We start from the raw sequence: 72089 nt of genomic DNA, 5'->3' as shown, positions 1-72089 counted from the left end.
AATGCAATTACTAGGTAGTTGAACTAATTATGAGTGCACATTAGTTACATTAATATAATTCAATGATGTTATTGATAATTTGAATGAAGAGCCTTTGGGTCCAAGTTCCTACATCATCTTTCCCTATTGCAAAAAAACAAATTGGACCAGGATATGTGCTTGTTGTCAATCTTAGTATGGAAAGATTGTACTAATTTTGACTTAAAAGGCACTTAATGTACCCTTCCATCTACCAACTACCTAGTAACCAATTCGAGCAGTTTCTAATCTATTAGACAAGGTACTAGATATGAGGTTCACTATGAGCCTCCTTGCATAAGGTGTATGTGTCAACCTATCGGTGTCAAATAACCATGCCACTGTTAGCTACCACTGCACCTACTCTTGGCCAACAGTCCAAGTTGTTGGGTTCAGGTTCCTTGGAGTTGTTACTCTGGGCTTTCTTCTGCCTTACTGAAACATAGATATTCTTTAAGAGAGTTAAAATAATTGTTGCCTAAGTGATCAACACAAAACATAGAAGTGCAATACTTCCATGTAATCAACGCAGAAACCTATGGGAATGAATTTCCTTAACATGTGTAGGGTTCTTTGGAAGGATAATTTTTTTGAATTTCCAACCACAATTGAAACTGGGTTTTCATATTGTATTAGAAGGTAATTCTTGACATTTTATTAAATCTTGGATTGTTATCCTATAATATAATATGTGGAGTCTCATATAATACTAGTACAAGCCTTTTCGCTTCATCAAAATTTTATAACACAAACTATTACTCCTCTTTTCAATACCTTCGAGACATTTAATGATTAGCTTGAGATTAGGTAACTGTGAGCATGGAAATTTTTGAAATTCCAAACCAAGGAGGAGATATAATTTCCTCTTTCTTGGTTATTCTAGGGGTCAAAAAAACCCTAAAATGTTGTCGACGAGCCCTTTACACCCTAAGGTAAAAATGGTACTATATTCCTATTTACATATATCAATTGTGATTGTACTACAACATCAAAAGAACTGATAGAAAAGAGATTATAATTTAATGGATGGAAAATCATGATTCAAAACCATCACTCTATCTAGATGCGTTTCGCATTAATACAAAAGGATATGCATAAAAAATTCACATTCAACATAAACTCAAAATATTACACATTAAAAAAAAAAAAGCGATGTAATTGCTTGAAAATTACTACACATATTAAAGAAGTCACATTATTAAGAGAGAAGTAGAGAAATACCAAACAAAATGTGTAGGGACAACCATCTTTTGGCATAGATCTCCCCCAATATTTCATGTGGACTAGAATTCTTCTCGCCCCAATAATAGTGGTACTGATATGCATTTGCATGTCCAAATCCTTGTTAGTCATCCCTTCCTAACATTCGTTAGCTCAAAAAAATTAATTGTGCAAGTCTCACATCAAATTTGATAATAGTCATGGCCATGAATTATATGAAGAGTAGATCACTCGATCACAAAATAATGTAAACAAGGATAGAAAATCGCAATAGAATACTAGGGCAAGATGTTGGAGATTACTGATAGAATCAAAAACTATTAATGGCGTATCTTTCAAGCCTTTGCACGTTGTTGTAGTTCCACTTCCACTTCATGGGCATATCACTGCCATGTTTAATTTCTTGAAAAATCTTGCAACCATGGGTGTTCTTGTCACATTTATTGCTACATTAGAATATTATGAAAACATCACTAAAGCCTATAATGGGGAGGACCCCTTCTCCCATGCCCAGAGCTTGGGTTTACATATATGTCATACTTAGGTTAGCGATGGATTCCCTTTGGAATTTGATAGAGCATTTAATATGGAGTTTATAGAACCCTTCTAGACTAATATGATACCACATGTGGAATAGTTGATCACCCATCTCAAGTAAGAGAATCCTCATGTATTGTGCATCATTGCTGATAGTTATTTTTTTTGGATCGACCGGGTGACAAATAAATTATGGATTTCTCATGATTTATTTTGGACAAATGTAGCACTGGTCCTTTCGATCTATTATTGTTTGATATGTTGGTGGAAAATGGCCATTTTCCATTTATCATCAATGGTAAGTTTTATTTTCCAATTAACTTCTTAAAAAGAAGAAAAATTGTACTTTTTTATTTTAACTAAGTTTGGTGTGCTAGTTTATGTGAATCCTCATATGACTGTCAATATTACAAGATTACACTCGACTAACACTTCGACTAATGATTTAGCTAGATTACTAGTGATCCATGGGCATTTAAGCCATCAAAATTATTGGGTGCTTATTAACCTATAGCTCTAGGAGTAACCACAACCACAATCGGTACCAAAAGGTATGGAGTGAATAAACAAAGAATATATGAAGAAATTATGAACTATCAACATGATATAATTTTCCACTGCTTTTGTGAATCCAAAATTGTGAAGTATAATGCATTTTTAACAACAATATACACTCAAAAAATTGCACTAAATGGTAAAATATAGAAGGGAAGAAAACTATTTCCCATATTTATTAATCAAGCTAAGGAATATGTAGATTTTTCTATAGATTCAACAACTCATGTGATGTACTAAAACACAAGACAAGAATCTACTCTACTCTTTACAATGGAAGCCTAAAATGATCGATGAAAACAATAATCAGAAAGAGGAGGAATATCAATCTAATATAACACAAAATTTCTCTAGGGAAGGCAACTACTCAAAACCCCGACTACTTATATTTCATTAATTAGAAATATGAGAAGAAAATACAATGCTTGTTATCACTAGAACAATCTCTGTACAAGTATGATAAACTCTCTGCCTCACAAGCCTAATCTAGCCAACACTTAGCCAATTTTGCTACCTGCCAAGCCCCTATTTCCTTATGCAATTCCTAAGAATATTAACCCATATTTAGTTGGAAAATGCTTCTTCCAAAATTGCACAATCCAAACTTAGGTCCTCAACTAAGTGCATGCATGATCTGTACAACTTGGAAAATCATACAAATGATAGTACACTTTCGTTGCACTCTAGACTCAACTGGGTATTCCTCTGAGCTAGCAAGCATGAATTATTTGTGAGTGAATCTTTAGTTAACTGATGTGACACTAAAAATGCACTAGTGCATTGAATCACTACTAAACACCTACTAGTGCACTGACTTACTACTAAACCTCTACTAGTTCCTCCAACAATTAGATCTAGTTTAACTGAATATAACTCAGTTACACTGAGTTATCTAATTACAACTCCAAATACACTTACATAACTCTAGATAGACTTTCAACTCGAATTCCTAAGTCAATTAATTTAATTTAACTTAGTTAACTATTTACAAGTTTCTATGAGAATAGAATTTGATTTTAATTCCCAATTTAATTCAAGGACAAATTAAATTTGAATTTCTAGATGTTATTTTTAATATTTCTTCTTGTTATTTTCAACACTCCCTCTCAACCAAAAATGAATTCAACTCTATCCCGATCTACAACACTTGTCACTGTTGTTATTGCTACTGCAACATCTACAACCAAAAATCATCCAAATTGAATAAGTATGATGCATCTATCCCAAGAGCCTCTAACTACTACTAGCTCTGCCTCTGTCGACTGAAAACTTTGTGCTTATGTTGACTCTTCTTCTGTGCCATCTGCACGAATGTCAACTCTGCTTTGTGCTCCCCAGTATCTGACTGTTTCTATCCTCTTGCTCCATCACTCTGATATCTTGCTACATTAACCTCCACTGGTCCATCCTGCTATTGTGTACTGTAAGCTCCCATAGAAACGTATGATCCAAGAGAAAAAACTCTCAATTGACCCTACCCAATTTTTACCCTCTTATGGCTATTAATTACAATCGCCCCACCTATCACCTGAAGGTATGGCTACATGTGCTCCCTATGCCCACTTGGCTCAAAATTTCCCCCGACCAGCAATCTCTGCTAGAGTGGATGTCTCTACTCGGACTCCTCTCTGCTTCTCCAATTGTGGCTTCTCCACAACTTTTTTAGACTAATTCTAAGGCTACTTCTTCTCTACTTGAGTGGATCTATCCACTCGGTCTCTTCTCTACTTCTCTAATTTTGGCTGCTCCACAATTTCCTGAAGCTACGTCTGAGGCTTCTTTTGGGATTGCATATTTAATACTAATCCACTCTCGCTCTCAATCACCAAGTCTCTAACCTTTTCCTTGCTCTTCAAGGATTTACATGCATCTTGTACCTCAAGATCATATAGGTTCTTGACTGGTACACTTATTTGTTTCACCTTCCCCATGAAAATGTGTTTAAGGAAAAGCATTCCCTTACTAAAAGTCACATCACAGCCATGGTCTTCCAATACTGTGATGGAAGCAAGATTCTTATTTAGCCCTGGAGCATACATCACATCTATTATTCTGAGAAGGAAGCTACGCTCCCTCTGAAAGGTAACTGTACCAATCTTACTAAGTTTGTACGTCATGTCATCTCCAAACTCTATGTTCTACTTGAGGTCTTTCTCCTCAAAGTCACTCAAGAGATCTCTATTGCCCTTCATATGTAATGAGGTATTATTGTCCAGATACTACATGCTTCCCATTACAGTGATGATCATGCATGTAATGACAGTGAAATCAAGTTCAAATTGTGAAGCTACTACAGGCTCCTTCTTCCTATCTTTCTTCTTTGGAAAATTTGTATCATAATGCCCGTGCTCATGACAATGAAAGCACTTGATTTTCGACAAGTCCATCTCCTGGTCGCCCCCTTTGCCTTGGTACTTCTTTCCCTTGGATTTATTTCATTTTTTGACTAATGCATAGTCCTCTTCCACTTATTTGTAAGAGGTACCATATTTGGTGTTCCATCGAAACTCTTCTTGTACCAAATGACATTAGTCGTTGCCAATTTGGTTGCTTCTCCCTCCCATTGACAATGTCTTGATAACAGTGCCAACTCTTGGGAAGTTCTAAAAGAGATAGGCTCACCACATCATCCTCGGCAAAAGCAATCCCAAAACTTCCAAGCTCATCATGACAATGAGTGAACTTGGTCAAGTATTTCAGAATTGAGTTTCCCTTCTCCATTTTGATATTTCTGAGTTTTTCTTTCTGTGCCAACTTCCTATGGTCACTGCTATTCTGAAACAAGTCCGTCAATGTGTTCCACATACCATATGAAGTTTCCTTTCAATGGAGACTCGAGACAATGTGATCTCAAAGTCCCTCAAGGATAATCTGCCTCGCCTTTTTCACACACTTTCTCCATTGATCTAGATCATTAGCATTCGATGTTGGAGGCTTACGAATGTCTTGATCAATAAATTCCTTGAGGCCATTGTCTTCTAGAACTACTTCCATCTTTTCCTTCTAGGCTATGTAACATGAGTTTCCTTCCAAGGCATACTCAAGTCTCAAACCATAGAAGGCCATTTTCTGACTCTGAAGTATGAACTGCAAATTTGAATTTCACCTACAAAGCAAACTCAAAATCTCTTGTTTTATATTGTCTTCAGTTTCGATACCATGTAGATTTTTTTTAGAGTCAACAACTCATGTGATGTACTAAAACACAAGAAAAGAATCTACTCTACTCTTTACAATGGAAACCAAAAATGATCAATGAAAACAATAATCATAAAGAGGAAGAATATCAATCTCAAATAACACAATTTTTCTTTGGGGAAAGAAACTACTCAAAATCCCCACTATCTATATCACATTAATTAGAAATCTCAGAAGAGAATATTATGCTTATTATCACTAGAACAATCCCTGAATTAGTATGATCAACTATGTGCCTCCTAACACTCAGCTAAATTTGTTTCCTTCCAAGCCCCTATTTCCTTGCACAATTCCTAAGAGGATCAAGCCATATGTAATTGGGAAATCCTTCTTCCAAAACTATGAAATCCAAACTTATGTCCTGAATTAATTGCATGCATGATCTATACATCTCAGAAAATCATGCAACTAATAGTACATTATCGTTACGCTCTAGCCTCAACTGGGTCTTCTTCTGAACTGACATGCATAAATTATTTGTGAGTGAATCTTTAGTTAATTGGTGTGGAACTGAGGATGCATTGGTGCATTGACTCATTACTAAACCTCTACTGGTTCCTCCAACATTTAAAACTATTTTAACTGACTATAACTTAGTTAGACTGAGTTATCTCATTACAACTCCAAAGAACTAAACCTGGGCCCCTAAAATTTAGGTATCTAACTTACGTAACTCCATATAGACTTCCAACATGAATTTCTAAGTCAATTAAGTCAATTTAACTTAATTAACTATTTATAAGTTGCTATGAGAATAGAATTGGATTTTAATTCACAATTTAGTTCAAGGACAAATTAAATTGGAATTTCTAGATGTTATTTTTAACATTTATTGTCACTATTCTCAATAGAATTAATATGTAAGCTTGTGATGTAAAATAAAGGATAAATGTGTAAACTGCCCATAAAATATTCTTGTGTGGATATGTTGTCTAATACAAAGATGAATATAATATTGATCATTGAGTCTAAATTACAAGCTTCGTATCTCAAATCCTCGAAGAATAATGAGGAAAGTTCCATTATGGCAAAGGGAAAAACATGTTTTCAATAATTACAATATGATCATATACATATGCAAGTGTTGTTTTGATTTCCAAAAGCAAATATCTTATTTTAGTACAAATAGAAGGATGAGAGAAACAAAATTAAGAGATGAATTAACCAACTAATGGAAGTATAAGAGAAAAGTTCTCAGGTTCATCATAAGTTATAATAATCAACCATCTAATGGTAATATAAAAAAAAAGTTCTCAAGTTCATCATAGATTAAAGGAATCAACCAACTAATCACAATACAAGAATAAAGCTCTTAGGTTCAACATAGGTTATAAGAACCAATCAACTAATGGAAGTACATGAGAAAATATTTCAAGTTCATCATAGGCTATGGCAGTACAGGAACAAATTTTTCTGGTTCATCATAGGTTCTTGATAGAAATGAACCTGATTCTTTATCTAAGATACATATTTGTCAAATACAAATCACTATATCTTGACTTTGATCGATAGTTTCAAGTGTAAGTGTCATGAGGTGACGTGGTTAGCTAATTCAACTTTGATCAATAGATGCGACCTGTTCCATGATCAAATTGAACTCATAGTTGGTGTGAAATCCAACCCTAATTGTAAACAAAATGTGTTATCCTGTTTACCTGAACTCGTAGTTGGTGCAAATTCAAATCATGAAATTGAACTTGTGGTTGGTGCAAAGTCAAAACATGAAATTAATCAGCTAGGTGGAATTTGATCAACAATTTCAACTCAATGCAAAATCAAATCATGAAATTGATCACCTAGGTCATCTTATATCAACAATTTTAGGTACCGGTATCAATAGCTAATTTGTAATGAAGTGGCATGGTTAGTTAATTCAAATTTGATCAGCATATGTGGCTTTTGCATCAATCAAATTGAAATCCTTACTTCTAGTTGGTGCAAAATCCAACCCTAATTGGAGACAAATTTTGTTATATTGGTTACTTGAACTCGTTGTTGGTGAAGAATCCATAACCCTAATTGAAGACAAATTATGTTATCTTAGTTACGCAAGTAACTTGGACATTGGCGATTGGAGACAAATTATGTTATCTTGGTGAATTAACTCATAGTTGGTGCAAAATACAACCTTAATTATCCACAAATTTTGTTTTATGGGTTACACAAGTAAGTTGGAGATTGTCAATGTAATGACCCATATGAAATTATGAATAAAATGTGATTATTAGCATACATATGTGACATGCATATGATAGCTACATATACATGCATGCATGGCATGCATTCAAACTAGTATAATTACTAATTGATTATGAAGGATGTATAACTAAAATATAAATGAATTAGTTATTAAGAATACTAGTTTAAATACCTAAAATATTAAGAAGGTAGATGTTTCCCTAAACATAACACTCTCAAAAATAGTAAATATCACTTTACTATTAATATTATTGAATATAATTAACACTTATAATTATGGTACTTAATTTTTCTTATTAATAACATAAATCAAATATAATATATAATATATATACAAAATAAAAAGAAAATTGTATATCTATATTGTGCAAACTAAAAAGAAATTATATTGCATATATATTATATTAACTAAAATGAATTATAATATATCTGTGATACGCTTAAAGGAATACAATATAAACAATTTAAATGAAAAATGTAAATCATGACATAAGGAATAATAAGTAAAGACCTTGTTGTAAAATGAAGGTGGCATCCTCTAACAAATGAACCTACCATGTTGTTGAGGGCCCTGAAATCGGGTCAACAACAAGGGGGATACCCACTCGGTCGGGAACCTAGTTGGCGGCTCCGTGCCCGTTTGGTGTAGCGGGTCCGACTGGGGATAATGGGACCAGCTTCCCAATCTAAGGGGTGTGTGTGTGTAGAGTTTGATGTGTGTGTGTAGAGTTTGATGTGTGTGTGTGTGTAGAGTTTGATGATGCTAAATCTAGAAATAATTCTAAGCTAATTTAATTCTAACCTCTAAACTGACTCTATGTTACTGTAATCTAACAAAAACAACACATCTAATCTATGCTAACCCGGGGTAGAATTTTTCCATTATGCGATCTAAAACGATTTCATACAATAACTGGTAATAAAGATCATTCAGCTATCATAAGAATATAAATCAATTAAGATAAACCATTCTGCATAAGAAGTTAAGCAAAACAGTTGTGAGCAGAATATCGCATAATAAGTTATCCATATGTCAAGCACAAATAAATGACTCCACCGTACAAAAGTGCCAAATGGTAACCCACACATTCATACATTAACATATAAACAACATTAGCTGTATATTACTCTAAGGAAATGAGCAGAAATTCGTCAAGAGATAAAAGTACCATTTATGACTGATTTTTACTCACAAACTTCAAGCAATAACGATTTATCTCTACTTACTTCTAACATCTACTAAGAGTACAGAAGTGCAACATCAGTAGTAGACATTAAAATGCAAACATAAATAAATCTCGATCCATCCATTCATCAAAAACCCCCTCTGAGGGTGCAAAAGTGCATGTTCTGAGGACACGTTTTTTGACAAATTTCCGGACCCTTCTCCAAATGCCATGAGAAGGGTTAAATACTACTAACTGACTAATCTTAATTACACAAATTTAGGAAACGGCTTCAAATGACCGCCCTTTTACTAAAACAAATTTATTTCTAAAAAATTGAATCTAATTTCTAACCGTTTCTGTATCTGCTCCTTAGTGCTGTAAGCAATGCGCTGTTCGCCTGGAAAGAGTCGGCTGGTTGTTCTTTCCTTTTGTTCGAGCGATAAAAGTAGAAATAACAAGAGTTGGCACCTCTTTCTAACAAACTAGAAGATATTTTTGAAAATCTTCTTCTGGAGGAGTATCTTCGCGGAGTGTATACTTAGTATAACCCAGATTTCTTTCAAACTGATTGTTCTGTTGCTATTTCAGTTTCTGGCTGTGTGAATGACTCAATGAGTTAGGGATTTCATTGCCTGGATAATCTTCTGTATTGAAACTTGCTTCCGTTCTTTATTCCAAGCTTTTCTGGGGCGTCCTCCCTCTTTATCGTCTTTCTTTTTGCTTTACCCAGTCTGAGCCTCAAGATCTTTTGTAAACGCTCTGCTTTTGTGCACCTTTGAATCTGAGTCTTGGATAGTCTATTTCCATCAGTATCTGAGTGATACTCTGGAGTCCGCGGTTCTGCTGCACGCGGTGTCCATTTGCGAAGTCATCTCCTTTCTGTTCGTCTAGTATTGGCTCTTTTTCCTTTTCCTTAGATGTTTCCTGCATATAGATTTATATTAGTTGCTGCCTTACAGTTCACGTAAAGGAAAGGAGACACGACGAAAAGATTGACATGAAAGCATTAAGTTCTAATGAATGCATAATCATGACACTCATTATGACTTGACTCTTCGAAAAATGCAACACAATCATCTTTGGATACTCAGGCGTACAATCATTAATTTCCCTTAAGGTGCGCGTTAAATTTTGGGGCTACAGATCATGCCGAGGAAATTCTTTGCGATGAATGGTTTCTGCGATTTGCATCGCAGCATCGAGGATTGCGATGTCAAGAAGTGTCATCGCAGCAATTGATAGTCTCATTCGTCGCAGATCGCAAATCGCAAAATCGCAGTTTGTATGATCGCAGATCGCAAGATCGCAAGATCGCAGATCGCAGTTCGTTACGTGATCATTGAGTGCTGCTATGCGACGTTGCGATATGCGACGTCGCATATCGGCTGTCGGTGTTTCCTTGGGTTTTCCTTTTAAGAGCGCTCTCAATGCATGCGATGCGATGGATTTCGCGTCGCATTTTTGCAGCGTATTTATGCGCTTAGGAAAACGCTTCACTCTATCTTTGCGATGCGATATAGCTCTTAGGGAGTTAAATACAAAAATTTAAATAAAAATATTTTTGGGATTTTTTGGTTAAGGGTCCCCCTTTGCTTGATATTATTGCTAATATCCAACAAAGAGGGGGGATGTTGGTGACCACAACAATGGCGATTCACTGTGAAGAACCAGTTATCTCTGCTTTTCTATTGACCTTTCACTTCCGAAACAGCAAAATTTTCATATGTCTAAATTTTGTTATGGACAGATAGAGTAGATTATCCCTCATCCTGTCAACGATACTTTGTCTCAACCCTTTTTATATTCCAATTGTCTGCTTCCTCAGGCTTATTTCTTGCATTCACACCAGACATTACTCGGTCTTTATTAAAGATAAAATAAGGTCTTCTCTGCGTACTGGCTTTAAAGTATACTCATTTGTCGTAGGTAGAGCCTCTGCTGCCCGCAAGCGTCCATAGCCTCGACAGGGTTACCATGTTATCCAGCAATGATCCTTTTTCCTGCTTGAGGTTATTTACAACATTTCAGAGAAAAATCCTTTTGACACTTTTTCCTTTTTTATTCTCTAAAGAACAATGTCTTGGTTTGGTGGCCAAATTATGACACAGTCATTCACTTGATTTACACTTTTGCTGAACAAGCCGGCTCGTGATGAGACCTCTTGTCTTTTGATTGCAACAATCTTAAGTCGTTGCCCTGTTTTGATAGACAGTATTGGCAAAGTCAGCAAGTTATAATATCTGTGATCATGATAAGCCGGCTCGTGATGAGACCTCTTATTCTTTGAGATATAGTGTTTTCCTGGATTGTTTCTCTGAACGCTGCGATTTCCTTTTAGCAGGGAGGAAGTCATTGTTTTTCCTTAAGAAAGCTCTGGACGACAATAATAGAGTCTTTTGAAAACAACAGCTTTGCAGAGAATATTTATTTTATTATTGATGATACCTTTCATTGTGCTGATATAAAACAATTTTTTACCAAAGGTTGCTTTCATCAAAGTTTTTTGAGGTTGAAACTAACATCGTATTCAGGCTAAAGTTAACTCTATTTGTCAATAATAAAAGTCAGATTTTTCAAAAATTTTGCTACTTGTACAAGCGAAATCAAAATCTGATAGAGAATTGGTGTGCTCTTTCATGAATCCTTTTAAATGATCATTTACAACCGGTTTTATTTCTAAGAAAGAGAAAGACTAAAATAAAAACTAAAACTAACCTACAAAAATAGAAGAATGCTCTTCTATGGAAAATACATTTTAAGAATCTGTCCATTGACAGGCAAAGAATCTCTTCTACCTGCCAAATCCTACAACATAAACATAGATGGGCCTATGACTTCTACAATCTGAAAAGGACCAAGCCACAGCTTCCGAAATTTGGTATGTTTGCCCTTTTCTTCATGAGCCTTATCCCATTTCAAAACTAAATCTCCCATCTGAAAGTTTTTTCTGGTTATGATGCTTGAGTCAAAAGAGGATTTTATTAGCGCTTGGTGATGAGCATGGGTTTTCTTAGCTTGTTCTCGCTGTTCTTCTAGTTTGATTATTTCCATTTGTCTCAATTGTAAAGAGGAAGTAGATACTTCATCGATGTATTGCACTAAAGACAAAGAGGGAATGACTAAGTGAGTCGGAAGAACCACTTCTTTCCCATAAACTAAATTAAAGGGAGAAGTGCCGATTGAAGCTTTCTTCGTGATTCTATCAGCCCATAAAGCATTTACCAGCACTTTGTGCCAATTCTTTTGGTTTTGGTCAACTGTTCTTTTAATAATCCTGATTAGGTTCTTGTTTGTTGATTCGGCCAATCCATTACCTTGCGGATAGTAGTTGGCAGAATATTTCAGTTTGAACCCTCTCTTAAGTGCAAACTCAGTCATGGTATTTCCAGAAAAATATGAGGCATTATCAAACATTAAGGCCGTTGGCAATCCAAACCTAGTAATGATAAATTGATCTATGAATTCAATAATGTTTTCAGAATTAACTGTCTTGAGAGGAACTGCTTCTACCCATTTAGTGAAATAATCTGTTGCCGTGAGGATATACCTATGTTGCTTAGAAGAGTGAGGAACGATCTCACCTATTATGTCCAAGCCCCATTGACTGAATGGTTGCTCGATGTTGACCAGCTGTAGTGGCATGGACGATTTCCTTTGTTTTCCTGCAGCAGTCTGGCAGACTTGGCATTTCCTTACGTGATTGTATGAGTCTTTGAACAAAGTGGGCCAATAATATCCTGCACGTAAGATCTTATGTGCAGTAGCGTCTCCAGCATAGTGTCCACCTGCTGGTCCATCATGGAGTTCCTGCAAAACCTTTTCGGCTTCAGTTTTCTCAAGACACCTAAGAAGCACAGAATCGTAATTTCTTTTAAACAGAACATCATTTATGAGCTGGTATTGCTTAGCTTTCAATCTCAGAGCTCTTTTCTTGGTGTGATCCAGGCGTAATGGAGCATACCCGTTCTTAAGAAAATAAATGGTGTCAGCATATAATGATTCTGCGTCGTTTAGGCTTACCTCATACGTATGTACCTCTTCAGATGAGTTCTCAGGAATTTGCGATGCTCCAGCTAACATTTTGCAGAAGCCTTGACCTCTTACGATGTTTGCTGGTTTGATCTCAAGATCGTATTCTTGTAAAGCGGTAATCCAATTTGCTCTCTTTTCGCCGACATCTTTCTGTACCAGAAGGTTTCTTACAGCTGGAAACGGTACTACAACTTTGGTGTGGGCTTTAAGTAAGAAAGGTCTGAAGTATTTGATCGCTTTGAAAACAACATATGCCTGTTTCTCCACGTCTGAATAATTAAGTTCAGCGCCTTGTAAGTTCGAGCTAAAGAATGCGATTGGAGCTTCCGCCTTTTCTTGATTTGCTTGGGTCAAAATCGCGGCATAAGATTTCTCTGAGGCAAATGTGTATAAGATAAAAGATTCTGAAAAATTTGGGGTGGCCAAAGATGGAGCATTAATGATGGCTTGTTTGATTAAGTTGAATGCTTCGTGCTCATCTTGACCCCATTTGAAATTTGAATTCTTTTTTATCATATTTTGTAAGGGAGAAATAATACGTGAAAAATCCGGGACAAACCTTTTCACAAAATTGATTTGTCCAAGGAAAGATTGCATGGCTTTCTTGTTATGGGGTATGGATATTTCGGAAATTTCTTTGATTCTGTCAGGTTCAATGTGAATACCAGATTTCGACACTATGAATCCTAGCAATTTCCCTTCACTTAATGCGAAAAAAGATTTCTTTGGGTTAAGTGAAATCCCATACCTTAAACATCTTTGAAAGATTTGTTTCAAGTCTTTGAGATGGTCGCTTCGCTTCTTGGAGTACACTGTTATATCATCCAGGTAAATCACTACTGATTTATTGACTAACCCTTTAAATGCGATGTCCATGGCTCTCTGAAAGGTAGCGCCGGCATTGATCAGACCAAATGGCATCTTCCGATATGCATATGTGCCCCATTTGGTTCGGAACGTGGTCTTCAACTGATCATCGGGATGCACCAACACTTGATTGTATCCTGAAAATCCATCCAGGAAAGACATTAATTCTGAGCCTGCTACTGCCTGTAATATTTGCTCCATAGGTGGGAGGGGAAAGTTGTCTTTCTGACAGGCTTTGTTGAGATTCCGGAAATCAATACAGATTCTAATATCTCCGTTTTTCTTTCTAACGGGTACCATATTGGATACCCATTTGGAATGTCTGACGGGGAAAATTATTCTGGCTCTCAACAATTTATTTAGCTCAGTCTTTATCTGATTTTCTAAGTTAGGGTGGATTTTTCTGAGCTTCTGCTGGACAGGTTTTTCATTGTCAATCATAGGGATAACGTGTTGAATGATAGAAGTGTCGTATGTCTTCAGCTCATCGTAATTCCAGGCAAAAACGTTTTTGTATTGTCTCAGAAGACGGATATATGCTGATTTTTCTTCGGGGGCTAGGCCGTGGCCTAGATTAACGTTTTGCGGCTTCTGATCGGTCCCTAGGTTCACTAATTCATAGTTCAGAGTAGAACTGTAGAGTTTAGCATTGGCGGACCTTTTAAACCGACTTTTCAAATCATATAAGTCTTCTAACTTGACCACCGATTTCGGTATAGCATTATCAGTGCCGGTTTGTTGTATTTGGTTATCATGATGGTCTTCGTCAATTATTTGATTTGAGTAGGATCCTTCAGAAGTGAGGAAATTTACGATGTCAGGATCGTCGTTGAATACTCTCCAGTTGGTGATGTTGTCAGGGATGGATGGTCTAAAGATTAATTCTATTGAAAACCTATCAGGACTAAAATCTTCGGAGGGAATAAGTCTGGAGGCTACGTTAGCTAACAGGTCTGCGCTCGCATTTTGAAGTCTTGGGATTGACGAAATATTGAATGCTATGAAATGTGCAGTGAGATCTTGTACTAAAGATTGATAGTGCTTTAAATGACTTGACAGGCAATGTATGGTGTTACGTACCTGTTTGACGATGATCTCAGAATCTCCAAAGACTTGAAGATACTTAACATTCAATCCGATTGCTTTGTATAGGCCTTGGACCAAGGCTTCGTACTCCGCTGTATTGTTTGTGCAATCGAACTCAAGTCTGCATGTAAGCATGATCTTGTTCCCATCTGGGCTAATCAGAACGCATCCTGCTCCTGCTCCCTCATTAGATTTAGAGCCGTCAAAATATAATTTCCAAAATAAAGATGTATTTACAGAACTATCTAGAAAATTAAAACATTTTGAATCATCAGTTTGGGAAAAGTTTTCAACTTGGGACAAAACTGAATTTTCTAAATAAGGTGAGGTATGAGCATTGAAATTGCCGAGGAAAGAATCTACTGAGTAATTGCCTATGATGCTGCTATTGTATGTTATTGCTTCATTTTCTCCTTCCAATTCTGTCACTATGTATTTTTGGTGCAATTCTTGTTCAACCTTTATCTGATTTGGTTTACTGTTATAAGGTAACCACATGTGCAACCAGTCGGTTGAGAAATATTCGTGGAGTTTCTCAGACCAATCCCTGCTAAGAATCAAACCATAGAATTCAGGGATATCAGCTACTAGAATGTCGATAACCTGACACACTTTTGGGTTAGACGACAATCTTATGGTCACTTGATTAAGTTCACCAATCACTTCGACTTGGGATCGATCAAGTTGAACTATACGCACTGCGGATTTTTGTGGTTGAACATTCAATTTGGCACATATTGATCTGGGTAAAATATTCGTTGAAGCACCAGAATCAACCAAGCAATTGTGCACGTTTTTATTGAAAATTTCATAAGTGAGAAGAAAAGGAGGAGTATGAGATCTTGATCTTCCTCCAATCAAGGCGATGTCATTTGGATCAATCTTATTGATCGCGTTGGTTGGAGGTCTTCCCATGTTGTGGGAAGCTACAACTGTAGGTAAAGATGTAGTAGGCACAGCGTGTAATTCTTTCATCATTATTTTCTGTTGATGTTTCAATTTGCTCAACTCATAAAGAGTAATATTAGCCCTCGTCTTTTTCATGTCATCGATAATGTTATACTCAATTTCATCTGACACTATCAGTGTTCTTGATGGAGGTGCTTGATCTGATTGGACTGGGCTAAACTGGGTCACTTTAGCAGTTGTTTTCTTTGTCGCGACCTTATCTTTTGTTGCAGGGCTTGCGCCCTTCTGTTTAGGGGTAGTTTGGGGAGGATCAAGTTGATTTTTGCTTCTTGTGCTAACTGGAAATGCTTCTTGATCTTCTTCTTGTGGGAGGATGAAATCCCACATTCCTTATAGTTCCACAACTTCTTCATCATCGGTCTGCCCTTCAGTGGTATTCTTTTCTTCTTCTTCTTCTTCAGATTCGACGTTTGAGACAGCATTAGGTGGTTTCATCTCCATGGGAGGATTTATTTTTAAAGCTCTGTAGGGCTTTTTCGAAGAAGTCTCTGCTACTTGTTTTTTTATGTCAATCATCTCATTGGACATGGCCTTTAATACTTTTTGTAATCCTTCCAAATCGAAAGGATCTTTCGTTTGCTTCTTCTTGGTGTCTTCTTTGAAAGAGATTTTCTTAGATTTGCGTTCTTCTATAGCAGATCTCTTTTCTAGGGCTACTACGCGTTTTTCTACTGCTAACGCCTCTGTCAAGTTGTCAACTAAGGTCGTTTTGTTTGCCCTATCTACGAAGATAGCCAAGTTTGATGGTAAGGCCGTGATATACCACTCACATCTTACTTCCTCGCTGGGTTGGGAAGCAGCGGGAATTTTGTTGAGGATCTTATTGAACCGTAAGTTGAAATCTTTAATGGGTTCTCTAGCCTCAGCTTTAAGATTAGATAGGTCATTGATCAATGTCGCGGTAGATCTATCATCACCGAACTTGGTAAGAAATTGACTTTGAAAAATGTCCCAACTTGTGATGGACCCGGAAGGTAACGAAAAGTACCATGACCCGACAGTTCCTTGCATGGTGTAGGGAAAAAGCCGGACAACAGCATCCTCGTTGGTAACTCCATTGAGATTAACAGAAAGCATGAAATTATTGATATGTTCTTCAGCTAGCATGCCTGTTTCTGGATTGAATTTAGGTAGCCATTTCTCAGGATGAGCCGGTATTGGACTCAGGGGTGGAGGCATTAAAACCGCCCCAGGATTGTTCCATGGAGACTGGGCCATCGTTGAGCTGCTAGTTAATGAAAGTGCAGAAGATGATCCCTGATGCTGAGAAGATGAAGATATTAAGATCTTTGATGATTGAAGAGGAAGGGTTGTGGAAGTTGGATGAGTGATTTGGGATGAAGTGGGTGGTTGACTTCGCGGTGAGGGAGTTGAGATGGACGAAGTGGATGAAAGAGTCTCACTGTCAGACTCGGGTGGTGTTTTCCTTTCTCTTTTCCTGGTGGGGAGAGGTAGTTCACTTGGTTTTATGCCAAATTTTTCACTCTTCAATCTGGTAAGGGGATGAGCAGGGTTGTACTGCGAAGTCACGCTGCTTTGAGATTTATCAGACCTCTGGGTAAAAATAGAGAATCCCTGGAGTTTACGAATCAAAGTTTGAATTTCCGGGGGTTCGATGATAAGTTGGTCTGATATATTCGAGTATGTAGCAGCGGTGGATACTCGAGCGACTTCAAATTCTGGGTTTAACCGTGTTGGAGAAGTCGAGGGAGTTGATGAGGGTGTTTTACTCTCAGAATGGTATTTAGATTTTGATTTAGGTGCCATTCATAGTTCGTGCCCTCCTTCTAGCGCCAAATATGTTGAGGGCCCTGAAATCGGGTCAACAACAAGGGGGATACCCACCCGGTCGGGAACCTGGTTGGCGGCTCCGTGCCCGTTTGGTGTAGCGGGTCCGACTGGGGATAATGGGACCAGCTTCCCAATCTAAGGGGTGTGTGTGTGTAGATTTTGATGTGTGTGTGTGTGTGTAGAGTTTGATGATGCTAAATCTAGAAATAATTCTAAGCTAATTTAATTCTAACCTCTAAACTGACTCTATGCTACTGTAATCTAACAAAAACAACACATCTAATCTATGCTAACCCGGGGTAGAATTTTTCCATTATGCGATCTAAAAAGATTTCATACAATAACTGGTAATAAAGATCATTCAGCTATCATAAGAATATAAATCAATTAAGATAAACCATTCTGCATAAGAAGTTAAGCAAAACAGTTGTGAACAGCATATCGCATAATAAGTTATCCATATGTCAAGCACAAATAAATGACTCCACCGTACAAAAGTGCCAAATGGTAACCCACACATTCATACATTAACATATAAACAACATCAGCTGTATATTACTCTAAGGAAATGAGCAGAAATTCGTCAAGAGATAAAAGTACCATTTATGACTGATTTTTACTCACAAACTTCAAGCAATAACGATTTATCTCTACTTACTTCTAACGTCTACTAAGAGTACAGAAGTGCAACATCAGTAGCAGACATTAAAATGCAAACATAAATAAATCTCGATCCATCCATTCATCAAAAACCCCCTCCGAGGGTGCAAAAGTGCATGTTCTGAGGACAAGTTTTTTGACAAATTTCCGGACCCTTCTCCAAATGCCATGAGAAGGGTTAAATACTACTAACTGACTAATCTTAATTACACAAATTTAGGAAACGGCTTCAAATGACCGCCCTTTTACTAAAACAAATTTATTTCTAAAAAATTGAATCTAATTTCTAACCGTTTCTGTATCTGCTCCTTAGTGCTGTAAGCAATGCGCTGTTCGCCTGGAAAGAGTCGGCTGGTTGTTCTTTCCTTTTGTTCGAGCGATAAAAGTAGAAATAACAAGAGCTGGCACCTCTTTCTAACAAACTAGAAGATATTTTTGAAAATCTTCTTCTGGAGGAGTATCTTCACGGAGTGTATACTTAGTATAACCCAGATTTCTTTCAAACTGATTGTGCTGTTGCTATTTCAGTTTCCGGCTGTGTGAATGACTCAATGAGTTAGGGATTTCGTTGCCTGGACAATCTTCTGTATTGAAACTTGCTTCCGTTCTTTGTTCCAGGCTTTTCTGGGGCGTCCTCCCTCTTTAGCGTCTTTCTTTTTGCTTTACCCAGTCTGAGCCTCAGGATCTTTTGTAAACGCTCTGCTTTTGTGCGCCTTTGACTCTGAGTCTTGGATAGTCTATTTCCATCAGTATCTGAGTGATACTCTGGAGTCCGCGGTTCTGCTGCACGCGGTGTCCATTTGCGAAGTCATCTCCTCTCTGTTCGTCTAGTATTGGCTCTTTTTCCTTTTCCTTAGATGTTTCCTGCATATAGATTTATATTAGTTGCTGGCTTACAGTTCATGTAAAGGAAAGGAGACACGACGAAAAGATTGACATGAAAGCATTAAGTTCTAATGAATGCATAATCATGACACTCATTATGACTTGACTCTTCGAAAAATGCAACACAATCATCTTTGGATACTCAGGCGTACAATCATTAATTTCCCTTAAGGTGCGCGTTAAATTTTGGGGCTACAGATCATGCTGAGGAAATTCTTTGCGATGAATGGTTTCTGTGATTTGCATCGCAGCATCGAGGATTGCGATGTCAAGAAGTGTCATCGCAGCAATTGATAGTCTCATTCGTCACAGATTGCAAATCGCAAAATCGCAGTTTGTATTATCGCAGATCGCAGATCGCAAGATCGCAAGATCGCAGATCGCAGTTCGTTACGTGATCATTGAGTGCTTCTATGCGATGTTGCGATATGCGACGTTGCATATCGGTTGTCGGTGTTTCCTTGGGTTTTCCTTTTAAGAGCGCTCTCAATGCATGCGATGCGATGGATTTCGCGTCGCATTTTTGCAGCGTATTTATGTGCTTAGGAAAACGCTTCACTCTATCTTTGCGATGCGATATAGCTCTTAGGGAGTTAAATACAAAGATTTAAATAAAAATATTTTTGGGATTTTTTGGTTAAGGGTCCCCCTTTGCTTGATATTATTGCTAATATCCAACAAAGAGGGGGGATGTTGGTGACCACAACACATGTCAAAGGGTGGTCAATACCTGAGAATTTTGAAATGTTTTAATAACAAGGTAGTGGAGTAATGGAGGGTGGTGGAGAGATTGTTTGAGGGGGAAGGAGCCTTGTCAATATAAGGAGATCGATGGAGAGATTGTTCTAGGGGGGTGAAAAGCGAAGGAGAAGAGAAACATAAATATAGAACCATGGTGAATGGAGGAATACAAATTGAGGGACAAGTCTAGGGCTCGGGATTGAACTGAAAGAGTGGAAAATTAAGCAACTCTTCTTGGACTTTTTGGCATGGGGGCTACAAAAATTCAATTCCAAAGTCTTCTAGATAATAGGTTAATCACATATACGTATGCAGGATTTGGTCCGTTTGGTAGCAGGAGAAGACTCAACGAAATGTCAATCTGTGGATCGACTTCAAACGCAATATCCAGGTATTTATCTGCATTTAAATTGGTCAATCTATGTAGAATTTGGATTGTCTTGTTTTTTAGTTGTAGGCTTTACAACAAACAAATTGTGTTATCTAGGTTAGAGAAACTACTAGTACAATGCAAAAATGGAAAAGAAACAAAACTTCCTATTGTAGCACTTTCACTCTTATAAAAATTGAAGTTATGTTTTCATTTTGATAGCTTTAATTTATTCTTATGATTTTATCATTTTGGGGTTTAGATAAACTTAGGTTGATTCTAGTTATAGCAAGTTATATGAAAATTTTAAATGTTTCTAATTATATAAATTTTATTTTCCAATAATTTGATCCTTTGAAATTTACTACATACTAGCATAGATTTATCTTAACTTCGAATCTACCAAACACTGACAGGCATCAAACATGTTCTCACTCAAAAAGGGTTTGAATCTTGAAATATTAGATCCCTCTCAAATTTTGGTAGATTTAGAGTTAAAATATATGTTTAGGTTGGTTTAATTATTAATTATAATTGTAATTATTTATTTTATATTTTATATTGTGTTTTATTTTTGTTTTTATGTAATTTGACCAAGTCAAAATGTTTTATTGATAAGTATAATTATTAATTATTTTATTTTATTTTCATTTCATTTACGTTTACATTTTTATTTCATTATTTTATTTTATTTGAATCAGTCAAAATGTTTAAAGGACATTACATTACATTATGACATTTCTACCGTGGGATGGAGTGTGTCTGGACACCAAATACTTCATATCATGGTGATCACCAATTGAATTGGGGTATAATTTTAATTAATTTTAAAATTAATATAATGTATAGCTTTCGTTTCATATATGAAATATACCAAAGTAATAGTGTGTTGTTTGCTAAATATTACTTTTATAAATTAATATCAATTATAATATAATAATAGTAGTTTATATATATATAGAGAGAGATATATATATATATCATTTTAATTTTTGAAATTTGAATTTGTAAATTAATAAATATTAATTATTATCTTAAACTTAATTTCACAGAGTCTAACTAATAGATTAAATGACTTTTTGGACAGAAGCTGAAAATACAATTTCTACACAAAATTGCGATTTCCTATTGTTTAAAATACACTTTTGAATACATACATGGATTCTACACCGTGAAAACTCCAAGGAACTTGGCCTTTGCAAATTAAACAACTTAGACATATGGTTTTTAAAAAATTGTTTTGTATTTTGAATAAATTGACAAGGAACCATTTCATCTACTAATTAGACTACCCAAACTTAATCCATAATCTTCATAAAAGATGTCATAATCCTTAACTATTAATCCATTTAATATATTATAGTGTTTAATTATCAATTTAGATATTTATAGTGTTTGAATCACTTATAAATTGAGATGAATATTTTTATATATATTATTTACTATAACTATTGTTAAAGTGTTTAATGAGTCTCTTATATGCAACAAATTTGTATTTGCATTTGTCAAATCATCAATATATATAGTTATATATTATATTAATTATTTTAATAAACCACACACATACATTGTATAATAAATTTATTACTATGTTAAATTTTGATCGTTAAATTTAACTACCCTACATTGATATTAGTTATTTTTTATTAATCTTAATTGATTTAAAAAATATATGTATATGATTTTTTAAATTATTATTAAATTAAATATTAGATATAAATATTACTTGAGTTTTTAATTTAGTAAACCATTTATTTGTAGTCCCTTCCCAAGCAAGACTTTAGAATCGATTTTGCTATTGGCCACTATTAATTTTAAATTGACTAATGCAAATTATAATGTTTAATTTTAGAAATAACTAAAATATTTTATATTTTAATAAAAAATATAATTTGTTAACATTTCATTGGACAAAAGTTTGCATCTATTATTTCAATCTTAGCGCCATTTGTCCCATGTCATTTATTATTAATGTTTTCTAACCTTGAGGACTTGCTAGTGTTCATGATCATCATGCTTTTCACAACAACGTTTTGAGGATGATATTGTAACTTGGGCTTCTTAGGAATCAGTGCAACAACGAACAAATTTATTGGGATTGGCAAGTGGATTTTGTCGATGGGTTGTCGTATCCATATTACCCTGCTAGTTACATGTTACATATTTGTTTATTTGTTCTATACTTGTTTTTAATGAGTTAAAGATTAAATACATATCTCCTCCTTAGTCAACATCATGAGTTAGGGTTTGGTTGAATATTTTTATTTCCGTAGGCAAAAGCTTTGATAATTTTGAGATGTTTCTAAACTTCATCGACCCAATTGAGCATTGCATAAACTAGTATGATTGTGTAGCACATGAACGTGGTTTCGTGAGAAATCATTTAACAAGTGATGGGTGTATCGACTCAACAATTGAAGCTCAGAACAATTTTTATGAAAATTTTTACATCATGGCTTTTACAACTGCTTATGAAAATGACTTGGTTATAAAAAAAAATAGTTACATAAAATTGGAAGGTATTGTTTAACGTAAATGTATATAAAATCTATATTATTCATGAAAAACTCTATTGTATTTTATACATGTTTCAATTTTATCTTGCAGATGCATTTCATATAGTTCTTCAACTACTGGAATTGTATGCAACACTTTGGGTTTTTTAATATATTATTATTGAGTTATTGTAACATATAAGTGATTTTTGTGTGATTAATTTCACGTTCACTAACTGGCATGGAGATTAACCTGTAGATAATTAGATTACTTAAAGAATAAATCAATGGAAGCTTCTATATTCTATGAAAAGAATGTGGATGCCCAAATGATAGTGCTAGCCTTCAAAGGTGCATAACCATTTCATGCAAATGACTAGTTAATGGATATCAATATCTTAATCTATGAAACTGGTCAAAACAGGAAGGTTCATTTTAGATTTATGGAAGCATTGGTCTCGATATTAATTTAAAAAAAAAAACTCACATCTTCGATAATTGTAGAAGTTTTGAGTTGTGGTATGATGACAAAGAAGATCTTGACAAACCTTTGGCCTACATTGGGAGGAACATTGGAAATTCTCAAGGTATCTTACCAATATCTTGGATGAAGTACACCTTGACCTTGGTGCCTGAACTAATTTGATTTCGTTCATGATTGAGCACCAAAATGGAGGCAGTAATCTTAAATTAGTATAACTAATGCAGGTGAGGTGTTCCATAGTAATGTTTTTCTATTGGGTGTACAACACAAGGAAATTTGATTGGTATCATATTTGAACATTTTTGTTTCAAGATATATATATATATCTAGAGAGAGAGAGAGAGAGAGAGAGAGAGAGAGAGAGAGAGAGAGAGTACATTGCATCGAACAACACTCGTTAGTTGTTGGATTTGATTGTGTTCAAGTAGATTTTAAGGAAAGTGTTATCACCCATGGTTTGGTTATAACTGATGATTTTGTACTTTATATTTATTTAATCTGGTAGTTTTTTCCCATGGTTTTGTGCTTTATATTTATCTAATTTATTAGATATTTTTCATTAAATTTTCTTTTATAAATCAAGATGACCAAGATAGATTGCCAGATGGAATTATTTGACGTTATTTTACATTTTATATATATGTATATGTATATGTATATGTATATGTATATGTGTCTATATATATATATATATATATATATATATATATATATATATATATATAGATATTAATTTGAATATTAATTAAAACAGATGAAGCTGGCATTTGTTTTCTATATATATTTTTCTCGGCATTTAAACAATCTTGACATACAATCTTATAGTATTCCTACACATCTCCCCTATATTGGATTGAAGAGTGCCTCTCGATGAAATCATTTATAACCTAAAGAAACAAATAGCAATGCTCAATAATGAATCAAGTAGTAACAAAGCACAAGGATGGATATGATTAATAATGAATCTCTTCTCAATTTATCTTATTTCAAAATCAAGCACAAAAATCACTAGAGAGAACATTATTAGCACACTTCCCAACTCTACATATATTCATATCAATGAATGAGAAAGGAGGTTCAAATGGAAAACCATTTGAATCTTTAACTAGAGATATTGTAGTAAATTTTATACCTTGTTTCTCTTTCTTTCCAACGTTGGAATTTTCTTTCTCCAATAGCAATCCTTTTCACGACAAGAAAAACAACCAATGTAGGTTGAAATTATTGACTTTGTTAATTTTGTATTTGAATAAAATCAATGTATGAAGCATTGAAATCATTTTGATCCATCTTACAAATATTCAAATCAAGCATTGAAATCAATTTTATCCATCTTACTAATATTCAAATCAATGCCGGAGAGAGAATTTGACCTGATTGCTGAGAAACCCTCCTCCATGGACGCTATCACGGCTGCGCTTCAAGAGGTCCAGGATTACCAAGGCGCAGGGACCCTCGTGACCACAAACCAGGGTAGATTCTTTTCAAACGGCCTCGTCCTTCAATGGATCTCTCAGAATCCAGATATCCCCTCGGGCATTCTCCGGATCAGGTTTGAAACCCTGCTAGCCTCCTTTGTGAGGCTCAGGATGCCCACCATCACTGCATTCTTTGGGCACGCTGCGGCCGGGGGTTTCATGCTGGCCTTGGCGCAAGACTACAGGTTCATGAAAAGAAACCGATCTGTGATCTTCACGCGCGAGCTTGATATCAGTTTGAAGTTTACCAAGGGTTTCATGACTGTCATTCGGAGCAAGCTCATGTCCGGTTCCCTAAGGGATGTGGTGTCGGGCACCCGCAAGTTTAATGCGCTGATGGCTCTAGAAGGCGGCATTGTGGATTCTGTTTGCGCGGACTCGCCTCAGACGTTGGAGAACGCCATAAAAAAATCTCAGAAATTGGAAGGAAGGGGTTGGATGAAGGAGATTTACAGTGAGCTCAGGGAGAGGGCTTCTGTTGCGATTGGAGACAAGGAAGGCCATCTGTGCCTGGGGGATGTTGATGGTGAGGCGGAAGGAAATGGACTTCTCATGTATCTGCCTCATCCCTCCCCTGTATCAAGAATTGCAACAACACCCTTTTCTGTGGAGAAGATATGCAAAGAAAAGCAAATCTCTGATCTCTCTGCCTCGTTCCAGATCCAGATCGTGCTCCTTTCTGGCAAAACTCTACTACAATGGGTATGCTCTTCGGATCTAGTACAGGAACTCAAGAAAATCTTGGAATTAAGGTTGGGGATCCCCTGTGCATCTCAACGACTTCTCCACGAAGGTAAACAACTTGAGGATCTTTACCCCCTTTCTTTTTACAGCATTAATAGAAATGCCTCCATCATTTTTACCCTTCGTTTGAGAGGGGGAGCTGTTGGACAGTCATCTTCTGCTGAAGCTTTTTCATACAAAGATGTTGTCCATGCTCAGAAGCCCAAGAAAACAGCTCCTCCAGCTCAGACTCCCAAACCTTTTTTGGTGGATAAACTGGAGGAAACCCCCTCCATTGAAATAATGCATCCTATGCTGGATGAGCAATTCCAATTGTATGCAGAGCATGCCATTATTTGTAGGTTCAATGGGCTATGGTCGTGCACAGCCGATCTCTACCAATGGATTCACTCTAACTGGACCAACAACTGCAAGGTTCTTTTCTGCTCAAAGGGCTTCTTCATTGTAATATTTGTTCTCGATGAAGACTACCAAAAGGCATTAACTGAAGGCCCATGGTTTTGGGGCTCAGCAGGTTTATTCCTCACCCCTTGGTTCCCAGATTTTGACCCCTCTTCTGCCATAATTACCAAGCTCCCCATCTGGGTCAGACTTCCTAATCTCCCTGCGCATCTATGGCACTTTGCTGTATTCCAAGGAATAGGCGATTCTCTAGGCCGCTTTCTAGCCACAGACACCTCTAGAGGGGAAAAAGGCATATTCACCTTCGCCAGAATCTGTGCAGAAATAGACATGAGTAAAGGTCTTCCTAATCAGATTAATCTCAAAATTGGAGACTTCCATTGGACTCAGTCCTTGGACTACGAGAACACAGCCTTCCGCTGCCGAAATTGCCATAATACAGGGCACCTTCAGAGCTCTTGTCCCACGATGCCAGCCCAAAAGAAGAAAGCCAATCCTAAGCCGAAATCAAAAAGCTGGAAACCTCATGATCCTCCTCCCATGGATGATTTGGATTCCAGCTCAGATGAAGAAGAAGGGGATGCGGTAGATATGGAAGCAAAGATGGCACAGGAATCGCCCAAGACTGGTCCTGAGGATTCTGCTGTTCCATCAAACTCACAGAAAAGAACTCATGAATCCTCTCCCTCAGATTCAGACAAGGAAACCCCTCCGTCAGCCCAGCTTAGCCTGCAGATCATGCCAGCACAGCAGAGTCATCTTGATTGGGTCAAAGTTGGTAAAAAGAAAGGGAAAAAATGTCGAATAGTTGATTCTACCCACGCTGGGTAGAATCCTTTGTTCTGTTCCTGTTTCTATGTTCTTCTTGCTTCTTCTTGTTTAGTACGGCTCTCTTCTTGTTCTCTCTTTGGGGCCGAGGTGGATAGTCTATCCTTTCCGGCTGCCTGTTTTCTTGCCTTTATTGGCTGTAACTTCTTTCTGTACCATACTTCCTCTTAATAGAATTAGTTTTTACCGAGAAAAAAAAAATTATTCAAATCAATGCCATAGAGCAATGAAAAATGAGTCCATTGTATAAATGTGGAATTCAATGTTGGTATCCATTTTTAAACATTGAAATCAATGCCTTATCAATTTTATCCATTGTATATGTTTAGTATATATTTAATTAAGATTTTTTAAGTTTTAGATTGTTCCTTTTATCATTTTTTAAATCAATATACTATATTCGAATTAGAGGAAATTTTAACCTAAAGTGGCATCCTACAGAAAAATAATAAAATAATAAAATAAGAGTTATGAATTTTGGAGGGAAATGAAAAAACTACTTTTTATTATATTTTTGGCTTATGTCCTTATAGGTTCACTCAAATTTCAGATGGAGACACTTTTTGGGTGCAGAACTAAATTTTTTATCCATTGAGTACCCATTATGAATACTTTCAAGAAGTCCCACATTGATAAGAATTAAAAATACATTAAAAAAAAACATGTTGAACATAATTTTTTAATGTATCTTCAATTGTTATCAATGTGGGTACTCTCAAAATTATCCATAATGGGTACTTGATGGATGTGGAATTTAATTTTGTATCCATTGAATATCTACACTTGAAATTTGAGTAAACCTATAAGGAGATAAGCTAAAAAATACAATTAAAAGTAGTTTTTTAAATTTTCCTTCCAAAATATTAACATGTAACTCTTTTCAAATTTAAAATATTTTAATTGGTTTACATATTATGCACGTGAAAATTTCATGGGATCTTTTAGGCTTAAATTTCCTCTAATGATCATTGAAAGCATTATATTAATGAAAAAAAATAATGGAAAAATAAATTGGATAGTCATAAACATCCTCATTGTATAATTAATTTTCCTCACTACTTGCGTCTTCATAGAAACAATCTATACATAAACATTCCTTGATGCAAAAGGTAATATTATCCAAATTATGTTATCAAATTTTCCTCCCTTACTTTCTCTACTATTAAAGGTTTTCCATCACATTTCAGGTTAACTTCTTAGCTTATATATGTAGAATGTCTTATATCCACTTTCGATAGGTTAATCAATAAATTACTTGTAAGCCTCTCTTCCTATGTTTATAAAAAATAAATTAAACTACTCTTTTCTAAAACCTCTAAGTAGTTAAATGATCTTAGCTAGAGCAGTTTAGTGAACAATTTGTCTCGCTCCCCATTCCCCTCCCCCCACATGTTGGCTTCAAGTCCAAGTCTATAGGGACATCTTGTAATCAAATATTTGTAGCATTTATGAAATAGTTGTATCTAGAACAATAGTAGAATTCCATCTTTTGAAGTTATTGATTCTCTAGAAAATATTAGATTTAATTTTCCATTAATATTTTATGGAAATAATCTCTTGTTTCTTATTGTTCGTTTACTAAGTTATTATTGCTACATATTTTTTAATGTGTGTGTGTGTGTGTGTGTTTAATTCATATATTAATTCTTTTTAGAATTAATAATAAAACTAGCCCCAGGGGGTAGCTCAATTTTTGATCAAAGTAAGATGAAATCTTTTAAAATTGAGATATCGAAGGTTCAAATCCCCCTCATTGTAATCCAATTTATTGAGAGGAGGACAGGTCATAGACCCCAAGAGCTTTACCGGATTTTATGTGTCTAGTTTACTAACTATCTAATTTATCTAACTATGCTAGTTAACCAAATTAAATAGTTATTGATTCTCCAAAAAATGTGAGATTTCATTTTTCATTAGTATTTTATTTATGGCAATGAACTCTTATTGATCATTGTGACTTTACAACTCGTTTATTGTTATAGTTTTGTTTAAATGTATATATATGTTTAATTAATATATTAATTATTTCTATAATTAATAATAAAAATTTCCCTAGGGACAACTCAACTAGCGATGGCCATGTAGATGAAGTATTAGTGTGAGGAATTCTAGTGGTCGAGTCCCTCGATTCAGCTTGTGCATGCAGATAGTGTCCTACATATGTGCCTAGAGTTTATAGTGTTAACGGTTGGCATTGACCCCATGTCAAGTGAGTATGAGATTAGCTTAGTTACTAGTTCCTCTAGTAAAAAAAGGTTAAAAAAATAAAAATAAAGCTATAAATTTGTTAATCTTTATGATGTTATTTTTTTTTTAAATTTTGATTGTATTATGAAATAAGTGTATTGATGCTTATTATGAATTGATGTCTATCAATGTTTACTAAACATTTAAATTATCTAATTTTTCTTGCTAATTTTTTGATCATTATTTTATTAATAAACTATGTCATGTTTATCATATATATATATATATATATATATATATATATATATATATAACGTAAAGAATGAAAATTTCATGCTAGACAATGTAAGGTATTAACTTTTATAAATAGTCACTGCTTGCTCTAATTATGGATTTTTAATGAGGGAATTTTTTATGGATAACAATTCTTGTGTCTAGGATCATTTGGGTTTGGAGGAACAATTATGGCAATTGTGCAAGCTAGTGAAGAGGATTTGGAAAAAAGAAAGTAATATAGTGAAGACAAAGTTCAAAGGGAGTTATTGTGAAGGAGGGATTGAGGAGGCAAGTTAGGGATATAGAAAGAGAGGAAGTGGGACAAAAAAGGGGATGGTACTTGGTGATGGAAAGAAAGAAGAAGAGAGCTAGAGATAGATATACAAATAGAAAAGAGAGAATGATAGAGGTATTTACGAAGAGAAGGATATAGAAATGAACTTGGAAGAGGGACAGAGGGAGAGATAGAGCTAAAAAGACAGAAGAGAGAGGGGGGGGAGGTCCAAAATTACATTGATGGATCAAAATGAGTAAAAAAAAGCTACCAGCATATAAAAAATACAAGATTCCAAGAATATGTATCTATCCCTAAGCCATACCTACCTAGCACCATAACTGACCTCTTGGTTGGTAGCTTAGGCTTGCCAATGTTTGACACTTAAGAATGCAAGCACAATCATAGGAACACTCGCAAGCACATTGCGGGTTCACTTTATTCTTGTCCCCATTGCCTCTTTTAAGGCCATCACTACTATTAGAGTTGCCAACAGTAAAGTCAAACGAAAATAATTGGAAAATACAATCATTTGAGAAGAGTCGTGACAACTTAGAAAAAGTGAAATATTAGAGTTAATGGGATAAATGGGTCTACAATGAATTCAATTTATGGGGAATGTATTCAATATTATGGAAAATGTTTTCAACATTCTAACATCAACATAAACAACTAAATCAAACAAACTAAAGAAGAAAATGAAAAAATACATATGCAAAAAGACTAAATTTCCTTTGTATGTATTAACATGGTCAATGTCATGTTGCATAGTAGAGAAATGGGTATGCAAAGACTCAGGTGGTGCAGTAACAATTTTACCAAGCACCTCATGTAGGAGAAACGATATCCTACATGCCCTTCTTAGTATTCTTCATGTTATTGAGAGCCTTTTAAAAGGTATTTCTAATTATATTCAATCCCTCAATCAAGGCTCTCTCAAGTAAGGAAAGAAAACTCTCTCAAATGATGGAATTATACTCACAATGGTATCGTATATTTCTTTGGAGCAATTTTAGAAGCATAACAATGCACAACTTCTTGTTTCTGGCTGTCCATTCTCTTGCAGTTAGATAAATTTTGAAGACTCCTTCCCTCCTTTAGATCATCAATGAGGTTGTTTTCCTCTTAAATGAGATAACAACTGCCATCCTCATATCATTAAGGCTTCTTGGGGCTGAAGGCTTTAATGGTCAGCCCATCATGTCAAGAGATTGAGTGTTTTTCAATAAAGTTCGTGTCCCAAGGTGTTAACTGTGCTCCTAGTAACACTTATAGTTATCAAAGAAAAGGTCGCAAGGTAGTGAATTAATTTAATATGTCTCTAGGATATTATCCCTATATCCTAGATATAATACTATATCCCTAATCTAATATTATCCAAGATTTAATACTATATCCTAGACTTAATATAGTATATATATTTAATATAGATTCAATCTAGTTACCATATTAGGGATAATATCTCATCAATGCCATTTATGCTGTTTACATGGGGAAACAAACCACATTTTTGAAATCCTAGCGAGAAAATCTGAAAAAATGACTATAAACTTGTCAAAATCTAGCACTTGCACCTCTCGCTCTCTAAGGGAATGTTTTCAACATATTGGCAGATCCCCACTCATGGTTCCACTCCTCTGATTCACTCATGATTCCACTCTAGTCCACCCTCCCACTGGTGGTCGAATGGTTTGGTTCCCCTCTTATATGAGTCGGTCAACATATTTTTTTCAAAGGTCCGCCCATTGGCACGTTGGTGGCAAACTATAATGGAGGCTCAGTGGTTACGGGGTCAAACCCCATGAAATTCCAGAATTGGTGCATTGTTTGGCTCGTTATGTTTTTTAAACATAACCTTGGAACTATTTTGTTAGGCATTGGAATGATCTCCGCCATGAACCACTAACCGCTAGAAAACTTTTGGATTGGTAAACGATGGTGTTATTACAAAATGTCGACGGTCAACCTTGAATGGTGCACTTGTTGTGTTAAACCATTACGCTAGGTGGCTTGTGGTATGGGGCCACCCAGTTGGCGAGCCAACTAGCTGGACAGGTCGGTTAAAACCCTACCGACTCTGGTTCATATGGCTATCAAACCACTTAGTTGTCGGTTGTTTTATGTTGAAATATGCTTGTTAATATATATGGGTTATGGTTGGGTGGTGGGCGGGGTCCCAAGTGAGAATCGCAGGCCTTGACCACATTGTTTTGTTTTTATTATTTAATATTAATATAATACGATCAGGGGTGGCTTGGGTGGCAGCTCGCCACCCGAATTATATTATTTTTTGTTTTTTAATAGAACCGTTATTCAAAAATTTTCGATTGATTGTTAAAGGTCACTCGTGAAATTAAGAAGGAAACAAATTTTCCTATTCCAGTGGTTGGATTCCATGCATCGGAACTTGGCCAAATTATTGCCTCATTAGGATTGCTACTTGGCCAAATTGTTTCCTCGTTGGGACTGCGACTTGGCCAACTTTTACCATAAATTTGACCATTTATAACTTAAGCATATGGACTCAGATTTGAGTGTAATTTGCATCATTGGAATCAAGGCGATAAGAACTACAATCTAGTGCTAATTTCACTTCAATCAGAGGAATTTTTTTTGAGCTATTTCTAGATTCTGAGAATCTCTGAAGCCAATTGGATCAGTTGACCTGGTGCCAATTTCACAATAGGTAACCATTCAATATCGAATAAATAGTTTTGATAAGATCGAGGCTTATGACATGCATGCCACAAATCTAACAAAAAGCGACACTTGGAAGGGGGTTTGTAAGACAAAAATTTTGGATGTAGCATGCATCTACTAAAAATAGACCCCTAAATTTTCTGGATGCATTTTGTTATTTTTGTTTTTTCTTTTTCGAGAAAAAGAAACATGCAAAGGAATATTACTCAGTCCTGGAGGGGACCGATCAACTTAGGAGCACATGGAACAGACTTCAAGCTTATGGATGAGTTCTATGTATTTTTTGGGTTGAGTAGCTCTCGCTGCCCCTCAAGCTCTACACAGTTTCTGGACTGAAGCATAGGTTGTCAGCCAGATCTGCACAAATTCTGAGAGAAAGCACAGTGATGGGCTGCTCTACATAATTTTTATAAGGAAGGTTCCCTGCTTGCTCTGCACATTTCTGGAGAGAAGGAGGGTGACTTGATGCTCTGCGCATTTCTAAAGAGTATTAGGTTACCTTGATGCTCTACGGACTTTTGGAGAGTAAGCCTAGTTTCCCTCTAGTTACGTGCAATTCTGCAAGTAAGTACAACAGGTAGTTAATGACCAAGTCTCAAGATGCCATCTTGCGGGTTCACGGAAAACAAGTTAGAAAACACAAGATGATAAGACAAAGAAACTCAACTTAAGCATATGTACCTATCAGTGCAAGACATGCTTCTAAGGATGGTTGGTAGGGAGGCTCCAAAATTAAGCTAAGGAAAAAGTTTGGAGGTGTGTTGTAGCCACTACAACATGTTGCCAAAGGAATAGGCTTCATAGCTGCATCACCTCTAATATCTCCAATTGCAAATTTGATCATGGATGTTGGATGAGCCATGAATATCTTCCAATGTTTGCTTGGAATCTCAACAGGTTCTGGTTGTTCTACAATATGCGGTTGAGCTTGTCTAATAGCACTTCCTTAATCAAATGGTGGAATGAATTCCCTCAAGTCTTATTGTTCTTCTTTTGAACTTGCAATGCTTAATTCCTCTGATCTTCTGCGTCCTATTTCTTCTTCCATGAATTCTGCGTCTATTTTTGGGGAAGGTTCTGGTTGTCAAATTGAATGCCCTCTAGCTCTCGTATCAGATCTCGTCTGCTTCTAATTATCATCGACATGGATTAAATTATATGGATAATATGGTATAATAGAATCCTAGGATATTATCCCCATATTAATTACAATAATTAATATTATCCCTAATCTAGAATCCCTATAAATATAGGATATATGGATTTAATATAGATTCAATCTAGTAATTATGTAAGAGATATTATATAGGATATATACTAGATATTATCCCTATATATATATATATATATATATATATATATATATATATATATATATATATATATATATATATATATATATATATATATATAGTATATCCCAGATATTATCCCTAATAAATATGTATCTAGGAACTCATTTAATCTGGTGGTCAAATGGTTTGGTTGCCCTCTTATATGAGTCGGTTGTCATTGTTTTCAAAGGTGCGCCTGTTGGCACGTTGGCGGAAAGCTATAATGGGGGCCTGGTGGTTATGGTGCCGAACCCTATGACATTCCAAAATTGGTGCATTGTTTGGCTCGTTGTGTTTTTTAAACATAACCGTGGAACTGTTTTGTTAACCATTGGAATAGTCTCTACCATGAACCACTAACCATTGGCAGAGTTTTGGATTGGTAAATGGTGGTTTTATTACAAATTGTCAGTGGTCAACGGTGAATGGTGTGTTTGTTGTGTTAAACCATTATGGTTGGTGGCTTGTGGTATGGGTTTGCTCGGGTGGCAGGCTAGCCATCTAGCTTGGCAAGTTCAAACCCATCTGAGCCGGGTTCATACGACAGTCAAACTACCTGTTTGTTGGCCATTTTATGTTGAAATATGTTTGTTAATATATATGTGTTGCGGTTGGGCCATGGGCAGGGTCCCAAGTGAGAGTATTAGTCCCCAACCCCATGGTTTTGTTTTTAGTTTTTAATATTAATATAATATGACTAGGGGCGGCAGGCCGCGACCCCAATTATATTTTTTTTTACATGTTTTCAAAAAACCATTATTCAAAAATTTTCAACCAGTTTTAAAGGTCACTGGCAAAATTAAGTAGGAAACAAATTTTCCTGTTCTAGTGGCCAGATTTCTTGTGATGGGACTCAGCCAAATTGTTGCCTCATTAGGACTGCCACTTGGCCATGTTTGACAACAAATTTGAACAACTATAACTTGAGCATATGAACTTAGATTTGAGTGTCGTTTGCACCATTGGAATCAGGGAAGCAAGCACTACAATATGGTCTTAGTTTAATTTCAATCTGAGGACTTTGCTTTTTGAGCTATTTCTAGATTCTGAGCATCTATGGAGCCACCTGGATCATTCCTCCCCATTGAGGAGATTTTTTTCCTCCAAAAGCATGAACATAATCTACAACTACTGTGCTACATTTCCTGCACCCCAAGTGTCCTGACAGGTTCCACTTCCTTCTCCATCACCCTTGTTCTTTGGAGTCATAAGTGATAAGTCGACACCTGTATCCTCTACAAACCTGTAGTAAATTCTTTGCAAATTACATGCTCAATTACATGACCAATCATGACCCAAGCATCCCCATACTTGCCAAGATTTTATATTACATACTCTTTGGTCAAGATTACATCATAATATAATTCAATACCCCAACTATCAATAAAAGGCCAAAACATCATTTTTTCTTTAAAAAGTGATGGAAAACACATATTCACTTTTACATTTATATTGCAACACATTATTTACAAAATGTGGCGATGGAAAACTACCATACCTAAAAAAACCATCTCTTATTCATAAAGGTGAATGGGTCATCATCTCCCTGGGGCGGATTCGCTTGTTGAACAACTTTTCCAACTTGTTCCTACACGGGCGCTTTTTCCTTGAGATGTTGCTCTAGATGGATCCTCCAACAGATGTCTCTTTGACGTACACCTATTTTGCAATGACTACAAAAATGTTTCTGCCTCCATACATGCTTAACATTATTCTTTCCCTGATGTGGAGAAGGCATTTCATGACTCATCCACTTTCTTAGTTCCATTCTTTTCCAGCACTCAACAATGACATGGTTATGTAAACCAAAGAAACTACATGGTTTTCTATGCCATGATTTTTGTTCATCATTAACATGCTTGTAATTAAAAGGAACTTTATAATACTGAGACATTTTATACCTCTCTTGACTATCTTTAGTGTAATTAGGGTGATGAGAGCTTGCCTTAGCTCTTCCCTTGTAATGTCCACTGTCATGAGAGCATTGTGATGTGTTCCAATCATCCTCTTTCTTTTATGGCTTCAAAAATGTATTGGAAGCTTCTGATAACTTTGAGCACTCTCCTTCAATGTATCCCAAACCTGCAAATCGAGGTCTTTGTACAATCTCCAATGGATGAGTCATTCCTTGGCCATTGACACCAAGTCCTCCTCTTTTATAACACATCTTGGTAAGAAGTCTCATGCCAGTTCTTGAAATGGGTACCGCCATGTTTCCAATAGAAATAATGTCATGTGAAAATGAAACTGAAGAATGATCAACAATTTTTTCCTCAGTTGTTTATTCTCAAACAAGTAATGATGGCTTCTATAAGCCTTTGTTGCACTTCAATTTTTCCAAGGTCTCCTCGAAGGTTCGTAGCTGAAACTGCAATATTTGATTCTCCTCTTTCTCTTCTCGTAAAATTCTCCTCAATTCAACATTCTTCGCATGAAGGCTCTGATTGATCTCCTCATCCGAATGATGAGAATATGATGAAGAAGATGAACGTGCACTCGAAGGGGTAGATGGAGCATCATCCTCTGCTCTTTCTTTCTCATGTTCCATCATCTCCCCATAATCATCATACATTATGTCCACCATGCATGCCATCTTAAGGAGGTCCTCGTAGACATATATGTTTTTCTCCATTTCTCTTCTTGTTGCACATTTAATCATTCACACGCAAAATTCACATCAACGAAAAGACCACTCTAATACCAAACTTGATCCAGATCTCTTCAGCTACCAGAATTAACCAAGACCTTTTACTTTTTTTATGTTAGTATAATTTCATGTAAAAGAGTAAACTACCCCAAAGACTATTTATACATACTTATTCTTTAACTTGAATTTGTTTGTAATGAATATCGGAAATAGATTTTTGGCTATGTATAGATATAAGTTAGTATATATTTCTTTTCTTTCTGTATTTTACCATTTAGTGCAATTCTTTTATTGTGTATATTTGTGCTAAAAAAGCTTTCTTCTTCACCATTCTGGCTACACAAAAATAGTAGGACACCATATCAAGTTGATATTTCATAATTTCTTCAAAATGTTCCTTGCCTATTTATTTCATACCTTCTTGAGCCTTCAATGGTTTATCTCTTGAGTTGTAGATTACCAAGCACACAATCACATTGCAGGGAGCGAGGTAAACTGATAGTACTAGAAATTCCTAAGATCGTATGTTTTGTTAGTTTTAACTTTGACCCAATTTGTATTACACTGTAATAGATCAATAGTGTCACTATTTCATTCTCACTTTAAGGTTTTGAATTTCATGAAATTCTTGTGGGTAGGGAAATATATTTCATGCCACCTTTCAAATGTTAAGTAAGTAGATTTACTAGTTCTAAATGATTCAATAAATAAGAAAAGAATATATCCAAATCAGACATATGAAAAATATCCCTTTCTAGTTTAGTTTATGGTAATTCAAACAAAACTAACAATGAGAAAGGTTAGTTGAGTCCCCAATAATAGTGGATATTCCCTAGTTGGAAATATTTCCATAGTGGATAGTTGGCAATTATCTAGTATGCCAAGTGGTTCTTTTCTTATTTATTGAATCATTTAGAACCAGCAAATCTATTTTCTTAACATTTGAATGGTGTAATGAAATTTGTTTCCCTACACACAAGAATATCTTGAAATTCAAAACCTTAAAGTCAGAAAGACACAGAGATTAATATTTATCTTATTTTTCATATGTGTGATTTAGCTATATTGTTTTCTTATTTTTTGAATCATTTAGAACCAGTAAATCTTCTTTCTTAACATTTGAAAGGTGCCATGAAATTTGTTTCCCTACCCACAAGAATTTCATGAAATTCAAAATCTTAAAGTCAGAAAGAAATAGTTATGTCATTGATCTATTAGAGTGTAATACAAACTGGGTCAAAGTTCAAACTAACAAAAACATACAATCTTAGGAATTGTTAGTTCTATATGTTTACCTAGCTACCTGCAATGTGATTGTGTGCTTGGTAATCTATAGCTCAAGAGATAAACCATTGAAGGCTCCAGAAGGTACAAAATAAATAGACAAGGAATATTTGAAGAGATTATGAGAAAAAAACCTGATATGGTGTCCCACTATTTTTGTGTGTCCCACTATTTTTGTGTAGCCAGAATAGTGAAGAAAAAAGCATTTTTAGCAGCAATATACATAATAAAAGAATTGCACTAAATGATAAAATATAGAAAGAGAATAAATCTATACTAACTTATATCTATACATAGCAAGAAATCTATTTCCAATATTCATTAAAAACAAAGTCAACTTAAAGAATAAGTATGTATAAATACTCTTTGGGGTAGTTTAGTCAGTGATACTTTTATTATTAAGTATTATATAAAGTATGTAGTTCAAGGTTAAATCTCCCATTTAACTTGTAACTATGTATTCGAATCGAAGACCAATCTTATTTGTCAATTAGAGAAAAAATAAAAAATATTTGCGGATGAAAGAAATTTGTCAATCTGTCATATCTTGCTATGAAGTACTGTAGAAGGATGTGGCAAGTTTCATTATGGTAAAATGGAAAAGCACCATTTCAATAATTTCAATGCGATATTATACATAGTCAAGTGTCATTTTGATTTCCACGAGCGACAAGCTCATGGTAGTACAAATAGAAATGGATCTCCACCAACGACGAGCTCATGGTGGTACAAATAAATCTCTTAGGTTCATCATAGGTCATAAGAATCAGTAGCACAGGAACAAAGCTCTCAGTTTCATCATAGGTTATTGAAATACAGGAAAAAAGCTGTCAAATTCATCATAGGTTTCTTAATAGGAGGTAGAATTAAACGACATACGTTAATATGATATACATATTTGTCAAATACAAATAATGAAATTGATCAACTAAGTCTATTTTGAATAGTGGTTTAAGTGTGTCATGAGGTGATGTGGTTGGTTAATTCAACTTTGATCATCAGATGTGGCTTTTGCCTCGATTAGGTTGAACTCATAGTTTGTGCAAAATTCAACCCTAATTGTAGACACATTATGTTATCTCTGTTACCTGAACTCGTCATTGGTGCAAAGTAAAATCACAAAATTCATCAACTAGGTTGATCTTGATCAATGATTGCAGGTATAAGTGTCAATAGTCAATTATGATAAAGTGATGTGGTTGGTTAATCCAAATTTGATCACCAGATGCTACTTTTGCCTCGATCAAATTGGAATCGTAACTCATAGTTGGTGCAAAATCCAACCCTAATTACAAAGAAATTTGGTTATCTTGGTTACTGGAACTCGTAGCTCATCCAAAATCATAATTGCATACAAATTGTGTTATCTCGGTTACACAAGAAACCGGGAGATTGTAGACAAATTGTGCTATCTTGCTTATACGAGTTAGTTGGAGATTGTAGACAAATTCTGTTGCTTTTGTTACACAAGTAACTAGAAAAATTTTTAAAAACAAGAAATGCTAAAAAAAAAAACTTGAAAATGCAAAAGGAAAAACTTGTTCATGTCAAATTTTATAAAAATCATGTGCATTTGAAGATATATTTTAATTTTTTTTGTTGATACACTGTCAATTTTTATAAAACGTAATTGTATTTAAAGATATATTTGTATTTTAATAGATTTGATCTTTTCTATGGTAGATCATTTTGGAGTTTAAATGGATCAAAATTTGTTTTTCTCCTGGAAACCTATGTTAAAACTTTAAATGATCATCATTATATATAGCTTTTAGAATAATTTGATCATTTAAAATTTATTGCATATCACCTATAATCTATAATACCTAATAACAATGCTCAATAAATAATGAAGTGAGCACTAGGAAGGTACAAGGATGCACATAATTAATAGTGAATCTCTTCTTAGTTGGCCTCATTCAATTTTTTTTTATATTCATTCAATTTTTTCTTATAAAAATACTTGCCAACTTTCCATCTTTTCATATCAACCAATGAGAAAGGAAGTTTGTAAAATTTATAGTAATTTATTTTTTCAATGGTAATCTTTGCTACCACAAAAAAAAAAACATTAAAATCAATCTATAACATAGCAACCAATGTAGTTCCAAATTATTGATTTTATGAATTTTATAAAGCTTGGTCTAACTAATAGACAAAATGACCTTGTTTATTTTTTGCATTTTTTCCTATCAATTGTCAATTTTGAATTTGGTAGAGATTTTTAGAAATCATACTTTTAATTTGTTTAATTTGCAAAGTCCAAATGGAGGGGTTTTGCATATTAATAAATTCATTTGTGCATTCAAAAATGCATTTTAAACAACAATAAATCGCAATCTCACCTAAAATTGTATGGCCACATTCTCAGGGAATAAGCCACTTTGTTTATTAGTTAGACAGAATGAAATCAATGCATCAAACATTGAAATAATTTTGATCCATCTTACAAATATCCAATCCATGCATTATATTAAAAGTAGAGCAACAAAACAATGAGTCGAGTGTACAAGTTGAAATATGTTAGTATCCATTGTGTAAACGCTAACATTATTGTTGTATCAATTTATCTCTTGTATACATCGGTTTTTAAGCTTTAGATTGTTCTTTTGATCATTTTTTAAATCAATTACAATATCTCATCATTGAAATTATTGTATTAATAAATATGAACAATAGAAAGACAAATTGGATGGTTATAAACATTCTCGTTAGAGGATTAGTTGTCCTATCTATTCGCATCTTCATAGAAATATTATGCACATAAATATTCCTTATTTGGTAATATTATCCTAATTATGATATTAAATTTTTCTCCCTTACTTGCCTACGGGGCTTTGGATTGACGGTGAATGAGTGCGCTGTTAAGGCACTCCTTGCGATAGGTCACCGGTTCAAATCCCCCGTGGGTACTTAGGTTAGTCTTAACTAGAAAAAAAAAAAAAAATCTCCCTTACTTTCTCTACTACTAAAGATTTTTCTAAACATTTTTATTCAATTTAACTTCTTAACTTATATATCTATAATATGTTATATCCGCTTTACGTCGGGTAATCAATAAATTACTCATGAACTTCTCTTTATATGTTTACTAAAAATCAATCAAACTACTCTTTTCAAAAACATCTAACTAGCAATTGTCCCAAAAGGTACAAATAGAGGCCGATAGGATTATTAAATTGGAATTGTTGAATTTTTTTAGAAGAGATATTGGTTCAATCAGCCTGGTTGCCTACACTGCCACAACTCTTCCCGGTAAACCCTGACAACGATTCTGCTTTTGTGAAAAATTAAAATTTGCACCAGTAAACGTCACACATATACCTATACAGCTGGATTGTTGATTGATATCTTTGGACGTTGAATAATTTAAGGTAAATCTATTCGGCATCACAAATATATACAGTTGGATTGTTGATTCATACCTTTGGACATGCTCGATTAATGAATAATTTAGGGTATAATCTATTACGTAAACAAAGGATCAAAGGGGGAAGGGGTGGGGTTTATGTACTGGATCAAGCCTCTGAGATTCATGGGAGAAACAAAGGAAGAATCCCCGCCCAAAACCTCCTCTGTAATCATCCATTGTACCCTCTCAGTTGGATGAAATTTTTCCCAGTAAACATATTCCTTGGGATCCTTGCAGATTGAGCACCCTGGGTCCAACCCACAGCCTACATGGCCATTGTATGGACCATCTCCATAGAAAACCTGTTGACCCACCCCATACCTCCTAGTGTTCGTCATCCAAAATGAGGTCTAGTCTGCAGCACCCTAGGCCGATGGCCTAGGTTGCCCTGGTTCGAGTCCTCCTGCCGACAGAACCCTCATCACTCTCTTTTTCACATCCCCCCTCAAGTGAGAAAGGATTCATAACCCTATATAATATTATTAATGAATATTATTATATATAATATTATATTAATATTAAGGTTTAATCCTATTCATATTACCAAAAATAATTTAAGAGAGTCATAAACTAAGCAATATGGGGATTAACAAAAAAAATTATTTAATTAATCTATAAATAAATAAAAATAATCTTTTAGGAAGAAAGCGCAGGAATCTAGCATTTGTTGATACTCCAACCATCATCTCTATTTAAATTAACAAGTCTTTTTTTTCAATTTCTAAGGCCTCTCTAAATTTACGATAATGAAAATGGTCAATCCTCACAATGACCTTAGCCTCTTCAATGGAGATGTGATGATTGGTTTTTTCTGCATGCTCTACCAAAGCGGAGGAGCGAGACCTTCCATGCCTGATGTCGGTAGCATGTTCACAAATCCTTTGGTTAATGGATTGACCGGTCTCACCAATATAAGGAGCTCGACAAGAACAGGGAATGATATAAACACCCTTCTAATCCTTGGGGTTAATCGGATCCTTAACAAAATGAAGAGAACTTCATATAGTGTTAAGAGGTCTAAAAGAAGAATGAATCTCATGCTTCCTCAAGATCCTAGCAATTTTATCCGTGGTCCCTTGAATAAATGGAAGATGAACACCGGAAGACCAATCCTTGGGGTCAATCTTACTCTTAGGACCCTTTTCAGCATTTTGAAAAGCCTTAAGACCTTGAGACCTACTATAACCATTCTTATTAAAAACTTCCAGGAGGTCAGTTTTCTCATCTTCAAGGTGATTTTCGTCATAAACTTGCAACGCCCGCCGAAGTAGCTAAGGTGTTGAGAGCGCCTATCTTTTGAGCAAGAAAATGATGGGAGCTAGCATGGAATTAAATTGAATTTAATTATTTTAGAGAGATGTTACAATGTTTAACATTTTGACTTAGTCAAATTAAAATTAAAATATAAAATATAAAATTTTCCAACCCATGGTTTTTCCTTATCATATTTTTAATCTATGGTTTTTTCCCATGGTATTTTTCTCTAATGTGAGTTATTTAAAGGTTAATATTTAAACTAATCTAAATTCATTTTAACTCTACATCTACCAAATGCCAAAAAAAATCAAATCTCTTTTCACTCTTAAAAAATCAATACCTCAAAAAAAAATCCCTCTTAACACATAATAAACTTACAACTAAAAATAAATCTAAACTAATTTTTAAATTTAAAATTTAAAATTTATATTTCAATTAAATTATAAAAATAAATTAATAATACATTGCATTTAAAAAATAAAAATCCTCAAAAATCTTTGCTTTTCTGAGCTTTTTTCTTTCCATCTTTGATTTTTATGATCTTTTTTGTGCTTTCTTGATTTTTTTTGCATAGAATCTTTTTTGAGCTTTTGTGCTTTCTTGACTTTCCGTGCTTTCTTGATTTTCCATTGTTTTGTTTTCTGGTTCAGATCAACGGTTGAAAGTGTTTCATCTGATCTAACGGATCAAAGTAAAAGTGTTGACGAAAAGTTGATGCATAGGAAAGGCCTATCGGCCTAAAAATTACAAAAAACACACTTTAAAAAGTAGAAAAAACACATTATGATATAATTGAACACTAAAAATATCTTAAAATTTATCTTCTTATGTTTGCAAAAGTTCAATCAAATTACTATTTTCAAAAAGCTTTAAGAAGTACACAAAACCTACATCTAAAATCAAAAAGTTACCTTGCTATTCACTATCCATTACAAAAATTGTCATAAACACTAGGGGTAATTATTTTGGAATAGAGTTTCTAGAAAAGTTAAATTTGATTGTCAATAGTTTGCTATTAGGTGGGTAGTGGGGATTTAACCTCTATGAAATATTCAAAGAATGTACTTATTAATAGTAAGGGATAGAAAAAGATTTCTCTCAAATGGCTATGTCTTTTCTACACTTCAATTTAATTAAAATATGTCATTCTACAAAGGTAAAATTCAATTTCCATAAAATTTTTATTTATAACAATAAATTGATTCAATTTTCCATCAAATTTCTATTTATAACAATAAATTATCATTACTTATTGCTTTACTATATTTTTTTTTAACATATTTTACAAATGTATATATTCCTGTGTGTTTTTAATACCTATATCTTTTTATAATGAAAAATAGAATTATAATTATAATTATCATTTTATTATTATCATTTTATTTTTTAATATAACAGGTTTAATAAAATAAATATCTTGATGTTATTCATAAAGTGATATTTAATTTCTATAGCTATATTAATTTATTTTTCAATATTCAATTTATTACAATTTTATTAATAAACTATATCATAAAATATTTATAATTAATATATATTGTAACAAGCATATATACTAGCATAGTGACTAATAATTTAACATAGTTTTACTTTGATAATATTTGAGAAAAATAAAAAATAAAAATAAAAATAAATAAATAAATATTGTTTTGTAGAATATAGATGTTATTAATATTAATTACCAAATATCAATCAGGTCATTTTTAGTTTTCAATTTGCAATTACACCCACGGTTGCTAAAAGTAGGATGCAAGGGTTTATGCATCAAATCAATAAAAAAATAAAATTATTTATTATATATAATTGACAATATGTTTTAATGTTGCTAAAATAAGGAATTAAATAAAAATAAAAAAATTAAATTATTGTAAATAATATAATAATATTTATTTTATATTATTTTATTGTAATTTGAATTTTATTAATAAAATTATAAATAATTTTTTACATAAAAAATTATTATATTAAAATAAATTTAAATTTTCAATAATAATGATTTATATTCAAAATATAATATATGTATATATATATGTGTGTGTGGGAGAACCAGAAACTCGATTATGAAAGTGTCCTCTTCAGATGTCGATCCTGCTTTGAGATAGGCCACCTACCCAAAACTTGCCCAAAAGCCTCCCAGAAAAATTCTGGTAGAAAAAATCACCACAGATCTACATGGTGGGAAGGAGCACAAAAGGAACACTACACCGTCATCAAAGAAGAATACTCTCTAGAAAACTCGGAATCACAAGAAATTGGACAAGAAAGAAACAACTCTCAAGACAAGGAGGGGGAAAGCCCCGCCCAAAAACAAAAGAGTGAACTCGACAATCCCTCCAGTTATGAGGGTTCGAATACCGCACAAAATAAATCTCCATTTAACAGCAAAGCAGATCTCCTAGACCAAACTTGTTATCTGACTATCTTCAAAAGGACGAACATAATAGATTGCGAAGCTAAGACACTAATGTCGCAAGAATCAGAAGAGATGAAGGAGATGCAAGATAAAGAAAGTTGGAAACCCGTAGAGAAAAAAAAGAAAGCTACAGCACCAATCTCGCCAAGAAAGACAAGGAGCCGACAATTAGAAACTAAGAAAGAAAATTATAGGTCCAATAGACCAATTTGGTCTCAGTGGACGATAACCATCATCATCATCATCATATATATTATTATAAGTTTATGTGAGGTAGAATAGATAGTGATCGGTACATTTTTAAGGTGCTTTGTGATGTCCCATTGGAAATTTTGTGGGAAAAATCTAACTATGTTAAGGGTTGGTTGGCCAGGCCACATGCAATTCACTTAAAAATCCGACTTTGTTAAGGGCTGGAGTGGCTCAGGCTACATGCAATTCACTTTTGAGGTCTTAGATTTAGCTAGGTTGTCTTTTATCAAGCCAAAGGTTGAGATGTATTCATCTCAATACTCATACAAAAAAAAAACTATTTTATCATATAAATTAAAATAATAATTTGTCCGAAGGTTAGCTAAATTGGTGATTGAAGAAATGTAAGTCTTGAAAAATTAAGAGATCCAAGGTTCAAATCCCCATGATGTGACTTGCTTTATGGAGAGGAAGATAATAGCTACATTCTTATCTATTTATTTTGTAAAATAATATTAAAAATTATTTATTTATTTTAACATTTTATTTTTAATAAAAACTAGTAATATCACATTAAAAATATTAATGTGGTTGATATAGCGGAAGGCTTTTAAAAAAAAAAAAAACTATTTTATCATATAAATTAAAATAATAATTTGTTTGAAGGTTAGCTGAATTGGTGATTGAAGAAATGTAAGTCTTGAAAAATTGATAGATCCAAGGTTCAAATCCCCATGATGTGACTTGCTTTATGGAGAGGAAGATAATAGTTACATTCTTATCTATTTATTTCGTAAAATAATAGTAAAAATTATTTATTTATTTTAACATTTTATTTTTAATAAAAACTAGTAATATCACATTAAAAATATTAATGTGGTTGATATAGCGGAAGGCTTTATAATAATAACAAAAAAACAACACGAAGAATGTCTTACCAATGCACACATTTACCTCATTAACCATGCATAAAAAATTATGTGTCAACTTTAACTTCAGGTAAAAAAGGAATTACACATCTTATTGTAAAATGAACCATTTTGCTAAATAAAATTTGCTTATATATAAATGAATGTTATAAATAATAATGATGAACTTATCATGAAAGAATTTAATAGAATTGAAATAATCTCAAATCCCTAGAAAATTGGTGGGGGGAGCTAAGTGGCATAAATCTAATTTCTTAAATTTATTAAAAGGCAATGCAAACTAAAAAACTATTTTTTAAATTTATTGAAAGCCAATACAACCTAAAAAACTCTATAACACACTACAACCATTGATAAACATTCAAAACATATACTCAACATATTACATTGAGGATCAAACTTACGTCAATTAAAAAAAATTAAAAAATGCCAAACTCATTCACCTTAAATTGAAATCAGCAAAAATTTCTTAATAGCATGTAAAGTTACTAAATTATGATCAATAACTTAACATAATATAACTTTCACATTAATAATAAAATTACCATAAATGTTATTATATTCAAAATAATTATATATATCAACCATTTATAAATTACATATAAATATGAATATGCTATTTTATTTTATCGTGTGCAGTGGAATCTTTACAGCGAAGCCCAGATGCGGTACGATAACATTATATTAGAAAAAAAAAATTACAATTGACTACACGCAGTTATGTACGTATAATACATAATGAATATCAATTATATGGATTTGAATTGAAATCTTCTTGGAAAAGAGCTCTGAGGAATGGTTGTTGGTCACCAATACAGCCGGAGTGTTATTAACACGGGAGCCCACTCGAAAGCCGATTCGGTGTGTTGAATCCTTGTTAACGTATTCCACCTAGGGGAGCAAACAATTCCATTGTAAATCAGCACGATGGCTACGTGCACCATGGCCCATTTCTGCAATAACAAAATTCACGACTACGATAATTACTCTCTCAATTGCTACTGGAATGAAAGAAGGAGGAAAGAAATTATTTTAACATCTACAAGGCTAAAGATAGCTCATGGGACAGATTGTATTTTCATCATTAGGCCCTTTTTCTTTGAAGCTTCAAAATAAATTCTTCCAGCTTCTCGACAAACCCCTCGCTAAATAGATTATCCCAAGAGCCATCTGCCAGCATATCTACATAGTTTCCCCCATTGTCTTTAAAGACCTCACATTCTAAAATGAAATGTTTTTCTGTTTCCACTTTTCCGGAAGAACACAAAATGCATAGTCTTTCCTCCCACATTTCTTTTGGCCTTTTCCAATGCCCTCTTTCACAACGGAGTTGATGAGAATTAGTCCTTTAGTGAGCAATGACAATTTTGGCTCTCAAAGAGATATTGGCCTCTATGTATGATTTTGGTTGATGACTATGAATGGGATCAAACACTTCAATATAGTACTTTTTCTTTCTTCCTAGTTCCTTATCCCAAGTAGGCTTGTGGAACTTTTCTGTAACAAAAGATTTTATCTCTTTGTTGTTTATGGGACACGCATTCAAGTAACCCCATTTATTAAACCATTTGTTATTTTGTTGCATCCAAGTATTTTTTCTCTTGCACAATCTGTCATTAAAGACAACTTTAGGCCATCTACCCTCTTCCATTTTCTCAATTTTTTTTAAATACCTTATGAATCACACCATAGCAACTGCACTTTTAATCTTGTATTTGTTTGTAATCAAACGCTTTTGAATTTTCTCAATTTGTCTCCACTGCATGTTGGATGTACTGCTGGCCCATAGTTCACAACCATAGAGAATCACCGAAATCACTAGAAGCCCAAAAAGAGTTTGAGTGGTTTTCCAGTACCATAAATCTTCCTCTGTAAACCTATTTTGAAAAGCATAAAATGGTTTTTATGCCCGACAAAATTCTTTTCTTTCTAGGACCATTCCAACTTAGATTTTTTTTAAAGTCAATTCTGAGATATTTGTAATCCACAACTTCTTCTAGAATGTCGCCTTTAAAGGTGAACTTATTTTTGTTATGTTTTTGTTTCTTAGAGAAAACCACTACTTTTGTTTTGCTGATATTGACTTGCATACCCACACTTCTACAAAAATGCTCAAGGGATAGTAAGTGCTCTTGCAAACCAAGAGTCGATTTAGCAATCCGGATAAGGTCACCTGCATACAAAACAAGCCTTATAACAAAATATCCCAAATAAATATCATCACCCCCTTGCGAATTTAACCACTCCTCAAGCTTGTCGACATATAAACCAAAAATGGTAGGAGACAGTGGGCAACCTTGCTTGACCCCGATATTGCTTCTAAAACTTTTATAAATGTCTACTGAAGTTCTAATTTTGACTTTCACCTCTTCATACAGCCTATGCACAACTGCTCTCAAATGTTTAGGAACCCCAAGTTCCTCCATTCTGTGCCAAAGCTTATCCCTAGGAACTAAGTCAAACGCTTTTCTGAAATCAACAAAGAAACAAAAGACTTCTTCCTTTTTCTCCCAAAATTTTTCAATGATGTCCCTTAAAGTTATACAATGATCAACTGTGGAATGTTTAGGTCTAAAACCTTCTTGCCCTTTAGGACACTTATCTCTTTTTTCTACCCACTTTCTAATTTTGTTTTCTAGCATGCTTCCAAATAGCTTTGAAAACAAAGGGTTTATCATGATGGTCCTATAATTGGAGGGATTATTGATGTCACCGCTCTTGGAAAGAGGTATTTCCAGACTAGTTGTCCAATCTATTGGGGGGGCCTATTGTATGATGTTGTGGTGAAAGAATCTTTGAGCCCCACTTTAGATATTCTGCTTGCAGTTCAACTAAGTCCTTTGCTTTTCCAGCACCCAAATTCTTGATACCCATCTCTACCTCTTGCATCGTTAAGAGTTCAATATCAGTGTTCACTAAGGGGGGAAGGTCACCCTTGGGATCCTTCTCATAGAGTTGTCTTGCATAGTCAAACCATAATATTATTTTCAGCTTGTATCCTTTTCGGATGGAGCTCCTTCCAAAATAATTTGGGGTTATTTTTCCCAAAGAAGATTAGTTCTTCCCTCCTTGAAACCATGACATCGACCTTTTTCTTGCTTAATAACTGCTTGTAAGCTTTGAGCTTTATGTTATCCTTGTTTGACTCTTTCCACACTCTCTTGCCTTTTTTTATTCCTCGTCAAACCAAGCATTAATCGAAAAGCAATTTGTTTCAAACTTCTTATTTTTTGCTCTTTTGCACTTTGCAAGTGCGCATTGAATTAAATGTATTAATTCATGACGATGAAGGCCGTGAATTGTGATTTTATCCTTCTCTAAGAGCCCCTCTAGCATCATTTTGAAGGTAATACAATTTTCTGGGGTCAAAAGAATTCTGGTCTGTGGGAGGTTTTTTTGGACATGCTGAATTTTTTACTCTCATTGTTTGTTTCTAGTCCAAGAGAAACATAAACAAATTGCCTTGTGATCTGATTTTATGTCCCACAGCTGATCTCCAATCAAAACTTTCTCCATTTTCTCACAAAAACCATGTGAGAAAATTACATAATCTACTACACTTGCACCATTGTAAGTATTGCAAGTGAGATTACCAAACTTTGCCCGTCTAGTCAAGCCATTACAAATGACTAAATCAAAGGCCCCACATAGAGTAAGAAATTGTTCACCAAAGAGATTGCAACCCTTGTCCTCTAAAATTCTTCCCACTGATGATTACTCTCTTCTGTAAGCCAAATAGGGTCACAATCATCTTTACAACAAAGAATGCTAGCTTTCTCACTTGCAGTCCTATCATTCAAATCACCCACTATAAAGACTACACCTAGCTATGAATAAGTTGCAATATTCACTTTTAAGGTTGCAAATGGATCTTTGTGGTCAAGCCCTCTACCTTTGTATATTTTTTAAACTTGTGGCACAAAATAACATGCTGCAATTCTGATGAGGTTTCCATTTTCCAATATTTTAAACCAAATGAATTTCTTATTGCAGTCCTCTTTTTCTAACTGAATGAGACGACCTTATTTCTCCCTTACTAAAACCATGATACACCCATGACCTTTTCCATTCCCTGCTGCTTTGTTCCACACTGCCATCTTCCAGTATCCTTCAAACAAAGGTGTCTTTCACCCTTCATGCTCATGTGTTTCTATGAGGCAAATTATGTCTCTATCTTCCACAATAGGCCCTAAACCAGGTTCTCGTCTCCATCGGTAACATTTGTAGTTCCAACAAACTAATCTTAAGGAAACCTAGGTATGACTTGATTGTTATTTATTTTAACATGCAAAAATCACATTTGAGTCTTTGTCCCTGCTTTCCCATACTAACCTTGCTTCCTGATTTCATGTTGAAGAGTTTGTTGCCTCTTCTTTATTACCATCTTGCTGCTCTGTTTTAGGAGGTCCAAATCATGCTATCACAACTTTGCCTTTATAAATACATGCTCTCTTGCCTTCATCTCTTACTGCCCTAACCTTTAACATTTCCTCCCTTCTTTCCTCCTATTGTTTTACAATTAAATCTTCTTCTAGGAAAAATGAGAACCCATCAAGAGATGTTTCTTGCTTAGGATGATATATTTATCATGAAAGATAGGCATGATGATTTTTATGGGCCTGGTTCTCTCCCCATTAAACCTACCCACCCTTCATGCTTGGCATATTTGTCCTTGCCATAGCAACTTGTCTTTCAAGTGGTCTCTTGCAAGGCCAAGGGTACATTCGTTTTTCCCATAGTCTTTCACCCCTTTAATAATTATGTTTGCTGCCCTATTTTGTCTTGCCTTGCCTTCTCTATCTTGCATGTTGTCAACTTCAATGTTTGTTTCTCCTTCCTTATTAGTAGAATTGCTAATAACTTAAGCAAATGTTTTGGAAACTTTGTTGGAATCTCCTATCCTTTCTTCTCTTGCTTTCTCTTCATGGTTTTCTATTTGGGCAATCATTTTCCCTTTATCCTAGGATGATTTTGCATATACCACCTATGTAATTTCCACTACATATTTCTTTATCTTTTTCACATCTTCCTTCATGCGTTTCCATTATGTATTCGCTATCAGGAGAGATTCTTGTTGCAGTGTAACTTGTTCTTTTAAAAATTTGTTTCTTTCTGCTAAAGCCTTGTTCTCAACCATTATTATATGGATTTTATGACCTCTTTCCTGCTATTTAGCTTCTAAAACCTCCAACCTTTGTTTTTGATTTAACAATTCTTTCACATAAAGATCAGATGACCAAGTGAGAGGTGTGGATGTGCGACTATATAATGCAGAATCATCAATGACCATTCCTCTAGACTTCTTGTTGTCACGTGCTTGTAGAGGGGACCTGTTTGAGTGCTTCTTGTGAAGGGCTTGAGTACTTTACTTTCTAGACCATTTTTTCCTTGTCTGCTCCCATTTTAGATGGGCTAGTCTTCATTTTAAAATACCCCAATATTGTTTGGCATTGACCCAAACCCACTTCCGAGCTTTGGCGGATGAGGCAATTTTCACTTGTCCTAAATCATTTGTCTCCACATGTTCTGAAATTTATTGTCCCTTTGTCATGTTTGAATGCATTTCCCATCTAACCTATTTCAAGAAATATGTAGGTCTATAAAATGCCAAGATTACTTCGCACTACTCCCTTCTGTTCAGGTTATCGTTGCTCCTTTCTCGCTGCTCGATACTTGTGCTACATAAAATCTCCCTGCTCTCACATTTCACACTGTTCACTGTTCAATGCTCTCACTGCTAAGCACATTTCTCACACCGTTTTCCACACTGTAATGACATACCGATGTCCACGCACTGATAGGAGTCTACAACAACACTATTGGGGCAAATATAACAAGAAATATCAACGTGTTGCACAAGCAGTGAGGTTGTAAGATGATCGCTCAGAAGATAAACTAATAAATTCAGCCCATAGAGATGTACTGGTCCGATAACAGAGGATATATGTAGCCTTCCCAACAAGTCATCTGCAAATAGTGACTGATATCTTGAGCAACTCGTATAGATACCCAAAATAGGAACTCATCGTCTTTTACGGCACAACCCGACCTCTGAAATAATAGTGACTCAACCCTTGGTAAATGATGGACTCAGCACCCTTTTCTTTATTCAAAGCATTCATGGACAAAGAGAGAATTCACAGCATTCACACATATTATTTGTTTCACCTTTATATGTGGTTGCTAAAGATGAAGTGAAAATACACCTTTTGTTGCATTAGTCTACACAATGGATCTCCAATGGTGGTAAGTAAATAATTGACAATTTTCATAGAACAATCATCGCTTTGATCTTGGTAACCCCCTTCTCACAGTTGCAGAAAATTTAGAATTTTTGAGACAACCAGTCACTTCCTATTAAGTGTAATGCCTATTAGGTGTATACTTGCACTAAGCGTGAAGCGTTGAGCTTCTTATTGTAAGTTTTCTTTATTAGAGAGTCATTATAGCACAACTATAGTGATTATTTTATTATGATTGTTTCATTGTTGGCCACTTATTAATTTATTTCTTGACTGGTTTTTTTTGTTTCTATTTTATTTTAAGCAAAGTTTTATAATAGAAATTTCATTCATCAAAATTTTAACCAAGTGTTTGGGCCAGAAAACATCTCACCTCTTCTTGCAATCATCATGTGCCCCAATGTAACGATGTTGGGGCAACGTTATTTTATCTTAAGTCTGGGTGTGGAAAATTTTTTTAATATACAAAGTTATTTTTCTCCTATACAAATTTTTATTGTGTGACATTTTAATTTCTTTATATCCAATGTTACTGCAACCAAGGGTATCCTTCAAAGGCCCTTTCCACATGCCTATCTAGCCCTTTCCACATGGCTATCTATTTGCATGCAGTTCTGGCACTGTAAAAGACGCCTTCCAGCTCTCGCACTATAAAATACACCTTCCAGCTCTCGCATTGTAAAACAGGCCTTACTCAACTACATTTCATGTCCAGACCGACCCTAGAGTGCAACAAGCTTAGCAGAGCCATCCAAGCCACAGTGAGCTAAGAGGAGCCATCTAGGTCGCAGCAAGGAGAGCGAAGCCATCTAGGTTGCAGCAAGCTGAGCAGAACCATCTAGGTCATAACAAGCTAAGTGGAGCCATCCAGTTACTGGGGTCGGCAGAGGAGAGATGGAATAGTTGGTCTCAAGGTTTTGCATAAATTCAAGCTTTCTCATTTGCAGATAGCTTTCGTTCACTGCATGAAGTCGTGTCACAGAATCCATTCACTCACTGCATGAAGATTTTCACAGAAGCCACATCACAACAAAGAAAAAGTCGTTCACTTCAAAGTAAAAATAAGTCATTCACACAAATAAGGTTTACAGAAGCCATGCCATACTGCATAGAATCCATTCAAAGAACGAAACCACCTATGTCATTCAATGCATGAATTCGTTCACCATGTCAGATAGTTGTCATCCACTGCATTAACATAGCTGTTTTCACTACACATAGTTTCTTTGTTAAGCCTAGGGTGATAGTGTTTCCCTTCCTTCCTATCAGGATTGGATTCCACATGTCTTCTAATGCTAGGGTCGGGTTCACCCTTTCTGGTCTTTCTTGGTTGGCTTGTAGCGAGTCTTTCTATATGGGTGGTTCTTCTTTTCGCATACCTTACACATGCAGCAGAACGTGTGGGCATCCAACGCCCCTTGGAAGACTACCAACAAAGGGAAAGACTCAGGACATAACTCTTTGCCTACATCACTGGAACACATTATGGGAATCTTAATCTGCATCACGTCACAGGTAAATATCAGTAAATAATTGTTACATTTTCATCATAGGGAAATATCAGTAAACGATTGTTACATTTTCTTTCCATATTCCAAAATGGTACTAGTTCTCAAGTGTGCGTCTGACTTACACTCAGTAAGTTGTATGGGCTCATAGCTATTCCATGTTTATGAATTGATTCAAACATAGTTGGTTGGTCAAGCTCAAGAAACAATACAATGAAAGAAACACAATTACAACAAAATTATGAACAAATAATAAGAAACAATGGAAGACAATGATAGTTAATTCTAACAAACATGGTTGGTCTTTCATTATGAAGGGTTGGTCTTGTGGAATGAAGAAATAAGCATAATTGAAAAAAATTCTAAACAAATAGATAAACTTAAAATAAATCACAAGTTATTACTTGACATTGTGTTCAAATCTGTGAATTTAATTTGTAACCTACAACCGTATAATTGAACTACTATTCTCTTTGGTTACATAAGCCAACTTCGTCTCATTCAGTCATTCTTCACTCAAGAAAGTCCCCTCCTTCGCGACTGTCTTCTTGAAAAGGTGACCATTATCAGAAGGTAAAGGAGGATTCTTGGGGAGGACCCCGAATCCCCATTTCCATCCAGATTTAGATATGGTTACCACTAATCACATTACTTATAGGAATGAAGAGCTCAGCAGCCAAAAGAGGGCTCCATGTTCTCTCAACGGTAATACCCTCCTTCGACTTCGGACACAGTCAGTCATTCTCTATGAGAGAATGGAGGAACTTGGCAATCAGTCATTTCCCATAGAGATTCAGAAAAAAGGCAAGAAATGCAAAGGCTCTTAAAAGAGTTGAGAAAATAAATACAAGATTTTGACTGAAGGCAAGAGGTTGTAAGGTCTCGATCAGTTTGAAGGGGGGAGCTCACAAGAGAGATCGAAGGTGGCAAGAATCAAGTTTGATTGAAGGCAGGGATAAAGAAAGATATCAGCGAGGTAGGTAGTAAGAGGGTGGGAAAAGATAAGAGAGAAGGAAGGAAGGTTTAGTTGAGGAAATCTTTCTAGGAAGTTCAGAAGCTAGCCCATATGCTTACTTTTTCAAAATAGACTTCTATGATAAATCTTTCAAATTCCCTTGGCATGCAAGTGTAATCCATGCAGGTGGATTTTGTTGGATTTTGTTTGCTTCATGCACATGTAATGCAAGTGGATTCTGCTATTGGCACATTCCATGTCCTTTTATTAAATAGAATGTCACATTTCATGTGGCTTTATTAAATAAAATGTTATCTATTTTAATTAATAATATATATATATATATATATATAGATATATATTTAATCGTAGTGTATTGGAATTTTTTTGAATGGTTTGAGGATCACTTTATTTTGTGTGTTGTTTACCACTTAATCATTCTATAGCTGTCAACCAATTTTAGGTTGCTTTATTTCTATTTTTTTGTGAATTTTCCTGCTAGAAATGCATGGAAATAATTGTTACTTACAAGAACTCTATGGAGATTATTGTTGAGGGTTGTGGAATATTTTGGTGAATCTAGGCCATTTTAATCTCCAAGACATGACGAAGGCAATTACAAAGAATATGGGAAATATTGATTGTCTTAGTTCTATGAATGTTTTGATATGACATGGAAAAGGGAACAATTATATTCTTCTCTTCTTGGACCAAATGACCACAATTCAACATCAACGTCTCACTTTTCTCTCAAAAAAGTGTTTTCGTAGTTATTATATATTGTCCATTGAGAGATAGCAAGCAGTATCTATGGTCTAATTTTGCTAGTTTCTCTAGTTAGGATTCAATTATCCTAGCACCTCAACGGGTCATTCATTAGTTTCATTCATCTATGGTAATATATCGCGCCTTTGCGGTCCTTCCTTGTCATCAACATAGTAGCAATTAGGGATATCTCCTCACTTATGCCCTCCATAACTACTCTAAAATTGTTCCATCCAGCTAGTGAGAGATTCCCAACATCCCATCCCAACTTGAAAGGCCCAACAACCACCAATACCAACCATCCAACCCATAAAACCCGTATACACACTATGGTTAGCAACCAAACGAACGTATTTTCCTAAGCAAGTAGTGAATGGATGCTCACTCGAACACATACCTCATGTTGCTATTCTGTTGGTTGTCAATGTTTAAAGGTAGTTCCTTTTGATACGATGCACATGCTTGCTTAGATTTTCCTTGAGGAGATATATAAGTGATTTTGTGGCTATATTTTTTATATATTATTTAGTTAGTATTGTGTTTCATTATTTAGTTAATATTGTAGATTCTAGAATTTCTTTGTTAGTTGGTACATTGGTAAATCCTACACTGAAAATCTATTAAACTAATTTATGTATCTTCCTCCACTGCTCCTCTTGCAAGGCCAAGTGTCTCCTATTTTCTATGGCTTTGATCATAAATATTCTCTTCTTTTCTTGCATTTATAAGTCTCCTCTATGGCCTTCCTCCCCCAACAACGGTTGGGGCATTTTGTTCAATTTTCAGCTCTATCATGCCCACTCTATCTCTCTTGTTTGGTCATGTGACAAACAATTTAATAGACATTTCGTTTCTCATTTCTTTACAAGGAAAGATCAATGGTGCATAAACCATACAAGACACATAGAAATTTACCTGAACTTTTATAACAATTTTCAAATATCTCATTTTCAGTTATTCTTGAAGAAACTCTAATAAAATAAAAATACAGTACCTTTATCCTACTAATCTTTACTTAAAATGCACTTAATGTTCCCTACCATCTACCAGCTACCTAGTAACCAATTGGAGCAATTTCTAATATATTGGACAAGCTACTAGATATGAGGCTCACTATGAACCTCCTTGCATAAGGTGTATGTATCAACATGCCAGTGTTAAAAAACCATGCCCTTATTAGTTACCACTGCACCTACTCTTGGCCAATAGTCCAAGTTGTTGGGTTTGGGTTCCTTGGAGTTCTTACTCTGGGTTTTCTCCTGGCTTACTTAAACATAAGTATTCTTTAAGATAGTTGAAATAGTGAGTTCCACAAGAAAAAATAGATAGTTCAGATGCATTTGTATCTTGTATATGCATTTTTAAATTAGCTACATTTCATATTTCCTAAACTTATGCTACAAATATGGGTAGAAATTCTCACAGTGTGTGGACCTATTGGTGGACATAGCCTTATAGTAGTGATTGTGAGTGGCCTAGCCCTTGATGATTATTATCCTTCAAGCCAACTAATCATTGTAATTACCAGTAAACCATTCAACCAATGCCTTCCCTATTGGAAATTACCTATTCTAGTAATTCCTTATTGGGGCACGGGAAGTATCATTGTAATTGAATGCATTTTAGAGTTGTGTGAGCCTTTTTAGAATCATTTTCATTTATAATTATTGATAGTGCATCCAATATCTAGGCACGTTAATGTTATTGGTTGTTTGATTTGTTTGAATAGATATATCCCAGGGGTGTGCACCATAAAGAACAAACTTCCTTATGTACCAAGTCTGAGGGATATCTATCACTAGGCGAATGTTGAGGTATAAAATGGGCCTACTGAGAAAAATGTACAACAAAAATAAACTTTACAAGAACCAATAGGATTCAAGATGAAGATTTCAACCACAGGGGATGATTCACCATTTTTGGAGAAAAAAGTAAAAAGATTAAAAAATAATAAAATAATAAAACTATTTTTTCAACTCATATTTTCAACTTATCTCCCTAAGGTTTACTCAAATTTTGAGTGGTAGTACTTGTTTGATGTAAAATGTAATTCCTCATCCAAGGAGTACCAATGTTTCATACTTTCAATGGACACCACTACACGAAAAATGAGAAATACATGAAAAAACATGATTACAATCATGTTTTTCATGTATTTATCATTTTTCATGTAGTATGGTCCATCTAAAGTATGCAACATAGGTAGTATTTGGATGAGGAATCAAATTTTCTATCCAACAAGTTTTTATGCTCGAAATTTGAGTAAACCCATAGGGAGATAAGTTGAAAATACGAGTTGAAAAAATAGTTTTTTTCTTTTTTTCCCTCTAAAATTTGATGATGTAATGTAATCTTATTTTATTATTTCCACTATTATTTTACAATTTCCTTAGGAGGCCCATTTTAGACCTCAAAATTCCCCTAATGTATGTGAAATTGACCTGAGATTTGTACCTAGGCTCATTCCCTTTCTGAAGCTCGTGTCATATGGATCAGGGAGAGCATAACAAGAATGCACCGACATATTTAAAATCATGTTATTTTTGTGGGAAGTTTCATTCTAGGCTTGCAACCCTTCATAATGAACTTTAGTTGAAATCTCTATTTCAAGGGTGTCATTTTCCTGAATCTTCTCTTAGAGAAGATATATCTTCTATCTCTCCTTTTTTGCTATAAGTACATATGAAAAATAGGTTTTAATAGTGCAATTACTAGGTAGTTGAACTAATTATCAGTGCACATTAGTTACATTAATATAATAAAATGATGTTATTGATGATTTGAATGAAGAGCCTTTGGGTTCAAGTTCCTACATCATCTTTCCCTATTGCAAAAAAGAAAATTGGCCAAGGATATGTGCTTGTTGTTAATCTCAGTATGGATAGATTGTGCTAATTTTGACTTAAAAGGCACTTATTGTACCCTTCCATCTACCAGCTACCTATTAACCAATTCAAGCAATTTATAATCTATTAGACAAGGTACTGGATATGAGGCTCACTATGAGCCTCTTTTCATAAGGTGTATGTGTCAACCGTTCAGTGTCAAACAACCATGCCATTGTTAGCTACCACTGCACCTACTCTTGGCCAATAGTGTAAGTTGTTGGGTTTATGTCCCTTGGAGTTGTTACTCTGGGCTTTCTTCTACCTTAATGAAACATAGAATTAAGAGAATTGAAACAATTGTTGCCTGAGTGATCAACACAAAACATAGAAGTGCAATACTTCCATGTAATCAACACAGAAAGCTATGGGAATGAATTTCCTTAACATGTGTAGGGTTCTTTGGAAGGATAATTTTTTTGAATTTATAACCACACTTGAAACCAAGATTTCATATTGTATTAGAAGGTAATTCTTGACATTTTATTAAATCCTGGACTGTTATGCTATAATATAATCTGTGGAGTCTCATATAATACTAGTACATGCCTTTTCACTTTATCATAATTTTATAACACAAACTCGTACTCTTCTTTTCAATACCTTCAAGACGTTTAATTCTTAGCTTGAGATTAGGTAACTGTGAGTATGGAAAATTGCGAAGTGCCACACCATGGAGGAGATATAATTTCCTCTTTCTTGGTTATTTTATAGAATGGAATCTCAAATTTAATGGATGAGAGATATAGATGATATGGATAGTGTGGATCTCATGCCTTTTAGATAATAAACAAGCCATTGATGACATACCAAAAAATAAAAATAAACTCTTTATATGCTGCAGTAAAATATGGAGATGTATAATTGTATTAGAGCCATGTTATAGCACAAGGTGATGTATGGGCTGAAGGAAGGATGGATGTTAGCATATATATCAATATTCTATTCATTGGGCATGTTGGACTGGCCCAAATTTGAAATCTAAATATCTGGAAAGGATTTGATTTATAGAGCCAATATAGGAAATTTATTCCAAGCTAGATTCAAAAAATTTAACTATGGTACAACATGTTTAGAAGCATGATATAAAAGTCTAACCAGAAATTCATAGGCCTACCAAATTGGTTTTCATGCTTGCCATGATTTTATGCTCTGACCAAATTATTAAATGGCTCTTTGACTTTCATAAATTTTTGAATATTAAATACAATAAATGTCAAAATTTTACTAGAGCAATTAAGGAATATTTAAGTAGCCTTCATGGCCAATAGTGTGGCAAGCTTGAAAGTATTGAATTTCTTGATACGCCCCACTTAATGAAAACCATATTCCGTGGAAACTTCGTAGATATAATTGTTTTATATAGATAGATATTATACAGGTGACGCAATATTCAAGCTATCATGGTTTTAAACTTGGGAGTAATTACTATATACATGTGCCTTAACAAAGGAGTAAAAAGGATTCCAAGTTCTATGAAGAGTACATCACATTTTATTATGGAAAAGTAATGAATTCAAGTCAATTGAACACACTAACGTAGAATAGGAAAAATACACACATATATATCCGCCATATGTTATTCAACATGGTCTAAGTGAGTTGGTAAGAATTATAAAATGTCACATGATCATCCATAGAAACAAATCAATTATTCAAGCTAGTTGTGCTACTATTGTTGGTTCCATTTCTTTTGTGAGCATTTTGTTGTTGAGAAGAAGGCAGAACGATTTGTTTTTGTAAGTGTTAGAGAAACCTAATGTGAATTATTAAATCATGATTCATAAATAATATGAGTAGGATATTTCATAATACTTCAACCAACAATTCTCACAATGACTATCACTCATAGATCATTTCAAAATTGTTTTAGATACAACAACAAAAGACAAAACACATACTCTTAACTAAGCCTCATACCTGTATGACATGGAAGCCATAGGGGTGTCTTAAGAGCTTAACAACTTGTCCATAAAATGCGTATATATTATATTTTGTTTTAATGTACACACTCAATACATTTTTGAATAATATGGTTTCCATTCTAGTCTCAAACATGGTTCTTCCCAATTTGTGATGTTTCCTCATTCACCTTCCCTACCTCCTAATAGAATAGGAAGTTCTTATTTATATTATTATACGATGCATGCCCCTTCTCTGATCAACGCCTTGGAATTCAGCCCCTTTGAGGGGGAAGCCTCCTTTACATTACACAAATGAACAATTCTTGGATGATACAAATGACTAAAACTCCCTTCTATATATAGGATTCTAAGGGATCACAATGTAATCAAGCCGACATAACAGTAATAACAAAAGGGCACATAAATAACAATAGTGGGTTTCTATGAGGCATACTAATAACAATATGGGGACAATAGGGGCATAATAATAACAATAAGGGATACAATGACAATAGTAATGGGGGAATCACTAGTATTATAGGGGCCTAACATGCCCCTCTCCTTCTAAAAATCATTGTCCTTAACGCTTGAGTAGTTCTGGATGCTTCTGTATAAAATTCTCATCCTCCAATGTGGAATCTTCAGTGGATAAGTTCTTCCACTTGATGAGATACTCCAAAATTGATCAATTTCGTAGCTATTGAGTTCTTGTTTCTATGACTGCTTCCGATTCCAATATGATTTTTCCTTCCTCTTCAAGTTCTGGAAATATTGTTTGAACTGGGAGCTTGTCACCTATAACCTTCTTTAAACATGAAACATGGAAAACTAGGTGCACTCGGGAAGCCGTAGGAAGCTCCAATTTGTATGCCATAGTACCAATCTTTTGCAACACCTTGTACAGACCATAATACTTTGGTAATAATTTATTATCCTTCTTAGCTTTCTTGAGGGACATTTGTTTATATGGTTGTAGCCGTAGGAAGACCCAGTCACCTACATCAAAACTTATTTCACTACGATGTTGATTTCCCTGTTGTTTCATTATATTCTGTGCCAACGTGAGGTCATCCTTTAAGAGTTGCAGGACTTGTTGTTGATGCTCGGTGTGATGGATTGTGGATGATATCCATAAAGTGCCATAAATGGGGTCATTTTTGCTACAATATCGAAGGAAGTGTTATACCACCATTTAGCCAGAGGCAACCATTTGACCCATTGTGTTTTCTTATCAGATACAAAGCAATGAAGATATTCTTCCAAACATTTGTTTACTATCTCAGTTTGCCCATCAGATTGACGATGATAAAATGAGCTATGAGCTAACTGAGTACCAAGACAAGAAAATAATTATGTCCAAAATTTCCAGTGAAAATGGGATCTCTGTCGCTTACAATAATCTTTGGGTTTCCATGTAGCTTTTGAATTGTTTCCATAAATGTAGTAGAAAATGTACTGGCTTTAAATGGATGTGATAATGCACAAAAGTGTGCATACTTGGTAAGTATATCAACTACCACCATGATGACACTATTTCCTTCGGACTTGGGTAAACCTGTGATAAAATCCATTGAAGCCACCTCCCAACGTTGGCTTGGAATGCATAAAGGTTGTAATAGACTCAGGGTCTTAATTGTTTCAACTTTATTTTGTTGGCAAACCAAACATTCCGCCACAAACTTTTGAATATCTGATTCAAGGCCATCACAAAAAAATTCCTTCTTAACCCTGTGGTAAGTTTTTAAAAATCCTAAGTGCCCTCCTAAGGGAGAAGTGTGCAATTCCACAAGAATCTTTTGTTTGAGTTGGGAATTCTTACTTATGTATATGCGATCTTTGTACCATCACGAATAATTTTCCTGCTAAATGTATCAGATGTATTGGGATCATGTTGGAACTTTCGAATGAGTGCCCACACTTCTTCGTCATTCTTCCATTCCTCCCTTGCTTTTTTTATCCAATCTGGTTGGATAATAGAAACGGCGCACAACAATGCTTCCACATCCTCGTCCTCTCTTGAGAGTTCATCTACCACAACATTTTGCTTCCCTTTTTTGCAGATGATTTCAAGGCATAACCCAACATCTTTGTGACCCATTTTTGTTACTCTTCATAGGATAATCTTTGTTCTAAAAAGTATTTAAGACTATCATGATCCATTTTTACCTTGAAGTGTCTTCCCATTAGGTAGGGTCACCATTTCTTAAGTGCATGTAGTATTTCCAACATTTCCTTCTCGTAAATAGCTTTGTGTAAATACTTTCCCTTGATTGGATGACTTTCGAAAGCAATGGGTCTTTCATCTTGCATTAAAACAACACCAATTCCATTTTGTGAAGCATCACATTCCACAATAAAAGTTTTTGTTAAGTTTGGCGTAGCTAAGAACAATGCTTGGAACATTGTCTCTATAAGATGTTCGAAGGCCTTTGTTTCTTTTGGAGTCCACCAAAATGAATATTTCTTTAATAATGTTGTTAGAGGTGGTATTATTCTCCCATAATTCTTAACAAACTTGCGATAATACCCTGTCAACCCGAGAAATCCTTGCAGATGCTTTATGTATGTGGGGATTTTCCATTCCTTAATGGTTTTAATTTTGCTAGGGTCTACCTTAACACCTTCATGAGATACAATATGACCCAAATATTCCACCTCCTGTACCCCAAAGAAACATTTGGAGATTTTTGCATATAATTATTTATCCTTCAATAGTTTGAGCACCCTGTCAACATGTTCAACATGATCCTTCCAAGACTTATTCTAGATTAGTATATCATAAAAAAATACTAACAAAAAATTTCTAAGGAAGGGTTTTGGTGGGCTCCAGTATTGCAGCAATAATGCTGCAACTCCTGGGACTCCCTTCTTTACTTTTATCAACCCGGTAGTTCGTAACAAACTTGGAAGCGACAGTGCTATATGCACAAGTACTAGCTCTTGCCGCAGGCTGTCACTGGATCAGCTGGCACAAGTCCGCTAGGAGTTTAAGCCAACTTATATGAGCTCTTAGAAGAATCTTTTAACTGTGATGGATGAAAGTAACTCAAAGGAAGCTAATCTACTTGCAGAAAGAGGCTGAAAGCTGAAAGGAAATGCAAACCCTAGCAAACCCTAGTTTTACTCACTACCCCTACTGACGCAAAAAAAGAGGATGAAACTACAGAGAGGGATGCCATTGACTCTTGGGGAGGTAAATCGCATGTGTCTAAGCTAATTTTGCAGTGAAATCTAAAAAGGAACATCTTTTTGTATTTTTGAGTAATTTTGCAAAAATCATATGTGCATGTGCTTTAACTGTTTTTAACTGTGCAGAGGTTGATTGGAAAAAGGAAATGGGGTAGTCACTTACAGGAGGTTGGGAAGGTAAGAAGAGGGCCTAAGAGGTCCCTAACACCCTTCTAGAGAGTTTCACAGTGTTCAGACTTCGAAAAATCGCTCACACGATCTTCTACAGGAAGTCTGCAGGGGTTCTACAGGATGTTCTACAAGATGTTCTATAGGATGTTTCGAAAGGGGATTTTGAAGGGTTGATGGTGGAAGAAATGTGGAAAAGTGGAGATGGAGGTTGGATGAGGATGTGGAGGGGTCTAGGACCTGGCCAATGAAGCTGAGAAGTGATGAGGATTGTTGGATTTTTTCAAGGATGGACAGAGCAATGTTGCACAAAAATATAGAGATTAGGTCAAAGTGAGAAAATGTGGCTAACGAAGGGCAAGAATCTGAGTTATGGGATGGAGCAGGTTGCACTGATGGAGGAAGGATAGGCAGGGAGGTATCACAGGTGTTCTGCACACTATTTCTTGAAACTAACCAAACAAAGACCATGCAAACCAAATATCTAGCTATTCTAACCTACTTTGACCTCGGAACCAGCAACCATGATGAACAGAAATTCATTAGTAGGAAATCATGTAAAATAACTATGAAAACCAAGGAAGAATGGATCTAAGCATGTAATCTCATCTGATATCAACTTTTGCAACTGAGAAACTAACACTAGCAATTGCATGAAGAAGCAAGAACAGTGTTTTTGTGGCAGCAAGGACACCTTGGTCTCAGCTCATGGTCCCGAGGAGGGAGAGGTGAGATCCAGGGTTGCTTGATGGCCTTTTTCAAAGATATTTTCTGTTACCAACCTATCAAATCACTCTGAACATGAAAAGCTTTTTTAATCATCAAAAATGACCTAGGTAACCAAGCAAGAGTTTAATCTACTAGCAGAAATTATTTTATGAAGACAGCAAAAACATATAACAGTACACAGAGGAAGACTTGGCACTTGGGTTGGGCCCAACCCCAAGAGCTACAGGCTCCTAAGAACAAGTTCAGATCTGATGTGAACTGAAACTGATTTCCATTACTCTAAAAATAACCATGTCAAAAAATGTTTTACAGCAGAAGCTCCAAAATGAGCTGAAAGGCAGAGTAGCACTAAAGTGCACAATACAAAATGTTCAAAAAGGTAAACCACAAAGGCTGGAAGCCTTCCTACTTATGCACTACGAGGACCTCCAATAGTCCTCCTTAATTCAAGGGGCTTGGCTACTCAAAACTGCAAGTACTCAGCCACTTCACAAAAGCTGCTTGGCTGCCCTTGGAAATCAACTTTGGTGGGCTGCTAAACTCCGAGCTAATGGTGGAGAACTCGAGGAAGGGCCATTTAGTGTAGGAGACACCCTCCCTATGAATCCTCAGCCTTGTTCCTTCATGTTTGGCTATCCAATGGCTCATAAATGCTTGACCTTGGTCTAAAAGTTGTCCAAAAATCTGCAATAAACACGTATTAGCCTTCATGGTCAAGTGACTATTCTCATTCATCCAATTAACATAAATATACTCAAAAGCATGCATAAACTATGAAGAATGGTGGATTTATGGAGAATAATAGGCAAAATGAGCCCAATAAGCTACCCATTTTTTTGGCTCATCATCACCCCCGTGCTAAATGGGTTGCTCATCCTCTGAGCAACTATTCCAGCTCATCATCTTTGATTGCTTTGATTGCCTCTCTCACATCCCAGGCCTCTGAGGTGATGTCTTTTTCTCGTTCATGAAATCCTACTTTTCTTTCTACTTCCTCCCACTACCTGTGATCCTCTTCTTCCTTGACTCCTTCCAGCAGTCCTAAAAGCAAGGGAGGACTGAACTTTAGGCCGATCCAGTTGGCCTGCAGATTTTGCATTGACTGTTTATAGAGGGGTACCCTTGCCAAGGCCTACCTCTTCCTGGTTGGGGAGTGGTATTCTCTTATTTTCAGACTATGGAGCAGTGTGTTCCACCTCCTTATGCAAGCATGAATTCAGTTATCCCCCAACAGTCTTTCCATGTCCTCAAAGTGGGCAATGGCTTGAGCTTATCGTTCAATGTAATCTGGTAAAACCTGAGGGTTGTTGGCCAAGTGCTGATGGGCATATATTAAATCTGGTGTACCCTTTGGTTCTGCCCTGATCATGAGTGGTTCACATAGCTCTCTGTTCATAATATTATGAATCTCTACTGCCCCCTTTTCCTCATGATTTAACCAAGAGGGCATGGCCATAAGTCGCACATCTCGCAATGTAGCATTGGGTTCCCACCGAGTCATGTTTGGAAGGGCCAGGTTGTGTAAATAGAATTTGGATAACTTGGCCTTATCTTCTGCTGAGCTGTTATCACACAAAGTCATGAATTGATGGTAATTTTGAAATGGAATGGTGCCCCTTTGGGCCAAGGTGTTAATCTAGAACTGCAACCATTGATCTTTAAGATATAAGGCATATGACTTGGTAGGTTGCCTACATTGCAAGGCCTCTACTGCCCAACTGGCCATGCTGGCCAGTTGGGCTTCCTTCTCTTGTACCTTTTGCTTTAGAGACTTTATTTCCTCTGTTGCCTATGACTCCTTCTCCTAGAGCTGTTTTGTTAGCACCTCAACCTTGGCCTGCAGCCCATCCACTCTCTAATATTCATCAGAGATTTCTTTGTCTTCTGGAGGCTTTTCCTGTTGCTACTGTTCTCCTAGAGTGGAGGGCCTGTCTTCCTTATAATGTCCCTATAGCCGTAGTTGTTGTTTCAGCAACTCATTCTCTTCTTGTAGTTTGGCCCTTTGACTACTTTCCACATGCCTCACCATGGCAAATTCTTTCCTTGACTCCTTGAGTTGTCCTTCAAGGTGGCCTATGTCTGCCACACCCTTGGACTTGGCAATCCTCATCCAAGTGTGAGTCCTAATTCTCTCTTCTTCCAGTGCAAAGAAGAGTGGCACCGCAAATTTCCGGGGAATAATTTTCCCGGCTTCTAACAGGTTATAGTATGAGCCCAAGCTAGGCTGAGGGCTTGGTTCCAATATTTCCTCTGCCTTTTCTTCTTCTTATGATTGTTTCGCCACCTTTTCCTCCAATTTCTCGGTCTCTTTTATCTTAGCCCGAGTTTCCTGTAGAGATTTCTCAGCTTCCTATAGAGCTGTCTTTGAGTCCATCACCTTAATTCTCGCTGTCCATGTGGAGGTTTTTTGGCTTCCTCGTTCATAGGTGATGGATATCTTTGAAGGAGACCCTTCTTTTGGTTTAGGTGTTGTGTCCTCAATGACAATTGGCTCCTTTGACTGTGGCTCGGGTTTGCCCACTTTGATCCATGTGATCCTCCTTGCTTTAAAGTACATGGAGGTTTGCCTCTTTTGCTTCCATTTTTGTTTTGGAGGTGTGCTTAAGGTGGCAAGCACAGCTGCTACCTCCCTTGCCAATATTTTAGGTGATTTCTCCTTTTGCTATCCTTTTCCCATGCTTCCTGTAGAAGTCCTTGTGTCAACTTTTTTTGTCTGTATTGCGGCCATTTTAGGATGTGTCTTTCCCTTTTGTTTTTGTGTGTTTGCTTTGTCTATGATAGCCTTCATTTGGTTTTTTTCTGCCTTCTCTACTCTCCTCTGCATTCTCTTTTCCCTTGGTGTTTGTGCTATTGTTTCTTCCTCTATTTTAGGCTCAGCAATCTGGCCCTTTCCCCCTTTTTCTTTCTGTCCTTGTTGTGCTGGAATGTCCTGTGTTCCTTCACCATTGGTTTTCTTACCTTCTTCAGTGTGTTCTCCCTCCTCACTGCTGGATGAGGTGATGTCTTCGGCCAGAATTCTAATATCGTCATCCTGAGACATGTTTCGGAAGATTTCCCAAGATATGGGGATAGTGTAGGTGTGCAGGGCATCTTCCACTAATAGCTTGATGAGCCCATGATGGACCAACTGATTTGGGATCCCTTCATTCGATTTTGTACCACATTCAATTAGTGACTGAAGAAGAAAATAGGGGATGTTCAGTTTCTTTTCTAGAGGTAAATCAATTTCATGTCGCAGTTCACACAGCAACCTGAAACGATAACCATAGACAATGCTAAACCTCCCTTCACATGTAATGTACTTCATAACTTGGAAACTGACCTCCCTCCAGAGAGGAGGCAAGCTGGTTCTTCTAACCCCGTTTTTGTCTTCTACAGGATGTTCCTCGAGTAGGAAGAATGTTTTCTTGGCAACTTGGCCCAATGACCTTTCTTCTTTGCTCTAAGGGAGCCCTAATGGTAGACCAGTAACATGACTGATGAGCTCAAGGGTAAGTTCTAGGGTCAAACCCCTAAAACTAATTGTGGCCTGTGTCTTTGATTGAGGTCTCAGGACATTAAAAATTCCTCCATTATCTCCTTGTCATGACCCTGAATTTTATCAAATAATGACATCCAATTTCCTCGAGTGAAAAGGTCCACCACCTCAGGATGATCATGCATTTTGTTGGGGTCCGAGGGTTCTTTGCTTATGAATCCCCCTGGCATGGTAAGAGTACTCTTTTTATGCTTTGATCAGAAACAAGAATGTTGTTTATGGTTTTCCCCCTAAACTCAAGAAGGGATTTCTCGGGTATCCATTATTAATTAGCAACTATTCCCTGGTTTTCAAGACTGTTGTTGCCCATAACTCAGCTGTCTGTTTATGAAAGGAAGAATTTTGTTTCTATAGACAAAATATAGAGCTCAATTTTTCTTCTCAGCACACATACAGATATACAAATTCAAAATTTTTCATACACAGGCTGGCCCCCATAGTTGCATATCTTTCCTACAGGAGAATTAAAAGTATGGACGTGGAGGAGAATCGTAATGCAGGAACAACTGAGAAACCCAGTGCAACACACAGGCAAACATTTTACTTCCAATTCCTAGGCATATTTTTCTCTGATTCCCCAATCTGATACCGTTCAATTTACGACCTTTCCAAATCATACCATGCATAGAAGAGTTTTTTGAGCCTACCTTGTTTGGAGCTCTGAATTTGACGAAGAAAAATCCCAGGCTTCTTTGCTCCGAAAAGCTGTGCAGGATTTCCTGTATAACCCTTCCTGTAGAAGACCCCCCGGTTCCTGTAGAATACCTCTGTACCTTTGAGCAAGCCCGATACATGGGAGATTCTCAAAAACAGGTAGAATAACTAGTGGAGGACGGCTAGTTAACAGTTTTTGAAAGCGGAGGACGCATACTTCAGTCGAGGACATTGTAAGTGCAAAATGAACAGAAGGTGGTGTGAGTTTCAGTCGAGCATCTATTAACGGTGGCATGATTCGTGGTGAGGGGATGAGGTGGCTAGACAAAACTGTTGATCTGACATCACGGCCATAATTTCTTTGTGTGTTTCTGACTGCCATCACCTCCCCTCCGCCGTTAACCACCACCACCACTACCAGTCCCGATAATTTCTTCCTGAATGGACACTCCACACGTGTTGGCTTCACACCTCATCAGAAATTTTGAATGTAGCTGGCTTGTTTGGATCCCATGAGGCTATGTAACTGGCTGAGGGTGGCCAGTTGACTGGCCACCGATTCCATTCAATCTGAACCATTTCCATAGGCATGCAGCTCTTAAAATATAGTTTATGCAATTGGCGAATGAGTTTAGACACTTACCTGTGTGGTCACGGCCGCATTATGCAGATTTCAGGTCTTGGAACCACTCCTTTGTTTGCTGCTGCTTCGTGCACAGGTGTTAGAACCCATTCCTTCCTTCGTTGATGCTGCATGCACGGGTTTTGGAACCCATTCCTTCATTTGCTACCACTTCATGCACAAGTTTTGCTTGGCTTCAGCTGCTGATGATATTTTCTCGTTCAAGATGAGCCCTTTGCATATTTCCTTTGTCGCTTTCGGTTGTCCCTGTCTCTAGAGTATGCCTCCCAGAGGGATCGCCTGCTACAGGATTCCTGTAGGATGTCCTGTAGCTGCTTCTCCTCCTGGGATGCAAGCTAACATGAGCAGGGATATATTGTTGTCGAGGGGTTCGGCTAACGAGGAGTCCAGATGGAGATTGACAGGTATGGGAAGTGAAAAAAACTGCTCTTGATTTGTCAATAAAAGGTTTTGTTGGCAGTATGAGGAAAACAAGGATTTTTTTGTGTGACTATGTAGGAACAAATAATAGGATCGGTGCAATAGAGGGGTAAAGAGATGAAACAGGGTGACATGTGGTGATGGATGAAAATAGGGGTGTTTGCAGGCCTAGCAGGCAGATTCCAACTTTCGGATTCCCTTCCAAGATCAATTTTGGCCTGTCTGAAGGTTCTATAGGATCTTCATGTAGAAGACATGGAACTTCCTGTAGAAGGCCGAGAACTTCCTATAGAAGGTGAAATATTAACCCGAATGCGATCAAATTCTAGGAAAGGGGAGTGGTCATGGAAGAGGTGTCTGTGAGGGATGTTTGTAGCCTGTTGCTGACCTCTGTCCTCACTTTGCGCGACCCTCCTAACCTACAATGTCTTCCTTGCAACCTGTAATTATTCAACAGAACTTAGGCCAATTTCTTTTTTCTTTTTTTCTTTTTTGGTGAGACAGTTGGGGCGCCTCGAGGATGTTTTCACCCTCACTGTCTGGCCTGGGCACCTCTAAGAGGTTTTCACCCAAGGATCTTTTTATTCTTTTATGTTTTTTTTTTTGCCTTTTTTTTTTTGATGATCAAGGTGTGGGTGGTGTTAGAGTCGGTCTAGTAGCCCTCCATTAGTGATCAAAACTCTTTGCATTTGCATAAGTAGGTGTCTCATCAGTGTCATTTTCTGCATTCCATTAGGCATGCCATAACCCTGATGGAGGAGTTGGTGTCTTTGTCCCCCTCCTGGCATTGCTGGATCAAAGTCATTTCAGTCCTTAATCTTCTTCAAGCTTGTCTTGTCTTGTCTTGAAGTCAAATTCCTAGGTCCGGGGTTTTGGTCAAGTTTGTTTACAAGGTCATGTCTCTGAAGGTCAATAAGTGCTTAGCAAGCCAGAGGGATGTTTTTCAAGGTGCTTCTTCGCAAATTTCTATCTTGTACAGTTAATTTTCACCTTGGATTTAAAAACTCTGTTTTTAAAGCCAAGGTCATTTTTCAAATTTTTGTAAAAGTGGTGAAATTTCAAAAGGCTTCCAAAGACAGCATGTAACCCTGGCTCCCTTGCCAAGATCCCTTAGATGCTATCCCTGCAAAAAGCATCAAAGAAAAGCATCAAATCAGTCAATTTCAGGACAAAGGAAACCAAGAAAAAGTCAAGTTTATAAAGTGTCAAAGAAAAACATTATAAAGTGGGTTTGGGCATGAAATTAATTCAAATCAAAGTTATAAAAGCCCAATCTCCCTCCAATCAACCCTCATTGTGTATCCAAGTGGTTGAGCAAGTGCTTGCAAGTGATTTCGAGCTGAGTTTGTGAGCTTGACATGCGCGCGACCCATCAGACCAGGCGCGCGACCCGTTAGAGGCGCGCGACCCGTAGAGCGCCTTCCAGCAGTGTTAATTTCTAACAGGTGCGACCTGTCAGTGGCGCGCGACCCGTTGGGTGAGGCGTGCGACCCGTCAGCGCCCTCCTTATAAAATCGCCTGCAAATTCATCCAAGGAGCCAACAAAATCGCCAAATTGCCTGAGGTAGGCCCTCCAACTTACAAATTGCTGCTTGTTATGGTCAAAGACATCATGAATACATTTTTAAAGATCTCATTGTGCAAGAGAAAAAGCTCTATGTGGCTGTGGTTTAAAATTGTAAAATATGCCTAGGGTTTTATGCTGTTTTAGGGTATTCCCTTGTAATCATTTTTCCCCATTGCCCATTTCATTTTCCTTGTCTTCCTATGTAAATTTCACTTTTAAATTTGTAAAGAAAAACTAAACCCTACCCCTCTTCCCTAAAAAATAAAAAAATCAAGCCTTAATCCTACCTCTCATTATACCCATGTAAGCAAATGTATATAATGGTGTATATGCAATGATTTTGCAATGATTTTTCCCAAAATCCCTGTTTTATATATTTATTCCCATTTTCCCTTTAAAGTGTCCCTCCCCTAACATTCCCCTCGTGCTCCTTGTCCCCTTGAAATAGCATATAGATCAGCATTTTGCAAGGCAGAAACAGCAGTACATTTTGGCCACTTTGCTCCTTAAACAATGTCAAAAACTGAAACTTATGAGCAGAGTGATGACCAGGCATCAGCTTCAGAGATTGAGGTACAGAGGAGGCCTCATAAGGGTGGAAAGGGTGGTCATCATAAGAGAGAGGAGCCCACTTCTTTGACAGATTTACAGGCTTGTCCTATGGCAGTTTCATGTTTCCAGTATATGTCTTGTTATGCGTTTTGCGAGAGGATCTCTCGGATTCAGCATCACAGAGAGTTAGCTCGCCTATTTGTTTTACATTTGCATGATGGACATGTCAACGTTGCTGGGGTGGACTTTACATTGACACCCGAGATGATTGCACAGGCCACAGGGATACCTAATGTCGGAGAGGTATGGAATAAGCGCAAGGTGTTGGACAGTGTTCATTTTGAGCCTTTCGTTAGACCAGCACTCATGAGGCACTTGACAAGTGTGTTTCCCTTCAGATTTCGCAGGAGTGAGTATGCTCCCATGATGAGGCTCATCATGCTCTATTTTACCTGTGAGGGCAGATTTTCACAGGTATATTCGTACCATATTCGCCTATTGATGCACTTCACACGGGTACGGATGATGAACATCCCTGTTTTCTTCTGCCAGAACATTGAGAGGATGGTGCCTGTGATGCAGCGGAAGAGCCCAGCACAACAGTATAGGAGCCTTTACCATTATGGTTTGATTCAGCTTGTGGTCTTACATCAGTTGGCTCAGCAGGGCATCTCATGGGAGGAGTTTATCTCTCGTGAGCTTTTCACAGCACCACCACCGCCACATCCTGAGGTTA

Source organism: Pinus tabuliformis, chromosome 9, assembly GCF_031772625.1.
Source record: "Pinus tabuliformis cultivar Carrire ecotype Pingquan chromosome 9, CPIR1, whole genome shotgun sequence".
Lineage (NCBI taxonomy): Eukaryota > Viridiplantae > Streptophyta > Pinopsida > Pinales > Pinaceae > Pinus > Pinus tabuliformis.
Note: the sequence above shows the minus strand (reverse complement) of the source record.